At 46.1% G+C, this 66,729-nt stretch overlaps 10 protein-coding genes and 1 long non-coding RNA gene across 18 annotated transcripts in view; 9 read left to right on the forward strand and 2 right to left on the reverse strand.

Annotated features, from left to right (window-relative positions):
* Nucleotides 1-10,944: 10,944 nt before the first annotated feature.
* Nucleotides 10,945-12,234, forward strand: LOC136187381 (uncharacterized). Its single transcript, XM_065974959.1, has one exon. It carries the CDS (start codon nt 10,945-10,947, stop codon nt 12,232-12,234), a length of 1,290 nt encoding a protein of 429 aa, XP_065831031.1.
* A 3,138-nt stretch (nt 12,235-15,372) lies between these two features.
* On the forward strand, nt 15,373-20,024 carry LOC136187382 (uncharacterized). Its single transcript, XM_065974960.1, has 16 exons — nt 15,373-15,516; nt 15,576-15,755; nt 15,806-15,898; nt 15,969-16,088; nt 16,251-16,358; nt 16,464-16,550; nt 16,625-16,750; nt 16,808-16,912; nt 16,962-17,071; nt 17,122-17,289; nt 17,386-17,481; nt 17,529-17,645; nt 17,711-17,773; nt 17,830-18,458; nt 18,512-18,706; nt 18,765-20,024. Exons 1-9 carry the CDS (start codon nt 15,373-15,375, stop codon nt 17,031-17,033), a joined length of 1,035 nt encoding a protein of 344 aa, XP_065831032.1. The 3' UTR covers nt 17,034-17,071; nt 17,122-17,289; nt 17,386-17,481; nt 17,529-17,645; nt 17,711-17,773; nt 17,830-18,458; nt 18,512-18,706; nt 18,765-20,024.
* Nucleotides 20,025-20,518: 494 nt separating this feature from the next.
* Nucleotides 20,519-25,505, reverse strand: LOC136186946 (ATP-binding cassette sub-family C member 10-like). Its single transcript, XM_065974437.1, has 28 exons — nt 25,422-25,505; nt 25,269-25,373; nt 25,098-25,214; nt 24,919-25,044; nt 24,782-24,867; nt 24,584-24,728; nt 24,215-24,523; nt 24,065-24,157; nt 23,968-24,012; nt 23,814-23,918; nt 23,657-23,764; nt 23,497-23,603; nt 23,199-23,446; nt 23,023-23,148; nt 22,757-22,974; nt 22,579-22,701; nt 22,489-22,524; nt 22,259-22,431; nt 22,048-22,208; nt 21,875-21,988; nt 21,656-21,813; nt 21,536-21,597; nt 21,428-21,485; nt 21,242-21,375; nt 21,112-21,190; nt 20,991-21,057; nt 20,838-20,935; nt 20,519-20,785 (listed from the first exon to the last, which is right to left on the reverse strand). Exons 3-28 carry the CDS (start codon nt 25,200-25,202, stop codon nt 20,537-20,539), a joined length of 3,333 nt encoding a protein of 1,110 aa, XP_065830509.1. The 5' UTR covers nt 25,203-25,214; nt 25,269-25,373; nt 25,422-25,505; the 3' UTR covers nt 20,519-20,536.
* A 1,325-nt stretch (nt 25,506-26,830) lies between these two features.
* Nucleotides 26,831-32,330, forward strand: LOC136186945 (pre-rRNA-processing protein TSR1 homolog). The gene is made up of 21 exons (XM_065974436.1): nt 26,831-26,922; nt 26,967-27,040; nt 27,095-27,184; nt 27,234-27,346; nt 27,404-27,482; nt 27,541-27,657; nt 27,713-27,783; nt 27,836-27,995; nt 28,052-28,197; nt 28,269-28,334; nt 28,381-28,441; nt 28,498-29,192; nt 29,441-30,107; nt 30,170-30,329; nt 30,381-30,828; nt 30,885-31,007; nt 31,065-31,291; nt 31,369-31,547; nt 31,600-31,652; nt 31,722-32,052; nt 32,111-32,330. The coding sequence occupies exons 3-12, from the start codon at nt 27,095-27,097 to the stop codon at nt 28,699-28,701; spliced, it is 1,107 nt and encodes a 368-aa protein (XP_065830508.1). The 5' UTR covers nt 26,831-26,922; nt 26,967-27,040; the 3' UTR covers nt 28,702-29,192; nt 29,441-30,107; nt 30,170-30,329; nt 30,381-30,828; nt 30,885-31,007; nt 31,065-31,291; nt 31,369-31,547; nt 31,600-31,652; nt 31,722-32,052; nt 32,111-32,330.
* LOC136187383 (dynein axonemal heavy chain 10-like) lies at nt 28,702-30,410 on the forward strand. The gene is made up of 6 exons (XM_065974961.1): nt 28,702-28,853; nt 28,896-29,192; nt 29,252-29,255; nt 29,441-30,064; nt 30,170-30,322; nt 30,381-30,410. The coding sequence occupies exons 1-6, from the start codon at nt 28,702-28,704 to the stop codon at nt 30,408-30,410; spliced, it is 1,260 nt and encodes a 419-aa protein (XP_065831033.1).
* Nucleotides 32,331-45,547: 13,217 nt separating the features above from the next.
* LOC136187384 (uncharacterized) lies at nt 45,548-46,846 on the forward strand. The gene has a single exon (XM_065974963.1). It carries the CDS (start codon nt 45,548-45,550, stop codon nt 46,844-46,846), a length of 1,299 nt encoding a protein of 432 aa, XP_065831035.1.
* A 1,596-nt stretch (nt 46,847-48,442) lies between these two features.
* LOC136187001 (uncharacterized) lies at nt 48,443-55,759 on the forward strand. Its single transcript, XM_065974502.1, has 19 exons — nt 48,443-48,537; nt 48,588-49,483; nt 49,535-50,793; nt 50,900-51,210; nt 51,265-51,444; nt 51,495-51,587; nt 51,659-51,778; nt 51,940-52,047; nt 52,153-52,239; nt 52,314-52,439; nt 52,497-52,601; nt 52,651-52,761; nt 52,812-52,979; nt 53,076-53,171; nt 53,220-53,336; nt 53,399-53,461; nt 53,514-54,140; nt 54,194-54,388; nt 54,447-55,759. The coding sequence occupies exons 3-19, from the start codon at nt 50,637-50,639 to the stop codon at nt 55,611-55,613; spliced, it is 3,831 nt and encodes a 1,276-aa protein (XP_065830574.1). The 5' UTR covers nt 48,443-48,537; nt 48,588-49,483; nt 49,535-50,636; the 3' UTR covers nt 55,614-55,759.
* Nucleotides 55,760-56,146: 387 nt separating this feature from the next.
* On the forward strand, nt 56,147-61,893 carry LOC136187016 (dynein axonemal heavy chain 10-like). 6 transcript variants are annotated; one of them, XM_065974517.1, is made up of 11 exons: nt 56,147-56,203; nt 56,270-56,523; nt 56,574-57,888; nt 57,954-58,195; nt 58,253-59,107; nt 59,410-60,084; nt 60,139-60,291; nt 60,351-60,400; nt 60,444-60,514; nt 60,571-60,961; nt 61,015-61,893. In XM_065974517.1, the coding sequence occupies exons 5-6, from the start codon at nt 58,670-58,672 to the stop codon at nt 59,698-59,700; spliced, it is 729 nt and encodes a 242-aa protein (XP_065830589.1). In that variant the 5' UTR covers nt 56,147-56,203; nt 56,270-56,523; nt 56,574-57,888; nt 57,954-58,195; nt 58,253-58,669; the 3' UTR covers nt 59,701-60,084; nt 60,139-60,291; nt 60,351-60,400; nt 60,444-60,514; nt 60,571-60,961; nt 61,015-61,893. The 6 variants fall into 4 exon arrangements, with proteins under 6 accessions (XP_065830589.1, XP_065830591.1, XP_065830588.1 ...); XM_065974516.1 differs by having other exon boundaries at nt 60,448-60,514; XM_065974514.1 differs by having other exon boundaries at nt 56,574-57,730; nt 57,775-57,888; nt 60,351-60,514.
* Nucleotides 61,894-61,900: 7 nt separating this feature from the next.
* On the forward strand, nt 61,901-63,517 carry LOC136187017 (uncharacterized). Of its 3 annotated transcripts, none has more exons than XR_010669821.1 (5): nt 61,901-61,984; nt 62,209-62,589; nt 62,640-62,804; nt 62,854-62,928; nt 62,985-63,517. It is a non-coding gene; the product is annotated as an uncharacterized lncRNA (long non-coding RNA). The 3 variants fall into 3 exon arrangements; XR_010669820.1 differs by having other exon boundaries at nt 62,209-62,320; nt 62,381-62,589; nt 62,640-62,928; XR_010669819.1 differs by having other exon boundaries at nt 62,640-62,928.
* A 1,571-nt stretch (nt 63,518-65,088) lies between these two features.
* Nucleotides 65,089-66,411, reverse strand: LOC136186947 (uncharacterized). Its single transcript, XM_065974438.1, has 3 exons — nt 66,347-66,411; nt 65,888-66,124; nt 65,089-65,835 (listed from the first exon to the last, which is right to left on the reverse strand). The coding sequence occupies exons 1-3, from the start codon at nt 66,350-66,352 to the stop codon at nt 65,185-65,187; spliced, it is 894 nt and encodes a 297-aa protein (XP_065830510.1). The 5' UTR covers nt 66,353-66,411; the 3' UTR covers nt 65,089-65,184.
* Nucleotides 66,412-66,448: 37 nt separating this feature from the next.
* The window catches only part of LOC136187848 (uncharacterized), a 3,861-nt gene continuing 3,580 nt past the window's right edge, over nt 66,449-66,729 (forward strand). The window contains exon 1 of the mRNA XM_065975565.1: nt 66,449-66,729. This exon is cut by the window's right edge and continues 2,643 nt beyond it. Within this exon, the coding sequence (XP_065831637.1) occupies nt 66,461-66,729 (269 nt within the window). The 5' untranslated portion in view covers nt 66,449-66,460.

Consider the following 66,729-nt stretch of genomic DNA (forward strand, 5'->3'; position numbering starts at 1 on the left):
TGCTTTAATTAAATGCAAAGACGAAGTTGGCCTGGTTTTTGCAAGCACGGTGCTTCTTCAGCCGGGTCAAAGTACTAGATCTAACATGCAGGTCATGCAAGTTATGCCGGTCATGCCCAGTCCCTTTGCGTAAAGATTTACCCATTACAGTAATAGCGTGTCTTGCATTTAGAGATCGGGTGCTCATAGTACACTTAGCGTGCAAGAGCCGGTTCTTGTGTGGTCGAAAATCGTTCCGGAAATGAGGCCCTATGCACGTGTCAGACTTATGGCAACTTAGAAACTCAGAATCTCAAAACGAAACCCGGGCGAAGCCGGGTAGTCAGCTAGTAACTAATATAGAGGCTTTGTTTAGACAAGATACGAACGCGCGCGGTGCTGGAACCCGGAATGCGTCCGCTTGCCCTTTTTGGCAGTTGCAAAGTGAGCGTTAATTAATGCCAATTAATTCATTATCACGAGCATCTAAATTTTTACTACTTTTTGTCACGCAGTTGCAAATGGAAGGGCGACGTTGATTTTTCAATGGGAAATCGTTGTGGGCGTTGTTGGCGCGTTGCTTACCGTCTTTTTTAGTACACGTGCCGCTGTCTACTTGGACAGCCGGCTTTTTTGGATTCTGTTTGTAAACGGTACATCAAAGATGCGTGAAAGTCGACAAATTATCGTCAGGGTATTAGGAATTGTTCTCGTCGTTGTCGCTATTGCCAGGGTCGAGGGTCCTCCTCTCAGGATCAAAGGCTCATTCTTTGAACAAACCTGCATGGAGAGATCACTATGCAATCTGTTTGCCAAAATTATTTGCACGTATTGATTTTTAGATTGTTCGTATCCTTTTCAGTGCACTTCCCGCGGTTTGTGTCTCAAACTGGCAGGCATTGATAATATTCCTTCTGCGAAATTGGTGTGCTCCGAGTCTGGAGCCACTCCTCTCTCGCTCCACAGCGTACATGAATTATATGATCTTAAAAATGTGCTACGCTGTCTGGCCTACAGAAAGAATGATTATGACTTGACGCTATATATTGATTGAATACGCGTGCCTCCTGAAGCGGAAACAAAATTTCTGGTAGTAACAATTTTCCTCCCGTTCAACGATATCGTAATGGAGAAGGAATATGAAATACGATCTGGCTATATGAACTTATATGTCATCTGCCAGAAGAGTCAACGTAAAAGTCACGCATTTCTAAAAGCGATTCCTTTATTAATTAAAAATTTTGTACTTAGTGATTATGGATTCTCGAATTCGTCTCAATGGAGTAACTCCTAATCGAGGGCGCCTCGAGATGGTTTACATGGGGGTGTGGACACCCGTTTGCTTTCCAACGAGCAGTCGCGAGGCCAGTTTCATGGCTGCTGGAGCCTGTCGAAAAATGAGCTACATCGATGTATTAGACGTCGCGTTGGAGTCTGAACGCTCGACTTGTGTCTACATGAATTGTACGTCAAACCTCTCTGGCGAATGCACGGCGTTTAGTAAGAGCGGATTTGTTTCTTGTCGTTCCACTGCTATTGGCTCAATTGATCTGCGTATCATAAATTTGCGGATCCCTACTAACGAGTTATATCTTCCATATCTTTCGGAGCAGTTAAAAGATCATTTTATTTCTAAGGGCGTCGAAATTCGATTTGGGGGCGCCTGGATAACGCTGTGTGACCGCCAATATTCTGTTAGAGATGTCCGTGCCTTGTGCAAAAGTTTTGGATTTGATGAAGAAAAGAATTTTTATCTTCGTCAACGTACGAATAACGCTGGTGTTGTCATGAACTGTGGCGCGTCGGAGTCGGCTGAGGTTTGCGCGAGAGCGAGGGAAGAGTCGAAATCCATTTTAGTGAAACGTGGGGCATTGTGTGCAATGAAGAACTTAAATGGAATATAGAGGACGCGAATGTCGTCTGTCGCCAGTTGGGGTACGAGAAAGCCATATCCCTCTCGGCGAGACGACGAGGCCTTCTTTCGCTGAGGGTCGACGCGATTTATTATGCGCGTTGAAGAAGAAGCAAAAATGGGTTTGAATATTGTGAGAAAAAGACCAATGGAAATTGCAACTCGATGGAAGCGGAAGTCACTTGCGAAGAAAACGAGTGTAAGTGAAACGGCACCGTAATTCTAAGCATAATTGAATAGTCGATTTAGATTGTCCTAAAGGCTGGCACCTTTTTGCTGACTATTGCTATACCGTTTCTACGTACTACTTCTTACACCTTTGATGCCAGAGAGTGGGATAAGGGATGCAGTTACAAGAGTCTTTTCAGCATTAGCAGTTCTCGCGAACAGGATTTTGTACTGTCTCTCCTTGCGGATTTAGATACCGACGTGTGGATTGGCTTGACACGAACGGATGTCGGGGATTTTCGCTGGGTCAATGGAGATAAGATGACGTCCGTATACCGGTCGGTAGTAGCAATGGAGCTGGTTATCTAACATGCGTGAGCAGGTATGAACGGTGGAACAGTGGTACACCGCGTTTTGACAATCGTCGTAAGTGCGTTGCTATCGTCTCTCGCACTGGCCATTGGAAGATGGTCTGGTCGTAAAAAAGGAATATGCAAAAAACCTCTTGGTAAATTACAGCACAGCCACTTCACGTTTTTACAGTCCTTCTTGCTGCCTTATAGTCGATTTTAGCAACAAACTACGCCAACCTAAATCGGCTTTCTATCATCAGTGTCAAGAGGATCGTAAGAAGCTTTACTTCGACGACACCTGTTACTTTTTGTCTAAAGGCGACGGTAAGAATTGCATTCCACATCTCCTCTAAACTGTCATTGTACAAACGTTTATTACGTATTTTTTCGTTTTTGTCAGATTTAGATGAATGTGCCGACTCGAAAAGACATAGTTGTCACGAGAAGGGTCAGCGTTGCGCAAATACGGCGGAGGAATCATACGAATGCGAGTGTGGCGAAGGATGGTTGGAAAACGAAACTGGCAACTGTTTCGACGTGGATGAATGTCTACGCAACGATACTTGCGATCCTCGTGCCACGTGCAACAACACAGCCGGGTCGTATATCTGCATTTTTAATAGCGGCTGGACTGGAAACGGCAGTGTCTGCGTCGAATGTGAGACAAGTGACGCATGCCATTCTCTAGAAATGTGTGAAAATGAGGACGGCTCATTCCGGTGTACGTGTCGTCCCGGCTGGACTAGAGACGTTGCTGGATTGGTCGGATCGGCTGCAGATGATGATGCTCCTTGCACTGATATTGATGAATGTAAAACAACAGCCCAATGTCATGCGAGAGCAAATTGTACCAATACAGCCGGGTCGTATATCTGCATTTGTAATAGCGGCTGGACTGGAAACGGCAGTGTCTGCGTTGACATCGACGAATGCGAGACAATTGACCCATGCCATTCTCTAGAAACGTGTGGAAATGAGGACGGCTCATTCCGGTGTACGTGTCGTCCCGGCTGGACTAGAGACGTAGCTGGATCGGCTGGATCGGCTACAGATGAGGTCCCTTGCACTGATATTGATGAATGCATAACACCAGGTCAATGTCATGCGAGAGAAAATTTTACCAATACAGACGGGTCGTATAATTGCAATTGTAGTAGTGGGTGGACTGGAAACGGCAGTCTCTGCGTTGACATCGACGAGTTCGAGAGTGACCCATGTCATTCCTTGGAAGCATGTAAAAATTTGCCTGGCTCATATCGGTGTAAGTGCCGTCCTGGCTGGACTAGAGCTGAATCAGATGAGTCAAATTGCACTGATATTGATGAATGTGAAAGACCAGGTCAGTGTCACGAGAGGGCAAATTGTGCCAATACGGATGGCTCGTTCGAGTGCACGTGCCTGAGCTGCTTCACTGGTGGTGGAAAGAATTGTACGGACGTGAATGAATGTAGCAGGAAGGAGGATAACACTTGCCATGATTACGCAACGTTCAGAAATACTATTGGATCGCACCAGTGCGAATGCAACGATAGCTTTACTGGCAACGGGACGCACTGCCTAGGTAGGAACCTTAAGTTTGTCTTACACACTTCCGGAGTTTGATTTCCAGCAACAAAGTTTGGCATCCGTCTTATCGCTTGTCTTGTCTTGCAGATTCGCAGATTTCACAACTCAATCAGTCGTCGGCTCGTTCGTCTTTGTCTTTGTTATCGTCGTTGCTTTCGCTGTCTACGCCCGCTTCAACAGTGGCGAATATCGCTCAGCGGAGTCTCTGAATTCGCTTGCGCCCAAATCCCCGCCCGATCCCTGCAAGAGACCTGATGATTGGGAAATCAATCACGGCGACGTGATGCTGCTGGAGAAGATAGGCGAAGGTCTTTTCGGTGTCGTGCACAAAGCACAGCTCTTGCACAGGCCTTCATCGCAGTAGAAGAGAATGCGATATCGAACTAGTAACAAGTCGTTCGTCGCATGTAAAATGCATAAGGGTAAGAATGCAGGTACCCCAAGCCTTCTCATTCCTTCCTTTTACTCTAAAGGAAAACATCAGCTTGAGGATGAGTTTTTGGAAGAAATCAATCTAATGAAGCGAGTCGGGCAGCATCGACATATCGTCAGCATGGTAGCGTGCATAACAAAAAGCCAGCCGTTGTGCTTGATTGTGGAATACTGCTGTCACGGCGATCTACTTAACTATACCTTGCGAGAGGATACTACAGTGTGTATCGAAGTAAACAGGCATTATCTTACTGGTTTTCTCAGTGGGATAGACGTCGCTCTGTATTGAACAGTGTTGTCGACTCGAAGGCATGTGCTCAAGCTATTCATGGGAAAATGTTGATTTGCTGTGTATAGCCGTCTCCCGATTCTGAATTAAGAAAGAAGGAAGCAGACTGAAGATGAGGAGAAGGAGAAGGAAAGTATTTCAGATAAGGCTGAAGATGTCGACAAGGATAAGAGTGACGATGAAGTTCAAAGTGATGATAATGATGATGAGAGTATCGCGTTGAATTTTGCGACTTCCGATCTCCTGTTGTTTGCCTAGCAAATTGCTTCGGGAATGGTACAAGCAAGCAAGCCTACCATCCCTTTCTTTAGTTGCAGTAACTTTTTACCCGGCAGGGTTATTTGAGTGGAAAGGGTTTGGTTCATCGCGATTTGGCCTGCAGGAACGTGCTCGTCTGCGAGAACACACTACTTAAACTTTCCGACTTCGGGCTGACCAGAGCCGTCTACGAGGACGGCCAGTACATGCAGTCAAAAGACTCCAAGGCGTCTCCCACTGCGATGGATGTCCATCGAAGCTATTACTCACCGTATCTTCACGGAAAACAGCGACAAATAAAGCCAAGATCAGTTTGATGCATATCAACTCGATTTTCTTCTTGTGTTTCAATTTTTAGGTGGTGGTTTGCAGTTGTTCATCTAGATTGCCCTTAAAACTTTTCGAAAGAACTGTGAGTTCTCTGCGTTTTTGGTTCATTAGCGATTCATCAGGGTTATTTTTTCAGATACAAACTGATGTCCGAATGCTGGCGCGCCAATCCTAAAACGCGTCCAGCTTTTACTGTTCTCTCGCAGGCTCTGGAAAAACTTGTTGAAGCAGAAGCTCCCAACTATTACATCAATCTTGATGATGCACCTCCTTTGTACCCTATTGAAGACACGGATATTGAGGACATGGAAACGGAAACGAGGGAGTCGGAATCGGAAGGATCTCGAGGGACTTCGGAGGGTGCCAATACCGGTACGACATCTGATAGGTAATATGTGACAAACTACCATTTACACCGGTATATTAATTGTTACGATGAGTGTCTGCTGCTTGATGTGATGCTTTAGGCTAACTTAGGTAGTTGTTATATGCAGTGTGTCTAGCTGCAATAGCTCTTAGGTTCTTTCACATAGACAAATAATCATTAGCGAGACTCTTAGGTCTTTCATTCAGTTCTAGTTATTTAGGCCGCTGATGCTATTTTAGAAAATCTACTCTAACAGAATTTTTTAGTACAGTCGCTTTGAGTTTCAGTGATCTAGTCATTGTCACACCGTCACGTACAAATCATAGTACCGAACGTTGGTTGTTTGCCCCGTTCTGTATCACTTCATTGCGATTTCAGAATTTAGATTTTGACCGCATCCGGGCCGCTTGGCCTATTTCCGGGACACGATGACAAATTTGCTCAACAACTAATGCTGTTTCACGAGCGCCTTTTTTGTCGGCATTGATCGGATCGGTTGCTGGTCTTTATTGTTTTCTTTGTTTTTTATGTTGCTGGGTATTTGAATTTCCTATTTTTTGTTTTTCTTTTTCTACACGTCATTCTTTCATATACGGGACTCACAATTTCGATCTCCTGAAAAAACGCCGTTTCTCGCGCCAAGCCTTACTTGTTCCTGGACAAATCGAATTGTCGTCGAACCTCTCAAGGTACTCGACCTACCAACAGGCGTCGGTAGTGGCCACGTCGAGGGCTCTCCTACGCGATCCCTTCCCCCCAGTGGGCACTCACCAGCTAAAATTTCTGAACCGTTGATTAAGAATGCAGTCTTGTTTATAATGAACGCTTCCCTGAGCCCTCAGAACGAAAGCTGGTCATTAGCGAGAATCTTGATGTCACTAATCAAGTTATTCTTCTGAGAAGAAGCGTGCTATAATCAGTTTTGTGGCGGTAGCCACCCAGCTACAACTACGATCATGTGCTCTGGTATCTCCTTTAGCACCCTCGCTTCCCAGAACCCTTAGAGAGAATCGGTGGATAAATTAAAATATCAATGACAATGGCTACTTGAGCTGACGTAGGCGAATTGCTAACAACTCCACTCTGGAGAAAAAATGTGGTAATGAAACAGAGAGATTTTTCATTCTTTATGAAACTGTATGTGGCTGCACCCAATCTAATCGCCGTTTATATTTCGGGGAGAAATAACGCTGTGGAGCCCGGTCTCTAGCACTCATGGTAACATCATGAATTGTTGGATCAATAAGGGGAAGGTTGGAGCAAAACGGTTCCTCCCCCTTATCTTCCAATATGCGTCATCCCAAGAAGCGTACAACATTGTTGCATGTCAATTTCCCTAACTGACGCGTCTATGTTTGAACAAGCCTTATTTCAAGACTCCCGAGTACTAAATTGGATCTGGTCTCTCATAGGTGCCAAACGCGAAGCGCATTTGGAAATTGAGTGCCGAGTTGGAAATCATTGCGGTAATATGATCGCAAGAGCTGCGTATGATGCATGCGGTACGTACGGCAGTCAAAGGCCGCGGCGCGGGAGGAGTTCCGGGACTTTACACGTCCCGCGACAGTTTATAATAAATCAGTTTTTTTCATGTATTTATCCTACACTTTACTTCATCTCTCTTAGGTACGAAACGGGGAGGAGCCGTAGAAAGACTGAAAACCGGGTCTCCATCGGTTTTTGCCTGACCTTCTCCGGGACTGCAATTACCTGGTAGGTGAATCATTGTGTGAATCAAACGCATTCCAACCAGGCTTCCATCCGTCGCTCCGACCACTGCGCGGAACTTCCAGCCAACGAACCCGGTGCACTCACGTTTCTCGGGTCCTAGAAAATAAGTATGTGTATATACGTCGTCTTCGAACGAATGAGAACTAAACGGGCCAATCTTAGGTGGGGCTCTTGGCCCACTTCCGCTTCTTCTCACGAATGTCACCGCTTTCGCTTCTCGGCGTCTTTGTCGCTCTTATCGCCGTCGTTTCGCCGTCTCGCGAACACGATTCGCGCTCCAAAATCGAACGCTTCCTCTTGCGACGTCTGTGGAAGTGAGGCAAACGCAATTATATTTTAGGGCTTTTGTAGCAGTGTACTGTAATTGTTCAAAGTCTTCGCTATTTGTCAAGACGAGTAACGAATTGAACGTCGCTAATGGGCCGAACGCGTCCGGTCGAGAATTGTGCGCGTTTCCTACGAGCAGTCCTCTGCAAGGTGAGGGATTGTGCAGAAACGATGAATCATTTTGTGAAGATACTAGTCTTTTAATTATAATGATAAAGCTGAAATTTAAGTAGTTCGAAATAACGCGAGTCACTCCTTTCTTAGGTTCTCGTCTCTCTTAGGTGCCAGAGGCGAGGTCTATTTTGCCGAGTTCTCATCATTGTCACGAGGACTACCTTCGGTTGTATCTGTGACTGGATCTCGTGCAGAAGGTACGGCTGATTTTTTTCCTGCATGTACGCATCAAAGTAGCTGCTCCATCCCCTTGAGATATGAAAAACGTATCTGGAAGCGGCTCTCCCTTTTAGCGCTTTCCTTCATTTCAATTAATTAAACCGTTATGGCAAAAAAGATCTAGCTGAAACTGCAGCTAAAAGGGTCGATCGGGAGAAAGTTCGTCTTGCATGGGTTCTCCTCCTTTAATTGCTTGTGCACAAGTAGAACACAAAGTTTATCCTATATCCCTGATATTTTAGGCAAAAGATTTCTTCCAAATCGAACGCATCGTCTGCATGGTAACGCATGAATTTGGCGACAATTTAACCAATCTAGAGGCTTTCCTTAGACAAGTAGAGCCGTTAGCCGTTAGCCGTTAGCCGTTAGCTTCCAGCTAGACTTCAAGTTGGAGGCAGCCCAAAGGAGGAAGCTGCGTTCACCGTATTTGAGTCGATCAGGGGATTGGCTACTCGCGGATTCCATCTTTGCTGCATATAAAAAACCAATAAATTTTACTAATACTTCTCTAAGCTTCGCAGCAAGTTTGATCATAGATGTAAATGTAATATTAATAATATTTACATCTTTTGTTTGATTAAGGCGGAGAGAGGGGGGCGGCTCCGGATTACTACTACCGGTAGTAGTACAGAAAAAGGCCCTAAAGAAATTGCGTTTAAAAACTATTTTCGAGAACTTTTATAACACCCAATCATTTTGAAACATTCGCATCAGGCGAGATATCACACAGAACGCTTGAAACGGTAAAGTTTCGGTGTGGGGGCGTATTGCCTAGCTCTATATGCAGTTGCGCGCATGCTACAATGCACTCTTTTGTTCCTCCATTCTTTCTCTGCCTTATTGCGATCTTTGGCGTTGGAGAAATACAAGGAAAACCTCTTAACGACAATTGGCTGACGATTTTCAGCGAAGCCTCGCAGTGGAACACAAACTGGCCGCGAGCGAGAGTACTTTACGACACGAGAGAAGGCGTATTCGGCTTTGCTCATCGCGCTTCAACATATCGACGAAACCCGCAGTCATCACAAACCCGCATTCTCTTCGTCGACTTTGACGGCTTCACGTGGATTTACTCGCCAAAAACCGCTTCAAGGACGAGGCTTTCTGCGAGTGATATAAGAGACGACGAACATTCTTCTTTTATGAAGAATTTCAGTCAATTGCTGGAAAATTCGATCCCCAGTCTTTGCGGTACTCGAATCATTGCATTTGCTGGGACTCGCAACGCTTTCCGGGAGAGGAAAGCGTCAAACGAAACGTGGCTGTTTAACGGTGCTAGCGAAAGGTGGACGGCTCTGACATTCACGAGCGAAGTTCCTCCGGCTCGCTTTGGCCACGTAGCGTTCTCGTATTACCGAAACGAAAGCCCGTGCCAGTGCAAAGAGTCTGTCATTGTATTTGGCGGGAAAGACGCCAACAATGAGGTTTTATACGATTTCTGGGAGCTTCAATGCGTGGACGACAGAAACGAAACAAATATGAATTATGAATAGGTCAAATTTACAGTAAATCTGGGACCACTGAAAGAGCACAAATTGAATCGTTTAAATCCTTTCTCAGTCAACAACACACACATCTATTGGCTGATTGATGGCAATCAAAGTGCGTGGACTCTCGACTTGAAAACCGAGCGCTGGTCTTCAGAACTGATTAACATTGATTGCTCTAACTATAAAACGATACCCATGCTTGGAAGTACAAGAATTGCAGACAAATATATGAAAAATGAAGAAACAATAGGAAGAGTATACTTAAGACAACATAAAGCTTTCATTTTCCTGGTAAACAGCACATTGATGGGAGTTTACAGCGTTGAGAAAAATCTACTTCATTACGTAACCGTCAAAATTAACGAAATCACCCTAACAGCTGCTTTTGGAGAAATTATGGTACTGAAAGAGAAACTTGTCTTTTTATCGTTTAAATCGGGGAATGACCCTGGAATAACACTATGGCAATTGCAGTTGAAGCACTTGCTAAAAAATTGCTCAGATTCAACACTGACATTTAATATAATAGCCTATGTTGATAGGTATCCTCGACTGCAGTGGGACGCCAAAAGGATTGGCACTGCAGACAACGTTTGGTATCTAATGCAGGAGAGTCAGAAAAAGGTGCAAATGTGGCGATTGGAACTAGATTCTCTTATGTGGACATTGTACGATCCCGATCAGATGCCAGGAATAAATTCTGGACTAAGTAAAATACCAGGAACGAGCAACGTCACTATTGAGTCTGATGAAGGGTTTCTCACCTTACAAAAATTCTATCACGGAGCTCGGTTTGAAGCCGCATGCTCAGCAACGAGAAGCAATGACGTGGCTTTCTTTGGAAGTCGTCTTGGGTATGATGAACATGGAAAAGACGATCTTTGGATTTACACAGTGAATCTAAGACAATGGTCTAAGATTGAAGCTGATGAAACAGCACCAAAAAAATTGACCTCATATGCGTCACGCCGAACCGAACAAAGCTGCAAGGCACACGTGTAAGTGACACTTGGAACTTTTATCGTGTCCCTTACAAAAGTTTTTCTTGTGATTGGAATACGTATTACACTACACTCGGCAGCGGCAATTTGACATGGCATAGAGCAGCATTGTCGCCAAGACAATCCTGTGATTCAGGACAATCCGACAAGGCAGACGGCCGCTTTGCTTTCACACAAGACGAATCGCACATTTATGTAGCAGACCTGAGCAAAACCAAATGGAAGACTAAATCTAAAAAGCCGCCTTCATTTTCGCATAAATATCTTCTATTTGGGCGCGGAAGTACAATGTATTCTATGAAAACACTGTTTGATAGGAATCCTCCTGCAAGGCTTAGAATCGTAAGTATGGAGAGTCTAAAGTTAACGCAGTGCCAGCCTGGGAAGTACAGTCCTAATTACAGTCTCTATCCGTGTCGCCCATGTCCAAAAAACCAATACAGTGACAAATACGGAGCTACGAACTGTACCGATTGTCCGAGCAATTTTGAAACCAAAGCAATGGAGTCAAATTCCATAAAGAACTGCACCTGTGCGCCTAAAACGTGCATTCACGGAACGTGCGTCATTCAAACTGGCTATACAACCGTCTGCATTTGCAACGCCGGGTTTACTGGAAAAGCGTGCGAAACACCGACAGCGTACCTCATTGGTACTGGAATCTTAGTCGGACTTCTACTCGTCGGTGCATTTTATTATTGCGTGAAGCGCGTGAAAAAGCATCAAAAAGTGGCCGAGTACACAAGAGTCGAACTGGAGATGGCTGAGGAAACGGTAGCCCAGTTGTCTAACATTTGGTCAGTCAACGACGACGAAGTTGAATTCGAGCGTATGATTGGACAAGGATCGTGTGGCGACGTATGGACGGCTCAGTACCGTGATCAACTTGTGGCCATCAAAATTCTTAAGATAAAAGCGGACGATTGCACTGACCAACAACTACAAGAATACAAAGACGAAAGCGACTTGCTCAGATCAATTTTCCACGCCAATATCGTTCGCTTCATCGGTACTGGAAAGACCGTCGACAACAAACCGTTCATTGTCTTAGAGTACATGGAAAGAGGATCAGTGCGAACTGAGTTAGACAGCAATTACTCGAATAAGGCAATGGAATATGCACTCCAAGTCAAATACGCTCTGCATGCGGCAAAGGGAATGCGCCATCTTCATCGAATCAATCGCATGCACCGCGATCTCAAGTGCGATAACCTTCTCATCAACGACAAAGGAACCGTCAAAGTCGCGGATTTGGGTTGTACAAAAATAGCACCGAAGATTACCAGTAGCGATGCAAGTGTTCGAGGATCACGTGCCGCGGGTACATCATTATTCAGAGCTCCTGAGATACTTCGAGGCAAAACGTACAACGCTTCTGTTGACGTTTATAGCTACGGAATTGCATTGTGGGAAATTATGACAGCAAAGTACCCGTATTTCGAAAAATTCGCGCAAGGACTCGCAACGGCCGAAATTCTGGATGAAATAATTCAAAGCGACGTGCGACCAGAATTTCCTGCTACATGCATGGAGTATTTAAAAAAACTGGCCATGTCATGCTGGAATGGGAATCCGGTTTATCGACCCACTTTTGAAGAGATCGTTCCAAAGCTGGAAAAAATCAGGCTGTCAATATAATAAGAAATTGCCAAAATAATTGTGGAGATAGTCAGCTAAAAAATTCTCGTAGAACTGACTTCCTGATGGGTTGAGAGTTTGGTAAGGAGAGTGCGGCAATCTCGTAACGTGGCCTTAGCTTTAATTTTCTCTGTCTATGCGTTGCATGAAATGCTTATACTAAATTGTTGTTTGGCTGTTTTTACTATTACGGTTTAGGTTCTCGAGAGCACATCTCTGCACGCGCAGTCACACGTAGTAGTAGGGGCAGTAGCTACTTAGTCTAATCAGGTAGTGGAGACATGGCATTGGACAGTCGTGAGTTGTACGTGAGCCGTTGAGCGGAACGTTTGTATGTCTGTGTGAAAGGCCTCGAATAAATAGGAGAATTCCGAAGCCGTCCCCCGAGCCGTATTACATTGGTGACAGGAAGGTGATGTGACCTCGCACGCCTGTACGAAGAGATGGAGATTGACGAGAACGCCGACAACGCCGAAGGGAATGCTGCCGCAGCCGCTGCGCGACCGGTCGTCCGCGTCGTCAATCGTGACGCGATGAAGATCGATAAATTCGGAGACGGAAACTTTGACCGCTGGCTAAGGCGGTTTGCGACGGCGTACAGATTGGACGCCGAAGCACGCCGGATGTATTTGGCGACCTTCCTGAAGGACCGTCTTGGGTAGTGTTCGAGCACTGCGGAGAAAGAAGAAATCGAAGGCTACGACGTCGCCGCATTGACGAACACGCGAGAAAAAAGAATGCACGCGCACTTCTGGAGGCGCGAAAGTTCGATCAGGCAAGGGTGAGAAGATGAATACGCGCACGGCCTAGAGTAGTTACTGGAGCCAAAAGGAGCGCGCGATGCCGACGCTCGACCGAGCAACGAGAGAAAATCAGCTTATGCAACGTTTTGTCGCCGGGCTGCCAAGCTCACTGCGACATGAATTAGAAGTGAATCCGACCGCAACGTTCGAAGCGACAATCGAGTTTTGAGGACTTGCGCCTTATGGAAGATCGCTGCAGAGAAGAGGAAGACGCTGCCGCCGGGCGACCGGTATGGGAACGACGACCGCCGCTGCGTGGAAGTCAGCAAGGCGGATTTCGCACCGCAGCCGCCCTGTCAAGAAGCGCTGTGCTAGTGTGGAAAGTGACGGCGCCGATCTGCATGTGAGCGAATTAATGGTACGTCTAGAGTTGTTAGTCAAACAGATCGCGGTGGGCAAAGCCCTGCCGACGCCGACTGCAGCAGAATCGTCAAATACGCGTACGGGCAAGCAGGTTTGCTACCGTTTCGGACAGGCTGGGCAATGCGTCGGAAATTGTTCTGTGAGAGACGGGCGCCGTTGTTATTGCAACGAAGAAGGCCACATTGCGAGGCAATGCCCGAGAGAGAAGCGAGGAATCACTGAGCACAAGGTTTCGGTTGTGAATGTGGAGACGCGACGAGGCCAAGTGAACGGGCCGATTATCGCGTGCACCGTCGTCGATCCGCTTACCGCGCTAGGAAAAATTGGAAAGTTCCATGCCGCCTATCTGATTGATATACCGGCGCGACCGTTTCACTGTGCTCTCGTTCATTTTCCGACAAAAATGCGATTAAACCGGTCACCCCACGAAATACAGTCAGTGCCAGCGGCTGCAAAAGGACAGTTTCCGATTTTCGGCTACTGCGAAATGGTAATGAAATTGGCGAACTGGAAGCGAGACACGAGTTTTGTTTAACGTACCAGCGCTCTTTTGGCTAACCCGATAATTGGACTCGATTTTATGAGGCAGCGCGGTTTATAGATCGACACGGGAAAAGGAGAGCTATGGCGGGATGCCGAGAGAAGAGATATGATAGCAAAAGTGGATGCGCGATCGTAGGATCGAAAGCTTTGCCCGACAACTCGAAACGCTGCAAGAGACTGTGAATGAAGAGTTGCGCGCTAAAAAGGTGCCAATCAAGCAGAGGAGTCGCGCTGATAAAGAATTGAAGGAGATACGTTACCGGCTGGAAGGATCCGGAAAGGAGTCTGATGATCTAGCTAAGGCGGTGAAAGAGGTTTCGCTCCAGTGCAGAAATTGGCAAACTATGTATGATGAAGTCAAAGCCCGAAAGTGTCTCGCGAGTCGAGAGCAAGAGCAAAGAGTAAGTGCAGCGAGCTCCAGGGAGAAATTGAAGACCTGAGGGTGTCGCTTGAGCGGGCCGAACGAGATAGATCAAAACGGGAATCGGCAGCAGCTGGCTATATCACACAAAAGCATGCATCGCTGAAGCGACACGTTCAGGAAGCAGCTGAAAGCCGGGCGAATCGACACGATGAGAATTGCTGTTATGCAGGCCAAGCGAGAACGTGCTACGATGAACGACGAACGATAGAGTGACATTTCGAGCATTCGAAGAGGGCCACGTCGTTTACCTTTACGCCCCCGGGCGTGAGGCGAGGCGAAGCAGAGAGCTATCGCGTCTGTGAAAGGGACCGTTCGTCGTGCAGCGTGTCTACGACGCCGTTCAAGTTGATGCAAAGATACGGCCGATTGGAAGCGGTTTGGCGCAGCGCGTTCAGATGGACCGTTTGATCGAAGCCATGCGATCGCAGTTCGACGACGCTGCAGAGAGCAGAATCACGACGACAACAAGGGGATCCCGTCTCTGAATCCAAAGGCGACGAAGACGAAGGCGACGTCGAGGTGATTTTGGAGCTATAGGAACGAGAAGACGAGCTGACAGATATCAACGAAGGAGGCGAAGATGGCGTTCGGGCATAGATGGTTCGGGCGGTTCGGGCAGAGACTGGTTGCATGGAAACCTCCCTATACGGGACAGCAAAAAGGCGATCATGTATCTAGGGCGGCCCGGTACACTGTCCGATGCCGAATCCACGCTACCGAAATACACAACAGGTATAGAGTCGTATTTAAGCGCGGCCGGCATGGCTTGCGTAGAGTGAGGTCTACTAAAGTTGCTCCTCTCTACGATATGTGGCCACTGAGACTAAACTTGTTCTAGCGGCTTCGCAAGTGCCATTAGAATACCGTGTTTGCGAAGGTGTCGAAGAAGGCTTTGAGTTTGACAATTTGTGGACAAGGAGCGAATCTGTCGAGAACGCGGACGATACAGAAAGTGTTGAATCATTTGTTTTCTCCGATGAATCATATTATGGCGGCGAGCTGACAATGGAGGAAGAAGAGCTGTTTGACGGCGTGAGGGAAGGCAACATAGACGAAGTGAAGAGAATTCTTTCGAGTTCACCAAGCATACGCTTGCAGAAAAGAAAGAATAGATTGAAAATCGACAGTTTTGATGAAAAATTTGTTCTGGTTTTGGATACTGTATATTATTATTGTGTTGATAACTTTAGACGGAGTTTGTCTTTTAGGGGGATTGGTCACCTATCTGTCTTGCTGCATTTAAAAGAAATCTTGAAATAGTGAAATTGCTGATGACTTGCCGTTTCTATAAAATTTGGTGGAAATTAACGCTAAGAATAATTTACTCTGCATCTCAAGTCTTTTCTTCCTTTTACGTTGGCCCTGAACTTTTCTACTACAACCAAACTGTAAGTTATGAGATAAGAAGTTTGATCTGTGAGTCGTTGACTTAATTAAGGTGCTCTCGTTGATGGATGTTGCTTGTGCTCTTGGAGATGAAGAACTTGTTGACGATATTTTGCACTTGAATTTTATGGCAAGAGGATACGAGGTTTTCTAATAAAATTATAATTTATTATTAATGTGTTCTCTTTTCCGTGTTTTTGCATATTTTGTTTTAGCTATTCAGTCCTCTCTGTTGGTGTCTGGCAAACAGACACGAGCGAATTGCCAGGAAACTAGTCAGGAAAAGAGCTGCAAGAATTCGCCCTACTCCCAAAAACATACGTGACGACGACTTGGTAATTTAGTAATTGTTATGTTCATCATCAAGCAATCGCTTGTGAAACAGCTACATCAACGCAACAAATTGCATGCCCAAAAGTGTGTCTTGTCAAGCACTTGACATTTGATAGACTGTGATTGCTTAATATCGACGAGCTGGCTTTGGATGTTTGTTTTAGAGACTGTGCTTTCGAGCTGCTTGCTTGGGAGGAATGAAAATGATCGAGCTCTACTTTGACATCTTTGGCGAACTCATTATTGGTAGATTTTGGCTATGTCCTGAAGGCGTGCGTTTCATGATGACATCTTGTTTCAGGATTCTTTGTGGAGGATGTTTCTGCAAAGAATCCTGAAAAACTGACCAACAGCTAAGTATTTGGCGTTCTGTCTAGATTTCCTTTGCTGCATTTGGTGTGCATCGTGACGTAATACAGTTTCTGATTAAATTTGAATTTGAACAAAATTTTTCAATGCTAGAGGTATAGAATTTGCGTTTTTACACGCAAATTACAGCTACTGATTTGGATTTTGATAATTTACTTATTTTTGCTAGTATGGTAGAACTGTCCTACCGTATTTGTGTTCCTCTAATCGGAAAACCGAGGCGGAGAGAATTTGTTTGCTGAAGTATATTCTTCAAACTGCCGAAGGACACATCTTTCTTGATGGCAAGAACGAAGTAAGATGTTCTGTATCTGTACTTTCAGCATTTGTTAATAAATTATTTGAATTCTAGCATCATGTTATACCTCCTCCTTTGTATCTTGCTTTTCTTCATACGAACATGGAATTGGCAAAAGTTCTCGTTGACATGAAAGCACAAACTAAGTTTGATGGAGAAGTAACTTTGTTCATTAGTATATTTCACGTTAATAGAAAATGTGTTTTAGTCTGCGAAATTTGTTGTTGCGAAGGCATGGATATGCAATATGTTTGTGTTGCACGTGAAATGGCGAAGCTAGGACTCGTTTTTCAGCAATTACCTTCTAACATAGCTGACGTACAAAGATCATCGCTAAATAGTCAAATTTGATATCTCATGTCTTTCAGGAAGCGGGTAATGCGCATGTAGATCAATCCGTCTTTGACTCTTTTGTTACGGAAAAAGTTATTCGGCCTGAGACGTCTTACAGTTTACAATGGGCGTGTTACTGGGGCTCTGAAAAACCAATAAAAGTCTTGTTTGAGGGAGGAGCAAGCGTTGAAGAACGTAATGAGGTATATAAGACAAGCCTGTTGCTACTAGTACATTGTAGTACACTAAACAAAGTTTGCTGGCATGACGGCGTTTCCTTCTCTCTTTAAACATTTTAGGAAGGAAAGACACCCGCCTTTTTCTGCTTGAATTACTTGTCGAATCTCCGGTTTCTATTTGATCATTGCCGGGCAAGTATTGAAGCCGTTGATGAGGTAAAACAGTACATTAGTTAATGTTTCATTACTGTTGATTTTCCTAGAATGGAGATTCTTTGCTACACAATTATGTGCTCGTACATTACCTGTATGGTTTTCAATGTCTAAATCAAATAAAGTATTTGGTTGAGCGCGGTCTCTCAGTTACGCAAACCAACGCGGTGAAGTCAAACTCGTTGTTTCTTCAATTAATCATTGACTCGTTAATGACGTCTTCTTTTCGCAGCGAGGTGAAATGCCTTACGATGTGGGAGTAGGTGAATCAAGTGTTTTTCTCTATTCTGAATACGTATAGCCCTTAATTTATAACATTAACTAAAATCATTTTAGTCTTTATTTATGTAGATTAAGACCCGTTATACGCTCTCCTTGACAAGGAACATATCAAGCCAGCCTGGGTTCAATTCAGCTTTGTTGGCACACCTAAAGCGGGCAAAACAACGCTTGCTAATGCTCTCCGCCTCAAATTGAAAATCGTAAATTCGGACGAGAGAACGGCGGCCGTCGAAGTTCACAATACGAATGTTCCCGGAGTCGGATTGTCGTCTCTTTGGGATTTCGGGGGACATATTTCTTTCCGAGTTGCCCATGAAATATTTTTCAACTATTCGCTTTCTGCCTTTATTCTTGTCATCGACGTGTGCCATGAAAACGGCGGGAATAAAACGAGGGAAGAAGTTTTCGAAGAGGCCGTCGCATCTTTGGCATTCGTAAAATCTGCTCGTAAAATCATTGCAATGAAATCGGGTAAGGTGACTCTGATCACCGTCGGCAACAAACGAACGGGCGACGACGAAGACAGCGATTTAACACCTCGTTCAGAATTCAAATGGGCCATCGAGGACGCGGTTGATGCATTTCGCGGCGTCTTTCTTAGCGCTGCCGTTGTAGAACTTGACTGCAATAAGCCGAGTTCCAATGCTATGACCGACTTTCGCCGTCAAATAAGAGAAATTCGAGACAACTGCGTCAAGGTTTGGCTAAGCCACACGACCTTTAGTCAATTATGAATTTTACCTTCTTCTAGACTGCTGATCTAGTTCCCAAAGTGTGCGAGCATCTGAAATACCTTATTTTTACCAAGTTGAATAAGACGCCTGTCTCAACTCGGCTTCTGAGCGAAGAAGACTTTGGAAAATTGCTCACAGACATTCTCAAACGCTCGCTTCCAGCTGAAGTGTCTGTTGCAAGACTTGCCTCGTATTTGCACGACACCGGTTCTGTAAGTTTCAAAAGACTCTACCTGTTGTATCGCAATTAGAAAAACTGTTTTTTATCAGATTGTCTATTTTCCCCATCTCGAACGGGTCTGTCTTCGTCCGTCGATACTAGTCACCAATATGATTGGTCCTCTTCTTTCTTCTCCCAAAGTCTTTCCTATAAGCGCTGTCACTACTGCATCAGGCAAAGCCACGAAAGCCCAAATGGAGAAAGCGCTGAATCGTTTCAAAGAAAAGCAAGAATCAGAAGGAAACGTCACGGGCACGTTCAGCATAAGCGAAGCTATCGAAGCCATGCTTGATCTTGGCCTTTGCTGCCAAATTCAAGGAGAAGAGAACGTCTACTACATTCCATCTCTAATTGAGGAGGTGAAACCGAGAGGAGTCTGGAAAAAAATTCCCGATTTGACATTCTATCCAGGCCGTCGATATGTGGTTAGCAACGAGACAACAGACATCGTTCCTCCACCGGTCTTTGCGTTGCTGCAAAGTCGGTGTTCTGTTTTATCAGGCTATCGCATTTTGCTGTGGAAAAATGGCTTGAAATTGCAGTCAGATGGTGGCCCTGATGCTGCAGAGTGTCTCATTGAGATGACCAGCGCAAGGAGATGGATTGACGTAGTTGTTCGTTGCCGCGAAGAAGATGAAAGAGCGGCCGAAAGAACACTTGAGACACTCAAAGTAGTCATTGAAGCTGTCCGCGACGAAAGATCTCCTGGTACTCCGATGGAGTGGTGCTATCTCTCCACTAAAGATCTGCAAGACCATAATCAAGACGTTGCTGTCTACAAATTCAATACAGCAATTGAAAAGCAACGCCGCGACGAGCGTATCAGAGCTGAGCGTATATATATCAGAGCTGAGCATAGCAGAGGCGGTAGCTTTCCCATGTGTCAAGTAAAAGATCTGCTGTTTCCTGTTTGGCGAGGAGACGATGAGAATGCTCGCTTTCCAGATGCTAAAGAGAAAGTGACCAAATTGCTTATGAGAGCCGTCGCATCGGCTGGTCGAGCTGAGTGGGAGAGCATCTGCTGTGAGTTGTTAGACACGTGCGACTTGAAGGATATCAAACGAGCGAGTGATCAGAGTAGGGTGTGCTTGCAAATGGCTCTTGAATTGTGGGTGAGCCGGCGCGGCGAACGTGCAACCGTCGGCCGCCTCATGAAGGCATGCGAAAGATCGAAGATTGCTAGGAGATGCATTGAAAAGGAGTATGAAGACTTATTAGATTGAATTACTGGAATTTTTTATGAGACTGCGGTTAGTCGTTTTAGTTTTTTAATGGAGTGAAAGACAGACTTAGACTCGTCATTTTTCTATTGTTCTTCACTTTTGCATTGACAATTCTGTTTCGTTTTCAAGGAAAAATTCTGGCGTCAACCGAAGCATTGAGAAAGCTGAGATCTTCTTTTTATATAGTTCAAAATTTTTTTGATGAGAGCGCAGGTGCTTTGCCAAGTCACGTGATTGATGCGAGTCAGTCAGAACTCAGAAGCTTCTTCTCGCAGGCGGGATGCTACAGTATTAGGAAGCGTTTCGATCGGACATAACATATGTGATTCGAAAGATAGCTGGAAGCGCGCCACGCCTATCGCGGAGGGCCTGGCACCGCGAGGCGATGTAAAGAAACCCCGAAAGCGAGAAGAACCCCTAGGTGCGCATAGAAAATAGTCTTCAGGAGTTGCACTGTGCACCCGTATAACGAGCATTACTTGAGTAGACATCTCCCTAAGTTCACGGTTGACGTTGACGGATAGGATATAGCGCACGCGAGCGCGCTAATTTGTTACATCAGATACAATTGATTCTAATTAATATATCAGTTGTTTGCCTTAGATCTCTGAGCTGTTTACCAATTGAGAAAATAAAGAGTTGGGATCACTAAGTAGCAGATCGGGTTTAGCAAATTCGGCCACCTGACCACGATCCATAACCAAAACACGATCGCTATCCAATATTGTCTCAATTCTGTGTGCAATAGTAAGGACCGTGCTGTAGGCAAATTCCTGACGAATTGCCTGCTGTAGCCAGCTATCAGTCTGCTTATCTACGCTTGCCGTGGCTTCATCGATGCACAGAACCTAGTGAGAAGAATACAAAATTTAAATTAAAATAATTGAATAGAGAGCAGACTTTGGTTTGCGTCAGCATGGCTCGTGCAAGACAGAGAAGTTGACGTTCACCGACAGAAAATTGCCTCCCCCTTTCACCAATGTTAACATCCAATCCACCTACGCATAGATGAACTTTACGTCTCAAAACCAAACCTGAAGAGCCCAAATAAACCTAATGCATCAACAGCATCTAAAAGATGACATTTTGCAAGAACGAAACGCAGTTCAGCATCGCTGGCCTTAATAAAATAAACGATAAATATAGAAAATTTCAATTTTTCTATTATACAAACTGTGCTAGAAGGATCCAAATTTTGCTTAATAGTGCCACTGAATAGAAATGGATCTTGAGGAATAACTGCCAATCTTGACCTAGACATAGGCGAATAAACAAAAGGTCTTTGTAGAAAGAGCGTCAGATGCCTTAGGCTTTGTTGCAATATGCTCGACACGTCGATTCCGTCGATCAGGATTTCTCCGCTTGAAATCTCGGTCATTTGAAAAAGGCAAGAAAATAAGCTCGACTTGCCGGCTCCCGTTCTGCCAACAATTCCCACCTACAATCAAAGAATCACTGAAAAACATGTACAAGTCATCATGCTTCAGCACTTTTTCGTAGGGCCTCGTCTGAAACGTCAGCTCATTAAGAGCAGGCGGCAAACCTTCCCTAAAGGAACATCAAAGAAGACCGCGATAGTTAATCAATGTAAAACCAACCTGTAAATCAACGTGACTTTCTTAAACGTAACTATGCCGTGACTGGGCCAGCCAGGCAGAGCCTAAATAAAACACGTAGGTCCTTACAGTAACAGCTAGTACTATTCAACTTCCGCGTACATTCGTCATTCTTTCAGGTTCTTTAGGAAGACCGCTGATATATTGCTCGGCTCTTTCGACGCTCAACATCAGCTTTTCGGTCTCCGTAAACGATGTCACCACTCCAGATAACAAGGCCGTCACGGAGAGCGCGTAGGACAAAGCCAAACCGACTAAACCTTAAAAAATAGATTGACATGCAGCAACTCGCTCAACATTTTTGGATGGAAATCTTTTTACCTGGATTCACGGTTCCATACTGATGCTCAAGCACGGCAATAAATGCCACAGCGCCAACCATTGTCACTCCAAGCATTTGAAGTCGAATGCTCAGCCATTGACTGGCTGCATACTCTGAACGCATAGACTATAACGGAACTGCTTCTATTTTAAAATAATTTTTTTGTGTGCACCTCCAAAATTCGCTCTTTGATTGATGTCTAATTTTTCTTCGTTTTCTTTTGCAAATCGTTCCGTTTGCCGATATGCTCGTATCGACTCCAAACCTGTGAGACTCTCAGAGAAGTGAGCGTAGATTGGAGAGCGAGTGACCGACGACAATCGCTTCAATTCTCTATATTGGAAAAAAATTGTAAAATAATTGTTTGTAGCGACAAGGCTAACCGAGATGTTCTACGATAATAACGCTGAATGAAATAGTAGATAATTCCGAGGGGAAGGAGAGAAAGAGAAAGCCAGGGAAGACCGTAGCAAGTGATTGCTATGGCGCCAAGTACGCCAAATAATTGAGCAAGGAGAATGTTAAGGATAAAAGGAAGCGAGTCGTCAATAGCGTACTGAAACGGAAAGAAATAGCATAATAAATGGTTTCTTGGACTGATAAACAAACGTACGACGTCAGAAGAAAATCTATTGATAATCCTTCCGATCTAAGCACGTGCATTTGCTATTGACATACGATTCTGATTCTCAAAACGACTTACTGGAGTTATGTCGAAGAAGGCGACCGGAGCGTAAAGAATCTTCAGAAGAAGTTGTCGATGAATGGAAGTGGCAGCACATATTCCCCCATAGGCGTACAAAAAGGCTCTGAACAGCGTGAAAATCTAACAGGGAGAAAAAAGCATAAGCATAAAGACCAATTGCCACCGTGTCACTAACAGAATTGGCACCGGACAATGCTCCGTAAATGCCTAAATAAAACGTGAGTGTTCTTTCCGTTTCGTTGGCGTTTCCAGTGCCAATTGACGGCCTATTTGAATACCACCAGGAGGAATTCGAGACCACGAGCAAGTCCACGCTGTAAAGAGACGAATTGCTAGCGCAACTCGTTGCCGTCACCCAATAAGATAACCACCAATCATTGACATTTCGGGACGCTTGGAGAAAACGGTCTCACATTCGACATAGAAAATCTTATTCATTACCTTGCATGAGAAACATAGAAATCAGAATAGCTATCGCTAAACAATTTCCAATGGCCAGCCAGTATGATTTGTATACGTGAAAGGCGACGGCTCCGACTTCCTTCTCTTCCTCTTTTACTAAAATCCCTGGCCCAAAATTATTAAAAAAAAGATAATTTTCTTATAATATGGTGTACCTTTCTCGTGTCGAATCTCTTCGTCTTCGCCGTCTTTTTGAGAGTGAACCTTCGTCACATTGTCTTTGGCCTTATCTTCATACAGTCTCGAGCCGCTCTCGTCAACTTGGGCCGTCTTTGCTGGGCGAAATCCCACCTGCTCTGACAGCACTTCTTCCGGACGACCAGCCATAGCGATTCGCCCTTTTTCGATTGCTATGACCACATCGGCTGCAGACAAAAATTGCGTATGATGGGTGCATAATAACCTGAGAAAAAACTGTCACTACGCTATTTAAACCTAAGGCTAGTCATCTACCGCGTTTTGCCTCTCAACAACCCAAGTATGCACTGGTTAAACAAATGGGCTCCAACGTTTGCATCGACAGCTGCAAGAGGATCATCCAGTAAATAAATGCTCTTGTCCTATTCGGTAATACATTAGCTCTACTGGTACCGCAACAACAAAAATTCTCAACCTGATAAACAGCTCTTGCTAAAGCAACCCTGGCTTTTTGACCTCCACTTAGAGTAACTCCATTCTCTCCGACTTCTGTTAGATCTCCAGCGGGCAAAATGGCCAAGTCCTGAGACCGTAACTACTAAATCCTAATGGTACAATTCACTGCTTCCTACCTCTTGAAGTGCACAGCCTTCTATAACCCTCGAATACTTTTCTTCGTCAAAAGCCATTCCAAATAATATGTTATCTCGGACAGTAGCATGTTGAATCCAGGCTTCCTAAAAAAATTTCCTCAAGCACAGATTCAATTTTCATTGTGTTTCTTGCCTGTGCAGCATAAGCAAATCCCTCTGGCAAGTTGTTAACAAATATCTAAAATCTTCCAATAATATTCACGGTCTCAATTGAAATGGCGCAAACTCGCCTTTCCATTCGTTTTTCTCATTTCGCCAATAATAGCAGCTAAAAGAGAACTTTTTCCCGCTCCTACACGCCCACAGATTCCAATCAATTGACCCTGTCAAAAAAAGAAATGAAGTCAAAAAGCAAAAACCGACATCAAACTCTCTCTAACAGGTTGTATAGTCAAACTGATGTCTTTTAGTGCAGCTTGCGTTTTCTTCCCTCTTTCGAGTTGCTGCCAAGAAAACCGTCCCAAGGAAATGTCGATGGCCGGGTCGTCGCTTTCGGGGGTCAGGCTATCAAGTGGAAATAAGCGAAGGGGTTCGTCGCAGTAGTACGCTGCCAAGTTCAAGTCATGCAACCACATAAACTCTTGGACGCGCTTCAATGAAACCCAAGCCTCCACAAGACCGTTGATGACCCAGGGAAAGGCATTCAGCGGACTGATGAGCATATTGAACAAAGCTACGCTAGTGAAAACCTAAAAATCGAGATTTTAGATTGTCTTAGAGCCCCGAACTGATTAATTAATTTTTCTTGCCCTAGCTGCAGTAAGTTGCCCTTTGTAAACGAGCGAAAACGTCAGGAATGTGAGTATGGACATGAGAACGGGTGTTGTTGCCCAGAAATAGACGCACAGTGCGTCCAAATATTTCTGTCCTTTGAGACTTTTCAATTCCAGATCTCTGCGAAAAAAAATTACGCTCAACGACTAAAAATGATTCATATACGTAAATACCTAAGCGACAATATTTTCGCCTTGAAACATTTTTCCCACGCATAGTACTTGATAACGCGAATTCCAGCAAGAAGTTCGCTCATAACCTTATCAAGAAAAAATAGAATAATAAATCTGTGTGAAACGTGATGACTTGCCTTCACTCTAGCGTCTTTTTGACTCATCATTTCCTTACTTAAGTGACCAATTTTAACTGCTACCCATCGGTTGACGGGAATTAGAAGAAGAGCCAGACCAAGGCCAGTCAAAAACGCCAAATGAACCTACAAGCGCTCGTAGTCGTCGTTTTTTCGAGAGCATAGCTGTCTCACGCTACCTGCTGATGCAGGAGATAAAGCGCAATTGCAACTTGAAAAGGTAGACTCCAGAATTGATGAAAACTTTGACAAATATTAACAATTCGGTCCGTATCGGTGCTCATGAAATTAACGATCTTCATTAGTAAGTTAAAAAGCAGTCAAACGAATTCTTCAATAAAAAAACTGACCTCGCCAGTGCTAAACTTCTGCAATCGCACAATATTGACTGAGAGCGCTTTTTGGTATATAGAAGTAATTACAGCTCCCTTCACCTGCACACTTACCCTGTTCACCTGCACAAAGAAACGATCAAATCTTAGACAAGAAATTTCGTGAACTACCAAATAGGTAAACTGAGCTTGCAAAATCGACGATAGAAACGTCGCTAATACTAAACCCAAAGCGTAGTAATATCCTTCGGAAGAGCGCTTCAATAGAATAAATTAAAATAGAGCATTCGGTGACTTTCTACAGACCTTCTTCTCTTTGATCAGTTTCACGAGTTCATTCAAAAGAAACGGACCGGCAAACGCAAGCAGATCGGCAAACAGTTTCAGCAGTCCAAGTGAATAATAAGACCAGCCGAACGTCCGATTCAAAGCAGTCAACAAAGTTCGTCTCCTCGTTTTCGACTGTCTCCCATTTCTCACTTCTTCGCCTTTCTTTGCATCGGAGAACAGATTAGGCGAAGAAGCAAAGTCAATAGCACTGCTCGAACGCGATTGGCTGACAGACTTCGACTTCAATTCATACAAATCGTCTATTTCCTTCTCCTCCTCTGCTTCGTCTCCATCCTCGACCAAGGAGTTCTCTTTGGTCACTCGACGCAACTGCTCCCCAAATCGAGTCCGTATCGAAGACGTTTTCACGTCGCTTGGCAGCGACATGAGTTTCTCGGGTCGATCCAAATTTCCATTTGAACCGTCCGCCATAAGACTTCCCACCCAGCAAAAGAATAATCGAGAAAAAAGACTGGCATTCTCCTCGGGATTTCTCTCCTCTTCGTGCATTGGATCAAGCTGTCTTAGCAAAGGTCTTCTCATCTCTTCACCACTTTCCTGAATGTGTAGAATACAGCGTTTTCGTTTAAAAGGTAGTAATAGGGGTAATAGGGGTACCCCCGGGCAATGTTGCTAAGGAAAGGCGTTTCTTGTTTAATTTCGAGAGTTGTTACACCTTCCTGTTACGTAGCTATTACGCCCTCACATCACGCTAACGTTCCGCGATGAACCGCGTCTAACGGTGTGCGTTAGACTTCACTTGATATTCCTACGTACCCACCCCTAAAATCACCTTCCCAATGGCACGTCACGCTGGCAAGCCAGCGGAGAACTACGTACACGCGCCCCCAAATCGCAGGGAGGGGAGGGAGGGAAAACGCACCTATCTCGCACGCAGGTTTTAGTGACGCAATGCCCTCTCTACCCGGATCGCGCGCCCCTCATTTGATTCGAACAGAAAAATGGCGACTGAAAACAACGACTACTAATTTTCGCGCACGTTTACTCTCATGGGAAGCGATTTCGGCCCGAAACCCGCATAGGATCGAGGCGCGAAACTGGGGGAGGGGGGCTCCTGAATCCGAACAAGGTAACAAGGTAGAGGGGTCGAGCGAGCTGATGAAATATTGCTCATACCTAAAAGCAACTCCTGGCTTACTTTTTGCTTCAAGTTGAAGGGTAGTTAGTGCTTCAGACGACTGCACATCAGGGATCCTTGGACCATGTGGTGCCTCTTAGCGCGCTAGGAACCATCTTGGGCGAACAAGTTCCTCATCGTTGAAGCATAAAAACAAGCCGCATAAGTGCGGAAAGCACAAGACAAATCGATCTCAAGACAAAGGTCAGTAAAAATTAGCTCATAGAACCTTTCAAACGTTCGTTTAGGCCGAGTGGGTCTTAAAGCGGCAGCGAAGAGCAAAAAGAACGTTTCACAACGACGATCGGATCGCAGAAATCAGGCAAACCAATAAAACGCAAGCTAGAAAGCAAAAAAGGGTTCCATCTCCACACAGATGAAACAGCATCGTCGAAACAAGCGCATAGCCGCAATGCAAGAGAAAAGAACGCGAGGAGGCCAAGACGGCGCTCCACCACATATCATAGTAAGAAAACTGTCGAAATCATTTCGCCTAATGAGAAATCTCCACATAGGCTCTTATTCCTCTTCACGCTGCCGTAGCAGATCGAACTGATCTGATACGACGTTTAGTTGAAGTAGAGACGGATGCAATTGAGCATCAGCACGCATCTGGTCTAACAGTGGGGTTCGTGAAGAGACTCGAATATGATTTATTCCTTAGAACGCTTCCTTTAATTAAAAGATATCCTAAAATGAAGCAGCGTTTTACTATCGTCACTCCAGCCTACTTTGATTTGTGTTCTCTATTGGATGCATGCAAGGTTGGAAGATAGACTAATGAAGGAGGAGGAGGAGAAGGAGGGGGAATCTTTTTTTCAGGTGGCTGGCACGTTTGTCTTTCTCTATGCACCTATTGGTCACGTGGATTCGTTTGGGGAGATTTTGTTCAGTTCCTTGTTGGCCCAAGGTGTTCCGGCAACTGCTCACGTTGTCCAAGTCAGTGGATAGCGTCATTGCCTGGCTCAATAGGGGAAAATAATCTGATTTTTAGGGTTTTGATCGTTTTCCTTCAAAACGACAAACCAATATGAAGAAATCCCAGCCGAAAGTCGTGGAGAAACGGTGAAGAAGAAAGAAAGATTAATTGAAATAATTTTAATTTTAACTTTACTAGATTTCCCAGTGATCGCATACAGATTCTTGACAGTGATAGCGATGTAGCCAGCTTCTTGCGTCGCGTTGCCACACAGAAAACGAAGCACGTTCAATGGAGAGACAAATGGCCTCATCTTCTCATAGAACAGACCCAATTTCAATGTGACTCAGAAAGCGAGGTACTAGCAGCTGAGCGTATGTTTTGATATATCGGATTTTGGAGGCGTTTTTTTAGGAGTTTGGGACCTTGTCTGTATCCGGCTATGTTCGCGGACGAGGCCTGTCTGTCGACGGGCTGATTCATCTGCCCGAATTGGGCGATTTTCAAATGCGACAGATTGACGCGCCGCCTGATCCGTGCTCATTAAAAGGGAGACGCTTGTATGCTGCAGAAACCATGGAAACGATTAGTGGACTATAGTTTTTATCTATGCACATATGTGCCTTTGTAGGATGATGTTGTTCATATGGCAACGGAGGATGTTCGAATGTTACAGGAAGCAGATCCATCCAATCATGTTCGCTTTATTTTGACATAAAATTAGGAGGCGATTTTTTATTTAGGAGAGTTTGGATTGTGAAGCTGTGCCGGATCCGATGGACTCCGAACAAACGTGGCCAACCGGTCAGTGTACCACGTCTATTTGTAACATGGATTCTATTTTTGGTAATTATTTTTAGATGTCTACATGTGTCCGAGTGATTGGACGCAGATTGGCAACCGGTGCTTTAGACGAATTCACTCTTCGACGACGTGGCGGGAATCCTTGGCTGAATGCCAGCAATTTAGCCTCGGCAATAGCTCTCTCGCTAGAATTCATTCTGTTCAAGAACAGAGCGGCTTTACTGATCTGCTCGGCGCAATTGAGGCTTGGATTGGTCTAAATGACATTGACAATGAAGGCGTCTACGTTTGCGCTGATCGCTCTCCGCTTGTGGAACTACATACAACAGGTGATCACTGAGGCGAAATACTTGGAGCAACTCGGCTTTCAGATACCCGAACTCGGGCGCAACGTTGCTCTACAGGAGGATAAGTACGTGACGATAAGTACGTGACGTACGTCGACGGGTTGAAGCGGACTCTTGAGCGAGACGCTCGCTTCCCTCAATGCGCCTGAAACCGAGTTGCTTGGCGATCACGTACGCGAATTGCAGCGCGTTTTGAAGCCCGGTGCCAAGCGACTCAATTGGAGTTCGTCGGGTATTGGCGACTATATAGCGCAATGCGATTTGGCTATAACGAAGATGGAGTCGCTTGTCGACCAGATACACAAGAACGCGCACGACATGGAGTTGCGATTGAAACTCGTCGAACAGACGGACCTATTTCGAGCGCCGCCACCGGGACCCGGGGGATGCTACCCGAAGCAAAGGTAAGAAAGAGTAGGAAAGCGTGTCTAGTTAAGTTCCTATACGTATATGTGTATATAAGTTATGTTTGATAGTGTACCTATAGTCTTAGGACTGTGTACGACCTCCCTAGCTATTAGGTAGCGTCTTTGGGTATTGAGCCCCACAACGTTTTCTCCTTATATACCACGAGGTCTTATATAAGGGGAACACCTACAGTAATCTTGATACCATTTCCACTGTATTATGACTTCATTGTTTATCTTCTTAGGAATATTTTGATTGTATTGGCACCAATCGGAATTCCGTCATCGGCATTCTCGCTCGAAAGTACCACGCGATTGGCCCCCTCCTAACCAAAGTCGAAGGGCTCGTCGTGAATACGAACACGGGCCGTTCACCGCGTCTCAAGCCCTACTACCTCTACTTGGAAAAGCGCTTCTTCGCCGCACTCTCAACAATGGTCTACAAAAATCTCGAACTCTATCTCGCGCGCCTTCGCGGCGACGCGCCCGTCTTCGTCGTCAACGCCGTTCTCTCGGCAGCCGAAGTTGTCACGTCGCCACCGGTGAAGGAGATCTACAAGCTTCTAACGCAGAGCGTTCGCAAGACGGTAGAGAGTGTGCGCCGCTTCGTGCGTTGGATGTACGGGACGTGCATCGAGTGCGCGCCGCAGCACGTCGAGGGACGCGACGAGCCGTACGTGTTCAGTTTTCAGAAGGACATTCAGGTTCATCCGCGCTTTCTCGACGTCGTCAGTCAACTGAATATGACGATTACACAATTTCTCGGCGGTCTGAATAAGTATTTGACTCGCTGGAGGAATAAGTGCTCTGGCGACTGCAGAGGGAATTATTTTGGAGAAGATCGCCGCGAAGAAGTTGAGCTGCGTGAAGTTTGATAATCAGTTGCAGTTCCATACGAATATGGCTATCGAGGTAATACTATGTTCTATTATTAAGATTTTTTTAATTTCGAATTTTTTTATGTTGGGAATCAGGCTCAGGCTCAGGATTTGGATTTTGTTCGGATACAGCTTAAACCGTTGACGACGAAGATTCAAGAAACCGCTCAGGCGTGGGTGACGTCATTAGGCAAATTGCTCAACGATTCGGCTCGCGACGCGCTCTTCGGACTGAGGAATCAACTGCAGGCGAATTGTAACACTCTTTTGAGAATCTTTGTTACTTGAATATTTCGTTTTACTACAGGGTCTCATGAGACGTCAAGCCTTATTGTGAAGACTTCCGAGTACCAAATTGTGTCTGGTCTCTCATAGGTGCCAAACGCGAGACGCGTTTGGAATTGAGTGCCGTTGTGTCGTGAAGTTGGAAGTCACCGCGGTCATCGTCGTCACAAGAGCTACTGTACGTATGGTCATGGCAGCTGGCTGACGCGCTTTTTCTGCGGTATGCATCAAAGTAGCCGCCCAATCACCTATCGATTCCCCTCAATATGAAAGACGCATTTAGCGGCATCTCCTCCTTTTAGCACGCTCTCTCATTTTAAACTGTTGTGGCTAAAAGAGCAACCAAATGGTCGGGGAACGGGGGACGGGGCTCGTAATTACATCCTTTACGCGTGCACTCAATCTTCCAATTTTGCCTAAGAGCCTCGGAAGACGTCTACGATATGTCGAAACATATTGTCGAAAGAACAGTAGGCAGAAACATAAGGGACCACAACGTTTAGCTTATATCCTCCTGTTTTCTCAGCGGGTTCGCAGTTCCGGGATTCGCACGCATCGTCGCTCCAACTGAGCCGACGAAGAAAGTTGGCAACTTCGTTTGAATCTCTATCGTTTACATAAACGTCGCATTGAGTCAAGTAACTGTTGTGTATGCCGAACCGTATGCCGAACCGTATCGACGTTTCTCGAATTCTCGCGGCTTTAGGAGGAGTCATTTTGCGGATGGCCCCGTTGTTTCTTCTCCGCGTTTCTGTCCTTCTTATCGCCGCTGTTTCGCCGTCTTGCCCACGGGATTCGCTCGTACATCGAACGCTTAGTCAGGTGACGTTTGAGTTTAGCAAACTAATATAGAGGCTTTGTTTAGACAGGATACGAACGCGCGCGGTGCTGGAACCCGGAATGCGTCCGCTTGCCCTTTTTGGCAGTTGCAAAGTGAACGTTAATTAATGCCGTTTTCAATTAATTCATTATCACGAGCATCTAAATTTGTACTACTCTTTGTCACGCAGGTGCAAATGGAGGGGCGACGTTGATTTTTCAATGGGCAATCGTTGTGGGCGTTGTTGGCGCGTTGCTTACCGTCTTTTTCAGTACACGTGCCGCTGTCTACTTGGACAGCCGGCGTTTTTGGATTCTGTTTGTAAACAGTACATCAAAGATGCGCGAAAGTCGACAAATCATCGTCATGGTATTAGGAATTGTTCTCGTCGTTGTCGCCATTGCCAGGTTCCTCCTCTCAGGATCAAAGGCTCATTCTTTGAACAAACCTGCGTGGAGAGATCACTTTGTGCAGGTACCATGCAATCTGTTTTCCAAAATTATTTGCACGTATTGATTTTTATATTGTTCGTATCCTTTTCAGTGCACTTCCCGCGGTTTGTGTCTCAAACTGGCAGGCATTGATAATATTCCTTCTGCGAAATTGGTGTGCTCCGAGTCTGGAGCCACTCCCTTCTCGCTCCACAGCGTACATGAATTATATGATCTTAAAAATGTGCTACGCTGTCTGGCCTACAGAAAGAATGATTATGACTTGACGCTATATATTGATTGAATACGCGTGCCTCCTGAAGCGGAAACAAAATTTCTGGTTGTAACAATTGTCCTCCCGTTCAACGATATCGTAATGGAGAAGGAATATGAAACACGATCTGGTTATATGAACTTATATTTCATCTGCCAGAAGAGCCAACGTAAAAGTCACGCATCTCTAAAAGCGATTCTTTTATTAATTAAAAATTTTGTACTTAGTGATTATGGATTCTCGAATTCGTCTCAATGGAGTAACTCCTAATCGAGGGCGCCTCGAGATGGTTTACATGGGGGTGTGGACACCCGTTTGCATGCCAACGAGCAGTCGCGAGGCCAGTTTCATGGCTGCTGGAGCCTGTCGAAAAATGAGCTACATCGATGTATTAGACGTCGCGTTGGAGTCTGAACGCTCGACTTGTGTCTACATGAATTGTACGTCAAACCTCTCTGGCGAATGCACGGCGTTTAGTAAGAGCGGATTTGTTTCTTGTCGTTCAACCATAGATAGAAGAGAAGAGGGATTGGAAACTCCCGGTGTCACGTGATAGTTTACACTAGCTTTTTGGTCCCTTACTGCTCGCCATGCGTGTCTCACTGAGTGCCCGTATATAGTTCGCGAAAATTCATTTATCGTCGAGGAGGACTCTATTTTTCCAATCGCTTCAGGTGCGTTTCTCTTCCGTTGAGTGTCTGCATAAGTCTGTAGCGTAAGGACTACTGTCCGGCAGTAGACGAGCGTGTATTGGGCATCCGATCGTTTCGTACCTCGTACTCCTTCCGTGATCATGCTGAGCACTCGATTCCCTTTTTTCACGACACGCAGTTGTCTAAACTACTGCTCACGGGTGGATTTCTGGCGTTGTATAGCGTCCATTCGCAGCGGCCGGGGATTTCGCAGCGTCTTAGTGTGTGAGTTATCGTACCTCTCACCGTTTAACGCTTCGTCAAAATTTCTTTGGAAGCGTTGCATACAGTAGCCGCATTTTTCCTCAGTAGCAGGCAAAATCGCTTGTTGTCTTGAGCGCTGCTAAGTCTGCTCTACCGTCCTGGGAAAGGAGGGTTACATCGCAGCGTGGGCGTGGCAATGATTCCGACGCCACAGTTATTCAGCAGCTTGAGCTTTCCCAATCCATGGCTTCTGTGTAGATAAAAATGCCTAGACGTCTTGGGCTCAGTAGACGTAAGGGGGAGTACGAAAAAAAGAAGATAGGACGCGAGAGAGAAACCAGCGTTGAGGACAATCCCAGGTAGCAGTCTCTCGGCATTTTGTCAAACTTATGATTTCCGCTGTAGCGATAAAAGTGAAAAAGTTCGGCATGGCATGTGATTGGGAAAAGAGGAGACGACGTCCGTCTGTCGAAGCTTGACGTTTCCCCGGACACCGTGTCTGCTTCTCCCACCGTCCTTTCCTGCAGCATTTTGCTTTCAGTCATGGGCATCACGAGCATGTTTGTCCGAGGCAGACAAGTCAACTTAGACAGATGCAAAGCTATGGCTGCTATCCCGGTGCGAGTGACGTCGGATAATTACGAACCGCTACTCACTTTCGTGGATGGACTTTTTCTCTGCCCTGGCAATTTTGACGGCCATTTTGTACGAATGTGCGCTGACAAAAAGGGAACTTTGAGATCGACAACAGGTGGAAATATTGGATTTGTCGATACCTTCTCTCCTTTCAATGTAAAAGACGTCTTGCGCACGGTCACAATCAGGTCTGTAGCTTGCCAGATGCTCGTTCTGAAATTAGACACACGCTGCTCCGAGTGTGCCGTTTTCCGTTGCACCTTGCGGAGGAAGTACAGCAGATGGCTCTCGGCGAAAGATAACCCGAGCAAATTTGCAAACAATTTTACACTGACCACTCCACAAAGGCATCGGAAGTTGCAGCAGTTGTCCAAAGCCAAAAAACGGAGTGATACCAAGATCTCAAAATTGGCAGCTGCTGTTCATTTGCTCGTCAAAAAGAATAGCGTCCCTGTGAAGTCGTCAATGCATGGTGACGTTCTCAAAGTAGTAGAAGAGACTGACAGATTTGTTTCGGAGGCTTTTCCCGAAGGATCTTTAGGAGATTGTTTTGGGAAGAACAGAAAAAGGCTGCTTCTTGCAAGAGTGCCAATGGCATGCGCTGGCATCCACTTATAATACGGTGGGCACTGAGTATGAAAATGGCTTCAAGTTCAGCCTATCACATAATGAGAACATGTGGGATGATACGACTGCCGTCCGAGAGAACGCTTAAGTGATTATACCCATTTCTTCAAACAAACAGCGGGTTTTAATAGCGGCTCAAACCACCAACTCGTCTCCGAGGCGCGACTAGCTGAATGCTCTGATGTCCAGAAACACGTCACTTTGGTTTTTGACGAAATGAAAATAAGGGACGACTTAGTGTACCACAAACACGATCAAGAGATAGTGGGATTTGTTGATCTCGGCAGCGTCGACAATGAGCTGCAATCACTTGAAAATTCGGCCGGTAGAAAGCAACCGGTTGCACGCTTGTGCCCAGCTGTTGCGACGCATATTCTTGTTCTAATGGTCAGGGGAATTGCCACAAGTCTGAGATTTCCTTGGGCTCATTTTCCGACTACAGGCGTCACGGCATCGTCGCTAATGTCAATTATGTGGGAAGCTATAGAGATTTTGGAGTTCCTTGGATTCAAAGTCTTGGCGATAACGTCTGACGGTGCAGGGCCAAACAGGAAATTTTATCGCCTGCACGACGCTATCAGCAGAAATCGTGAAGAGCCTCTCTATAAAGTGCCAAATCCGTACAGTTGCGAAGGACGGATGATATACTTTATGTCCGACGCTCCACACTTGATCAAAACAACGAGAAACTGTTTGTCACATTCCTTTCCTTTTGGAAAAATCAGGGCAATGAAGGTTCGTAATTGAGTCGCAAAATATTGTCAGGAAACGTCTTTTTTACAGCTCAACGATCAGTGGGTGACTTGGAGCCATATACTTGAATTATACAAAAAGACACAAGAGACTGCATCTGCGGGCCTTTACCTGCTGAAGAAATTTAAATTGGAACACGTCAACCTCACCTCATATTCTCGAATGAGAGTAGATTTAGCTGCTCAAGTTAGTATTGCACGGCGTAAGTACCTTTCGTGTTGTCTTAATTTTCTTTGATATAGGTCCTGAGCAATTCAGTTGCCAACGCCTTGGAGCACTACCAAATTCCTGGGAGTTCCGAAACAGCTCGCTTCTGCAGAATATTCAACAAGGCGTTCGACTGTTTGAACGTCCGGTCAATGCATAATAAAGAAGTAAACCGACGAGCTTACCTGTCTGGAGACGATGAGCGCCTCAACGTATGTAACGTGCCTAACAAATTGTATCACACGACAAACAGCTTTTCATTTAGTGGCTTGAGTTTGACTTTCTGGGGTACCTCTTGGATTGGAAGAAGGAGGTTGACGCGCAGAAATCCGATATTCCTGGTGAAGCTAGGAGAAAAATGACACTCAGTAAGGAGACAGTCGAGGGATGGCATATGACAGGTTAGTGTGACGTCTGCAACGGAATTCCACAGTAACTGTTCATTTTGCAGTGAAATCTTTTGTGGAGATGACGAGATATTTGTTCTCTCTTCCCGGGACTACTGATGGTCTATACCTATTGAGCGAACACGTCAGCCAAGATCCCTTGGAGAACTACTTTGGTCAGCAACGTGGACGGGGAGGAAGAAGTGATAATCCGTCGGTTAAAGAGTGTCTGAAAAATTCTGCGTCCATCAAGCAGCAAGGATCACTATCCCAGGTTCCTGTACGGGGAAACTCTAGTCGACGTCGACGCCTATTCCCTGACGAACAAATTGACGACGCTCCGCTGCCTAAGCGTCGTAGGAAAAGTCGTGAATCTCCGTAGTACTGTATTACATTCAGCTAATATACAGCTACTATACCCTACCATTCAGCCTCTATATCGCCCCTATACTAATCTTCACTAAACTGGAATTAAATTCTTTCGCAGGGACTTTTTCTTTTTCAGCAGTAGGCGTTTTTCGTTCTTGTATTGTTCGAGCCAGGCCGACGTCAGGGAATACCCACGCATGGTCACCCATAGCTCCGTGATATCCCGAAGTAGAAAGAGCCGGACTTTGGCGTTGCTGAGACATGACAACGAGACCCATTTATCCAGGATAACCTCATTTTCAAGGACAGATGCTACGACGTCAATGTCAACCTCTTTTCTTGACAGTCGACGACGTAGAGATTTTCTGACGAGGGCCTCAACATTTTCAAAGAAGCGAAACACGGCGTCGTTCACTTTAAACAGGCCCCCTTTGTCTATTTTACTAATCCACCTCGTCCCATCATCTCCGCAGGCGTCGTCGTCGACCTTGGAGAAAGACTTCAGGCACCGGACAATTTCGTCACTCTTATCATCTTCCTTCTTTGTGTACTTCGCCAATAATTTAAACATTACATAGCCAGCCGCCATTCTCAACGCATTCTGTTCATCGACTGAGAGGGTCGACGTATCGTCAGCCTGGGCATGGGCATTTCGCTCACTCCCGCCTCTTTCTTGTTGCTGTTTGAAAAACTGTATCATGATGTCGTCAAAAACTCGCCTGTTAACCGCTTGCGACAAAAGTGGGTCGTCGAACATCAGGCCCAGAGAGAAGTAAAAGCAATCCCAAATCTCTTGAAGCCGGTCCAATCTCAGCGAAAAGAACGCTGTCTATGCTTCCTCTCGTACACGTGAAAGGGGAAAAGTTCTTTTACCGTTGGTAAAGCACTGAGATACGGCGGAAACCAACTGCTGACTGAACTCGACGAAGACTTCAGTTCCCGCCGTATCCAGCATTTTTTTCACAGTCCGAAGTGCTTCGGTGTGACGAGCAGATGGGCTGGGCGTGAGATCCGCCTCTAGAACAGACGCCAGAGCCTTTCGAACGACGTCCATTTGCATGTACCGCGCCTGGTCTACCAAAGAGATCACGTGACACCGGGAGTTTCCAATCCCTCTTCTCTTCTATCTATGGTTCCACTGCTATTGGCTCAATTGATCTGCGTATCATAAATTTGCGGATCCTTACTAACAAGTTATATCTTCCATATCTTTCGGAGCAGTTAAAAGATCATTTTATTTCTAAGGGCGTCGAAATTCGATTTGGCGGCGCCTGGATAACGAACGCAGTGAGACCGCCAATATTCTGTTAGAGATGTCCTTGCCTTGTAAGAAAGTTTTGGATTTGATGAAGAAAAGAATTTTTATCTTCGTCAGCGTACGAATAACGCTGGTGTTGTCATGAACTGTGGCGCGTCGGAGTCGGCCGAGGTTTGCGCGAGAGCGAGGGAAGAGTCGAAATCCATTTTAGTGAAACGTGGGACATTGTGTGCAATGAAGAACTTAAATGGAATACAGTGGAACCTCGGTTAACGGCCACCTTGATAACACGGCCACCTTGTCATTCCGGCCAGTATTTTGTGTCCCGGACGATCTTAGTACAATCTGCTTACATTTTTACCCAATAATACGGCCACCTCAATAATGCGTATTGCGGTCACTTTTTCGCGTTCTTCACACATTTTTTCACTCTTTATTGCGGCCACAGATTCATGCTTTTTCATTAAGTTCTCCAAGTCTCTTTATATGCGATTTTCTTCCTGTAAACTTGTATATGCAAGGCACTTCAACTCCCAGACCAACACCTCTGTTTGTACGACGGCCTGTCACTGTGCATATGACGCGGTTTCCCGCATAGGAAAGAAAATAAAACGTCTGTCTGCTTATTGGACGCGGCACGTGTCCAACAAGTTGTTCGCCCTTCATGACAGCCACTGCCCTGTTGTCGTACCTATTCTGTGCTTCCCTTTTCAGCGAAAGAATTTCTCCAACAAAGGGCGTCCAAACGACATGATACACATGATGTCCGCGAACGTACGACCTCAATTCGTACACGTCTTGTGCCTGTTGGCTCTTGATCCTAAAACCATTCCGATGCTAGTGCGCACGCGCTGTTTGCTGCTAAAGATGGCCTCCCGGAAGACCACGCGCAAGGAGCTTACGCTCAAAGAGAGAGTTGCCGTAATAGAGTACGCGAGAAAGAATCCAAAGGAAGGAACTCGGAAGCTTAGCGAAGTGTTCCAATGCGGCCGAACGCAAATTCAATCGATTCTGAAAAGCCGAGAGAAGATTATGGAGAGTTTTCGAGCAAACGATCCTTTGTTGAGAAAACGGAAGCGGGAATCCGAACTGAGCGACACAGTTTATCGCTGGTATTCATTGGCAAGGGAAAGAGATATTCCAGTGACAGGGCCTATGCTTCAAGAGGAGGCCCTTAAAATAGGAGAGATCTTGGGTGAAAAAGATTTCAAAGCTTCAAATGGTTGGCTCAGCAACTTTAAAAAACGCCACAACATAGCAATTTGTCGTAAGTGGCGAATCTGCAGAAGTCCGGGAAGAAGTAGTGGCGGCGTGGTACGACAGACTGCAATCACTTTTCGGCAGCTACAAAGCGACCCAAATTTGGAATGCTGATGAAACGGCCTGCTTCTACAGAGCGCTTCCCGATAAAACTCTGGCAACAAAGGGGCGTGCATGCAAAGGTGGAAGAAAAGCTAAAGATCGCCTCACAATACTTCTTTGTGCCAATGCGGCAGGGGATAAGCGATCGCCCTTAGTCATTGGCCGTGCTGAAAAGCCAAGGTGCTTTAAAAGTCTGAAAGACAAAAAACATCCCGCTGGAGTACCTTACAAGGCCAACACTAAAGCGTGGATGACAAGAGAAATGTGGACGAAATGGTTGTCGAAGTGGGACTCAGAACTTGCCGCAAAAGGAGAAAAGATTCTCTTGCTTGTAGACAATGCGACGGCACACGATCCCACGCTCAATAGCAAGCTGTCCAATATTACTCAAGTTTTCCTGCCCAAAAATTCGACATCGAGATTGCAGCCCTTGGACGCTGGAGTAATAAAAAATTTTAAAGTTAAATACCGTCAGCTGCTATTGAGGCACGTGTTGGCACTTATTGATTCATCAACCTTAGCAGCTTCCGCGATCGCTAGAGCAGTTGATGTTTTGACTGCCATTCGCTGGATCAGGCAAGCTTGGAACGACGTCAAGCCAAGCACCATTGTCAACTGTTTTGCGCATTGCGGCGCAGTGCCAATAGAAGACGACACAGTAGATCCTTTCGCCGAATTGTTAGAAGAGGAAAGTGAAGAGTCTTCCGCTCTGCAAACACTGGTTAGCCAGATTGATCCTACTGTATTCGGTATGGAGTACGTTAGGAGCGACGACAAGGTTGCCACCTGCGCAACAATTGATGAGAGCGATTGGAGAAAAAGTCTTCTATCTCTTGCGGTAGAAAAAATAACTACAAAAAGAATACATTCTGACGACGAACAAATAAACGATGAAGATTCTGATGACGAAGTGGAGGAGATAGAAAAATGCGCCATCATTTCTTATAGCCAAGCCATCTCCGTTGCCCAGCAACTTGTGCAGTTTGCCGATGAAAGGGGAGATGAAGTCGTTGGAAGCGCAGCATTTAATCTAGCTACAAAACAAAAGGAATCGAAGCTGAAGTGTTCCCGTGTTCAGACAACTGTCACAGAATACTTTACAAAATTGCATTGACTGCTCTATCTTTAGGTTGCCTTATTTTGTTTTGGTCTGTAGACGTTGTCCTTTGCCCTTGGTGTTCGAACATAGATTTGGTTTGAGCAGTGGTTTGAGCATAGATAAAAGAGAGAAGGATCGGCAACTCCGACTTTCACGTGACCTTTTCTATGTATTGTGCTTCGTCCATGTGTGTCCCGCTTGAGTCCCGTATACTAGCACGGTAAGGTTTACACTAGGCGATATTCAAAAATTTATTTCTTTTGAACGTCAATGCGATCGTTCCATAGAACGAAGCATTTGAGACGATTTTTGTAACAAGCGCGCCGAAAGGACCTCACTGCGAAGGCGTCAACCTCGCCCCCGTTTGCCCCGTTTGGGGGCGAGGTTGACGCATTCGCAGTGAGGTCCTTTCGGCTCGCTTGTTACAAAAATCGTCTCAAATGCTTCGTTCTATGGAACGATCGCATTGACTTTCAAAAGAAATAAATTTTTGAATATCGCCTAGTGTACCTTACCTGGCTAGTATACGGGACTTGCGGGACACACATAGACGACCCTAATTGTCACGTGAGAGTCGGAGTTTCCAATCCCTCTCTCTTTTATCTATGGTTTGAGCCCGCTTTGGACTAACGCACGTTAACGGCACTTTTTGATAAAACGGCCACCTTCGTAAAGCGGCCAAATGATTTTCGCCGAAGGGTGACCGGATTAACGAGGTTCCACTGTATAGAGGACGCGAATGTCGTCTGTCGCCAGTTGGGGTACGAGAAAGCCATATCCCTCTCGGCGAGACGACGAGGCCTTCTTTCGCTGAGGGTCGACGCGATTTATTATGCGCGTTGCAGCAGAAGCAAAAATGGGTTTGAATATTGCGAGAAAAAGACCAATGGAAATTGCAACTCGATGGAAGCGGAAGTTACTTGCGAAGGAAACGAGTGTAAGTGAAACGGCACCGTAATTCTAAGCATAATTGAATAGTCGATTTAGATTGTCCTAAAGGCTGGCACCTTTTTGCTGACTATTGCTATAACGTTTCTACGTACTACTTCTTACACCTTTGATGCCAGAGAGTGGGATAAGGGATGCAGTTACAAGAGTCTTTTCAGCATTAGCAGTTCTCGCGAACAGAATTTTGTACTTTCTCTCCTTGCGGATTTAGATACCGACGTGTGGATTGGCTTGACACGAACGGATGTCGGGGATTTTCGCTGGGTCAATGGAGATAAGATGACGTCCGTATACCGGTAGTAATGGAGCTGGTTATCTAACATGCGTGAGCAGGTATGAACGGTGGAACAGTGATACACCGCGTTTTGACAATCGTCGTAAGTGCGTTGCTATCGTCTCTCGCACTGGCCATTGGAAGATGGTCTTGTCGTAAAAAAGGAATATGCAAAAAACCTCTTGGTAAATTACCGCACAGCCACTTCACGTTTTTACAGTCCTTCTTGCTGTCTTATAGTCGATTTTAGCAACAGACTACGCCAACCTAAATCGACTTTCTATCATCAGTGTCAAGAGGATCGTAAGAAGCTTTACTTCGACGACACCTGTTACTTTTTGTCTAAAGGCGACGGTAAGAATTGCATTCCACATCTCCTCTAAACTGTCATTGTACCAACGTATATTACGTATTTTTTCGTTTTTTTCATAATTAGATGAATGTGCCGACTCGAAAAGACAGTTGTCACGAGAAGGGTCAGCGTTGCGCAAATACGGCGGAGGAATCATACGAATGCGAGTGTGGCGAAGGATGGTTGGAAAACGAAACTGGTAACTGTTTCGACGTGAACGAATGTCTACGCAACGATACTTGCGATCCTCGTGCCACGTGCAACAACACAGCCGGGTCGTATATCTGCATTTGTAATAGCGGCTGGACTGGAAACGGCAGTGTCTGCGTTGACATCGACGAATGTGAGACAAGTGACCCATGCCATTCTCTAGAAATGTGTGAAAATGAGGACGGCTCATTCCGGTGTACGTGTCGTCCCGGCTGGACTAGAGACGTAGCTGGATCGGTTGGATCGGCTGCAGATGATGATGCTCCTTGCACTGATATTGATGAATGTAAAACAACAGCCCAATGTCATGCGAGAGCAAATTGTACCAATACAGCCAGGTCGTATATCTGCATTTGTAATAGCGGCTGGACTGGAAACGGCAGTGTCTGCGTTGACATCGACGAATGCGAGACAATTGACCCATGCCATTCTCTAGAAACGTGTGGAAATGAGGACGGCTCATTCCGGTGTACGTGTCGTCCCGGCTGGACTAGAGACGTAGCTGGATCGGCTGGATCGGCTACAGATGAGGTCCCTTGCACTGATATTGATGAATGCATAACACCAGGTCAATGTCATGCGAGAGAAAATTTTACCAATACAGACGGGTCGTATAATTGCAATTGTAGTAGTGGGTGGACTGGAAACGGCAGTCTCTGCGTTGACATCGACGAGTTCGAGAGTGACCCATGTCATTCCTTGGAAGCATGTAAAAATTTGCCTGGCTCATATCGGTGTAAGTGCCGTCCTGGCTGGACTAGAGCTGAATCAGATGAGTCAAATTGCACTGATATTGATGAATGTGAAAGACCAGGTCAGTGTCACGAGAGGGCAAATTGTGCCAATACGGATGGCTCGTTCGAGTGCACGTCCCTGAGCGGCTTCACTGGTGATGGAAAGAATTGTACGGACGTGAATGAATGTAGCAGGAAGGAGAATAACACTTACCATGATTACGCAACGTTCAGAAATACTATTGGATCGCACCAGTGCGAATGCAACGATAGCTTACTGGCAACGGGACGCACTGCCAAGGTAGGAACCTTAAGTCTGTCTTACACGCTTCCGGAGTTTGATTTCCAGCAATAAAGTTTGGCATCCGTCTTATCGCTTGTCTTGTCTTGCAGATTCGCAGATTTCACAACTCAAACAGTCGTCGGCTCGTTCGTTTTTGTCTTTGTTATCGTCATTGCTTTCGCTGTCTATCAACAGTGGCGAATATCGCTCAGCGGAGTCTCTGAATTCGCTTGCGCCCAAATCCCCGCCCGATCCCTGCAAGAGACCTGATGAATGGGAAATCAATCACGGCGACGTGATGCTGCTGGAGAAGATAGGCGAAGGTCTTTTCGGTGTCGTGCACAAAGCACAGCTCTTGCACAGGCCTTCATCGCAGTAGAAGAGAATGCGATATCGAACTAGTAACAAGTCGTTCGTCGCATGTAAAATGCATAAGGGTAAGAATGCAGGTACCCCAAGCCTTCTCATTCCTTCTTTTTACTCTAAAGGAAAACATCAGCTTGAGGATGAGTTTTTGGAAGAAATCAATCTAATGAAACGAGTCGGGCAGCATCGACATATCGTCAGCATGGTTGCGTGCATAACGAAAAGCCAGCCGTTGTGCTTGATTGTGGAATACTGCTGTCACGGCGATCTACTTAACTATACCTTGCGAGAGGATACTACAGTGTGTATCGAAGAAAACAGGCATTATCTTACTGGTTTTCTCAGTGGGATAGACGTCGCTCTGTATTGCACAGTGTTGTCGACTCGGAGGCATGTGCTCAAGCTATTCATGGGAAAATGTTGATTTGCTGTGTATAGCCGTCTCCCGATTCTGAATTAAGAAAGAAGGAAGCAGACTGAAGATGAGGAGAAGGAGAAGGAAAGTATTTCAGATAAGGCTGAAGATGTCGACAAGGATAAGAGTGACGATGAAGTTCAAAGTGATGATAATGATGATGAGAGTATCGCGTTGAATTTTGCGACTTCCGATCTCCTGTTGTTTGCCTGGCATATTGCATCGGGAATGCTACAATGCACTCTTTTGTTCCTCCGTTCTTTCTCTGCCTTATTGCGATCTTTGGCGTTGGAGAAATACAAGGAGAACCTCTTAACGACAATTGGCTGACGATTTTCAGCGAAGCCTCGCAGTGAAACACAAACTGGCCGCGAGCGAGAGTACTTTACGACACGAGAGAAGGCGTATTCGGCTTTGCTCATCGCGCTTCAACATATCGACGAAACCCGCAGTCATCACAAACCCGCATTCTCTTCGTCGACTTTGACGGCTTCACGTGGATTTACTCGCCAAAAACCGCTTCACGGACGAGGCTTTCTGCGAGTGATATAAGAGACGATGAACATTCTTCTTTTATGAAGAATTTCAGTCAATTGCTGGAAAATTCGATCACCAGTCTTTGCGGTACTCGAATCATTGCATTTGCTGGGACTCGCAACGCTTTCCGGGAGAGGAAAGCGTCAAACGAAACGTGGCTGTTTAACGGTGCTAGCGAAAGGTGGACGGCTCTGACATTCACGAGCGAAGTTCCTCCGGCTCGCTTTGGCCACGTAGCGTTCTCGTATTACCGAAACGAAAGCCCATGCCAGTGCAAAGAGTCTGTCATTGTATTTGGCGGGAAAGACGCCAACAATGAGGTTTTATACGATTTCTGGGAGCTTCAATGCGTGAACGACAGAAACGAAACAAATATGAATTATAAATGGGTCAAATTTACAGTAAATCTGGGACCACTGAAAGAGCACAAATTGAATCGTTTAAATCCTTTCTCAGTCAACAACACACACATCTATTGGCTGATTGATGCCAATCAAAGTGCGTGGACTCTCGACTTGAAAACCGAGCGCTGGTCTTCAGAACTGATTAACATTGATTGCTCTAACTATAAAACGATACCCATGCTTGGAAGTACAAGAATTGCAGACAAATATATGAAAAATGAAGAAACAATAGGAAGAGTATACTTAAGACAACATAAAGCTTTCATTTTCCTGGTAAACAGCACATTGATGGGAGTTTAGAGAGTGGAGAAAAATCGACTTCATTACGTAACCGTCAAAATTAACGACATCACCCTAACAGCTGCTTTTGGAGAAATTATGGTACTGAATGAGAAACTTGTCTTTTTATCGTTTAAATCGGGGAATGACCCTGGAATAACACTATGGCAATTGCAGTTGAAGCACTTGCTAAAAAATTGCTCAGATTCAACACTGACATTTAATATAATAGCCTATGTTGATAGGTATCCTCGACTGCAGTGGGACGCCAAAATGATTGGCACCTCAGACAACGTTTGGTATCTAATGCAGGAGAGTCAGAAAAAGGTGCAAATGTGGCGATTGGAACTAGATTCTCTTATGTGGACATTGTACGATCCCGATCAGATGCCAGGAATAAATTCTGGACTAAATAAAATACCAGGAACCTGCAACGTCACTATTGAGTCTGATGAAGGGTCTATCACCTTACAAAAATGCTATCACGGAGCTCGGTTTGAATCCGCATGTTCAGCAACGAGAAACAATGACGTGGCTTTCTTTGGAAGTCGTCTTGGGTATGATGAACATGGAAAAGACGATCTTTGGATTTACACAGTGAATCTAAGACAATGGTCTAAGATTGAAGCTGATGAAGCAGCACCAAAAAAATTGACGTCATATGCAACATTGAACTCGATGATCAATGGATCGCTACTTCTATTCGGTGACGTAGATAACCAAACAAGTTCGCTGTGGATAATAAGAATCGACCTGCAGATCATGAAAGCGAAGTGGGAAAGGCTTTGTTGTAATGGACACCAGCAAATGCAGCAGCCAACAAATAAACTACAGACATGGTCAAGCGCAATTTGGAATAGCACTTTCTACGTGTTCTTCGGCGTCACGCCGAAACGAACAAAGCTGCAAGGCACACGTGTAAGTGACACTTGGAACTTTTATCCTGTCCCTTACAAAAGTTTTTCTTGTGATTGGAATACGTATTACACTACACTCGGCAGCGGCAATTTGACATGGCATACAGCAGCATTGTCGCCAAGACAATCCTGTGATTCAGGACAATCCGACAAGGCAGATGGCCGCTTTGCTTTCACACAAGACGAGTCGCACTTTTATGTAGCAGACCTGAGCAAAACCAAATGGAAGACTAAATCTAAAAAGCCGCCTTCATTTTCGCATAAATATCTGCTATTTGGGCGCGGAAGTACAATGTATTTTATGAAAACACTGTTTGATAGGAATCCTCCTGCAAGGCTTAGAATCGTAAGTATGGAGAGTCTCAAGTTAACGCAGTGCCAGCCTGGGAAGTACAGTCCTAATTACAGTCTCTATCCGTGTCGCCCATGTCCAAAAAACCAATACAGTGACAAATACGGAGCTACGAACTGTACCGATTGTCCGAGCAATTTTGTAACCAAGGCAACGGAGTCAAATTCCATAAAGAACTGCACCTGTGCGCCTGAAACATGCATTCACGGAACGTGCGTCATTCAAACTGGCTATACAACCGTCTGCATTTGCAACGCCGGATTTACTGGAAAAGCGTGCGAAACACCGACAACGTACCTCATTGGTATTGGAATCTTAGTCGGACTTCTACTCGTCGGTGCATCTTATTATTGCGTGAAGCGCGTGAAAAAGCATCAAAAAGCGGCCGAGTACACAAGAGTCGAACTGGAGATGGCTGAGGAAACGGTAGCCCAGTTGTCTAACATTTGGTCAGTCAACGATGACGAAGTTGAATTCGAGCGTATGATTGGACAAGGATCGTGTGGCGACGTATGGACGGCTCAGTACCGTGATCAACTTGTGGCCATCAAAATTCTTAAGATAAAAGCGGACGATTGCACTGACCAACAACTACAAGAATACAAAGACGAAAGCGACTTGCTCAGATCAATTTTCCACGCCAATATCGTTCGCTTCATCGGTACTGGAAAGACCGTCGACAACAAACCGTTCATTGCCTTGGAGTACATGGAAAGAGGATCAGTGCGAACTGAGTTAGACAGCAATTACTCAAATAAGGCAATGGAATATGCGCTCCAAGTCAAATATGCTCTGCATGCGGCAAAGGGAATGCGCCATCTTCATCGAATCAATCGTATGCACCGCAATGTCAAGTGCGATAACCTTCTCATCAACGACAAAGGAACCGTCGAAGTCGCGGATTTGGGTTGTACAAAAATGGCACCGAAGATTACCAGTAGCGATGACAGTGCTGCAAGTGTTCGAGGATCACGTGCAGTGGGTACATCATTATTCAGAGCTCCTGAGATACTTCGAGGCAAAACGTACAACGCTTCTGTTGACGTTTATAGCTACGGAATTGCATTGTGGGAAATTATGACAACAAAGTACCCGTATTTCGAAAAATTCGCGCAAGGACTCACAACGGCCGAAATTCTGGATCAAATAATTCAAAGCGACTTGCGACCAGAATTTACTGCTGCGTGCATGGAGGATTTAAAAAAACTGGCCATGTTATGCTGGAATGGGAATCCGGTTTATCGACCCACTTTTGAAGAGATCGTTCCAAAGCTGGAAAAAATCAAGCTGTCAATATAGTAAGAAATTGCCAAAATGATTATGGAGATAGTCAGATAAAAATTCTCGTAGAACTGACTTCATTATGGGTTGAGAGTTTGGTAAGGAGAGTGCAATCTCGTAACGTGGCCTTAGCTTTAATTTTCTCTGTCTATGCGTTGCATGAAATGCTTATACGAAATTGTTGTTTGGCTGTTTTTACTAGTACGGTTTAGGTTCTAGAGAGCACATCTCTGCAGGTGCGGTCACGCGTAGGAGTAAGGGGTAGGGTCAGTAGCTACTTAGTCTAATCAGGTAGTGGAGACATGGGATTGGTAGTTAGTATTATTGGGATAGTCGTGAGTTGTACGTGAGCCGTTGAGCGGAACGTGTGTATGTCTGTGTGAAAGGCCTCGAATAAATAGCAGAATTTCGAAGCCGTCCCTCGAGCCGTATTACACCGGAAGGTGACGTGACTTCGCACGCCTGTACGAAGAGATGGAGATTGACGAGAACGCCGACAACGCCGACGCGAATGCTGCCGCAACCTCTGCGCGATCGGTCTTCCGCGTCGTCAATCGTGACGCGATCAAGATCGATAAATTCGGCGACGGAAACTTCGACCGCTGGCTAAGGCGGTTCGAGGTCTGCGCGACGGCGTACGGATTGGACGCCGAAGCACGCCGGATGCATTTGCCGACCTTCCTGAAGGACCGTCCTTGGGTAGTGTTCAAGCACTGCGAGGAAGAAGAAATCGAAGGCTACGACGTCGCTGCATTGACGAACACGCGAGAAAAAAGAATGCACGCGCGCACTGGCTTCTGGAGGCGCGAAAGTTCGATCAGGCAAGATTAATACGCGCACGGCCTAGAGTAGTTACTGGAGCCAAAAGGAGCGCGCGATGCCGACGCTCGACCGAGCAACGAGAGAAGATCAGCTTATGCAAGGCTTTGTCGCCGGGCTGCCGAGCTCACTGCGACTTGAATTAGAAGTGAATCCGCCCGCAACGTTCGAAGCGACAATCGAGAAAACGGAGGACTTGCGCCATATGGAAGATCGCCGCAGAGAAGAGGAAGACGCTGCCGCCGCGCGACCGGGATGGGAACGACGACCGCCGCTGCGTGGAAGTTAGCAAGGCGGATTTCGCACCGCAGCCGCCCTGTCAAGAAGCGCTGTGGCTTCGGCTGGTGTGGAAAGTGACGGCGCCGATCTGCCTGTGAGCGAATGGTACGTCTAGAGCTGTTGGTAGAGCTGTTTGTCAAACAGATCGCAGTGGGGAAAGCCCTGCCGACGTCGACCGCAGCAGAATCGTCAAATACGTACGGTACGGGCAAGGTTTGCTACCGTTCGAAGAGGCTGGGCATTGCGTCGGAAATTGTTCTGTGAGAGACGGGCGCCGTTGTTTCATTTGCAACGAAGAAGTCCACATTGCGAGGCAATGCCCGAGAGAGAAGCGGCAAGGAATCACTGAGCACAAGGTTTCGGTTGTGAATGTGGAGACGCGACGAGGCCAAGTGACTGGGCCGATTATCGCGGGCACCGTCGTCGATCCGCTTATCGCGCTAGGAAAAATTGGCAAGTTCCATGCCGCCTATCTGATTGATACCGGTGCGACCGTTTCACTGTGCTCGCGTTCATTTTCCGACTAAAATGCGATTAAACCGGTCACCCCACGAAATACAGTGCCAGCGGCTGCAGGAGGAGAGATTCCGATTTTCGGCTGCAGCGAAATGGTAATGAAAATTGGCGAATTAACTGGAAGCGAGACACGAGTTTTGTTTAGTACCAGCGCTCTTTTGGCTAACCAGATTATTGGACTCGATTCTATGAGGCAGCCGGAGTATAGATCGACACGGGAAAAGGAAAGCTACGGCGGGATGCCGAGAGAAGAGATATGATAGAAAAAGTGGATGTGCGATCGTTGGATCGAAAGCTTTGCCCGACAACTCGAAACGCTGCAAGAGACTGCGAATGAAGAGTTGCGCGCTAAAAAGGAGCCAATCAAGCAGAGGAGTCGTGCTGATAAAGAATTGAAGGAGATGCGTTACCGATTGGAAGGATCCGGAAAGGAGTCTAGCTAAGGCGGTGAAAGATGTCCAGCTCCAGTGCAGAAATTGGCAAACTATGTATGATGAAGTCAAAGCCCGAAACTTGAAGTGTCTGGCGAGTCGAGAGCAAGAGCAAAGAGTAAGTGCAGCGAGCTCCAGGGAGAAATTGAAGACCTGAGGGTGTCGCCTGAGCGGGCCGAACGAGCTCGATCAAAACGGGAATCGGCAGCAGCTGGGTATATCACACAAAAGCATGCATCGCTGAAGCGACACGAAGCAGCTGAAAGCCGGGCGAATCGACACGATGAGAATTGCTGTTATGCAGGCCAAGCGAGAACGTGCTACGATGAACGACGAACGATAGAGTGACATTTCGAGCATTCGAAGAGGGCGACGTCGTTTACCTTTACGCCCCCGGGCGTGAAGCGAGGCGAAGCAGAGAGCTATCGCGTCTGGGGAAGGAACCGTTCGTCGTACAGCGTGTCTACGACGCCGTTGATGCAAAGATACGGCCGATTGGAGGCGGGTTGGCGCAGCGCGTTCAGATGGACCGTTTGATCGATCGAAGCCATGCGATCGCAGTTCGACGACGCTGCAGAGAGCAGAATCACGACGACAACAAGGGGACGAGGTGATTTTTGTGACGGTAGTTCGCTAACCCTAGCTAATTGGGGCCTAATAGATCATTCATCCTCTCACGATACATGGTGACAGGATGGGTCACTTGCGCTCTCCTATGCTCGCCTCGCCGTCGCTCTACGACGCAAGAGCATCTCCTATACTCGCCTCGCCGTCGTGCTACGACGCAAGAGTACCTCCTCTACTCACCTCGCCGTCGTGCTACGACGCAAGAGTACCTACTGCGCTTTCCTCGCCGTCGCTCTACGACGCAAGCCTACTTTCTGCTCTCTCCTCGCCGTCGCTCTACGACGCAATCCCACCTACTGCAACGCCATCGTCCGTCTCTCGCGCTTCTCCTCGTTTTTCGTCGTCTCGCTTGAGCGACGACGCACGCTTGCCTTCTTTTCTGCCTTCTTCTACGTCTTCTTCTCTGCCTTCTTCTACGTTCTCTTCTTTTCTGCCTTCTTCTCTGCCTTCTTCGCCGTCCGCATCGCCAATCTTACCTTCTTCTACGCCTTCTTCTATGTCTTCTTCGCCGTCCGCATCGCCGTCTGCTCGTCCGCTCGTTTTCACCTTACCACCGTCTGCCTGTCTGCTCTCTTTCACTTCGCGACCTCCCACGTCGTCTCTCTCTCACTCATCTATGCTCTCTACGCCGTCGCGCTCACGTAAAGACTCTCACCTATCTTCGTCGACCGTTTCGCTGCTCCGACTTCGCCGCGCGTCCTCGATCGTGCGGCCGACCAGCGTCCCTCTGCCGGCGAGTTCAAAGGCCGTAGCGCTGATACCATCGCAGACGCCTGGCAACCGTTGCGCCAAGCGTGGGACGCGTACGCGTTCACTACTCTCGTTACGCACCTGTCCGACAATTATCTCACGGATCTGCCGCCCATCGCCCGAAGAAAGATGCACTACTCCGCTGTACTCCGACGCTTTTTCTCCTGACCATCCACGTGCGCAGTGTTGAACTCTTAACTCTTCTTTGTGTTGTCTGTGTAGTCTACTTTTTTTTGTTTTGTTTTGTTTGAAGAAGGGGGGATGTGACGGTAGTGCGCTAACCCTAGCTAATTGGGGCCTAATAGATCATTCATCCTCTCACGATACAATTTTGGAGCTATCGGAACGAGAAGACGAGCTGACTGATATCAACGAAGGAGGCGAAGATGAGGAACTTGGCGTTCGGGCAGAGACTGGTTGCATATGGAAACCTCCCTATCCGGGACAGCAAAAAGGCGATCATGTCCGACTCTACTACTGCGTATCTAGGGCGGCCCGGTACACTGTCCGATGCCGAATCCACGCCACCGGAATACCCAACAGGTATAGAGTCGTATTTAAGCGCTGCCGGCATGGCTTGCGTAGAGTGAGGTCTGCTAAAGTTGCTCCTCTCTACGATATGTGGCCACTGAGACTAGACTTGTTCTAGCGGCTTCGCAAGTGCCATTAGAATACCGTGTTTGCGAAGGTGTCGAAGAAGGCTTTGAGTTTGACAATTTGTGGACAAGGAGCGAATCTGTCGAGAACGCGGACGATACAGAAAGTGTTGAGTCATTTGTTTTCTCCGATGAATCATATTATGGCGGCGAGCTGACAATGGCGGAAGAAGAGCTGTTTGACGGCGTGAGGGAAGGCAACATAGACGAAGTGAAGAGAATTCTTTCGAGTTCACCAAGCATACGCTTGCAGAAAAGAAAGAATAGATTGAAAATCGACAGTTCTGATGGAAAATTTGTTCTGGTTTGGGATATATTATTATTGTGTTGATAACTTTAGACGGAGTTTGTCTTTTAGGGGGATTGGTCACCTATCTGTCTTGCTGCATTTAAAAGAAATCTTGAAATAGTGAAATTGCTGATGACTTGCCGTTTCTATAAAATTTGGTGGAAATTAACGCTAAGAATAATTTACTCTGAATCTCAAGTCTTTTCTTCCTTTTACGTTGGCCCTGAACTTTTCTACTACAACCAAACTGTAAGTTATGAGATAAGAAGTTTCATCTGTGTGTCGTTGACTTAATTAAGGTGCTCTCGTTGATGGATATTGCTTGTGCTCTTGGAGATGAAGAACTTGTTGACGATCTTTTGCACTCGAATTTTATGGCAAGAGGATACGAGGTTTTCTAATAAAATTATAATTTATTATTAATGTGTTCTCTTTTCCATGTTTTTTGCATATTTTGTTTTAGCTATTCAGTCCTCTCTGTTGGTGTCTGGCAAACAGACGCGAGCGAATTGCCAGGAAATTAGTCAGGAAAAGAGCTTCAAGAATTTGCTCTACTCCCAAAAACATACGTGACGACGACTTGGTAATTAGTAATTTTTATGTTCATCATTAAGCAATCACTTGTGAAACAGCTACATCAACGCAACAAATTGCATGTCCAAAAGTGTGTCTTGTCAAACACTTGACATTTGTTAGACTGTGATTGCTTAAGATCGACGAGCTGGTTTTCAATGTTTGTTTTAGAGACTGTGCTTTCGAGCTGCTTGCTTGGGAGGAATGAAAATGATCGAGCTCTACTTTAACATTTTTGGCGAACTCATTATTGGTAGATTTTGGCTATGTCCTGAAGGCGTGCGTTTCATGATGGCATCTTGTTTCAGGATTCTTTGTGGAGGATGCTTCTGCAAAGAATCCTGAAAAACTGACCAACAGCTAAGTATTTGGCGTTCTGTCTAGATTTCCTTTGCTGCATTTGGTGTGCATCGTGACGTAATACAGTTTCTGATTAAATTTGAATTTGAACAAAATTTTTCAATACAACAGGTATGGAATTTGCGTTTTTTCACGCAAATTAGAGCTGCTGATTTGGATTTTGATACTTTACTTATTTTTGCTAGTATGGTAGAACTGTTCTACCGTATTTGTGTTCCTCTAATCGGAAAACCGAGGCGGAGAGAATTTGTTTGCTCAAGTATATTCTTCAAACTGCCGAAGGACACATCTTTCTTGATGACAAGAACGAAGTAAGATGTTCTGTATCTGTACTTTCAGCATTTGTTAATATATTATTTGAATTCTAGCATCATGTCATACCTCCTCCTTTGTATCTTGCTTTTCTGCATACGAACATGGAATTGGCAAAAGTTCTCGTTGACATGAAAGCACAAACTCAGTTCGAGGGAGAAGTAACTTTGTTAATTGGCATATTTCACGATAATAGAAAATGTGTTTTAGTGTGCAAAATTTGTTATTGCGAAGGCAATGGATATGCAATATGTTTGTGTTGCACGTGAAATGGCGAAGCTGGGACTCGTTTTTCAGCAATTACCTTCTAACATAGCAGACGTACCAAGATCATCGCTAAATAGTCAATTTCGATATCTCATGCCTTTCAGGAAGCGGGTAATGCGCATGTAGATCAATCCGTCTTTGACTCTTTTGTTACGGAAAAAGTTATTCGGCCTGAGACGTCTTACAGTTTACAATGGGCGTGTTACTGGGGCTCTGAAAAGTCAATAAAAGTCTTGTTTGAGGGAGGAGCAAGCGTTGAAGAACGTAATGAGGTATATAAGACAAGCCCGTTGCTACTAGTACATTGTAGTACACTAAACAAAGTTTGCTGGCATGACGGCGTTTCCTTCTCTCTTTAAAAATTTTAGGAAGGAAAGACTCCCGCCTTCTCCTGCTTGAATTACTTGTCGAATCTCCGGTTTCTATTTGATCATTGCCGGGCAAGTATTGAAGCCGTTGATGAGGTAAAACAGTACATTAGTTAATGTTTCATTACTGTTGATTTTTCCTAGAATGGAGATTCTTTGCTACACAATTATGCGCTCGTACATTACCGGTATGGTTTTCAATGTCTAAATCAAATAAAGTATTTGGTTGAGCGCGGTCTCTCAGTTACGCAAACCAACGCGGTGAAGTCAAACTCGTTGGTTCTTTAATTAGTTGACTCGTTAATGACGTCTTCTTTTCGCAGCGAGGAGAAATGCCTTACGATGTGGGAGTAGGTGAATCAAGTGTTTTTCTCTTTTCTGAATACGTATAGCCCTTAATTTATACCATTAACTAAAATCATTTTAGTCTTTATCTAGATGAAGACCCGTTACGCTCTCCTTGACAAGGAACATGTGAAGCCAGCCTGGGTTCAATTCAGCTTTGTTGGCACACCTAAAGCGGGCAAAACAACGCTTTCTAATGCTCTCCGCCTCAAATTGAAAATCATAAATTCGGACGAGAGAACGGCGGCCGTCGAAGTTCACAATACGAATGTTCCCGGAGTCGGATTATCTTCTCTTTGGGATTTCGGGGGACAAATTTCTTTCCGAGTTGCCCATGCAATATTTTTCAACTATTCGCTTTCTGCCTTTATTCTTGTCATCGACGTGTGCCATGAAAACGGCGGGAATAAAACGAGGGAAGAAGTTTTCGAAGAGGCCGTCGAATCTTTGGCATTCGTCAAATCAGCTCGTAAAATCATTGCAATGAAATCGGGTAAGGTGACTCTGATCACCGTCGGCAACAAACGAACGGGCGACGACGAAGACAGCGATTTAACACCTCGTTCAGAATTCAAATGGGCCATCGAGGACGCAGTTGATGCATTTCGCGGCGTCTTTCTTAGCGCTGCCGTTGTAGAACTTGACTGCAATAAGCCGAGTTCCAATGCTATGACCGACTTTCGCCGTCAAATAAGAGAAATTCGAGACAACTGCGTCAAGGTTTGGCTAAGTCAAACGACCTACAGTCAATTATGAATTTTTCCTTCTTCTAGACTGCTGATCTAGTTCCCAAAGTGTGCGAGCATCTGAAATACCTCATTTTTACCAAGTTGAATAAGACGCCTGTCTCAACTCGGCTTCTGAGCGAAGAAGACTTTGGAAAATTGCTCACAGACATTCTGAAACGCTCGCTTCCAGCTGAAGTGTCTGTTGCAAGACTTGCCTCGTATTTGCACGACACCGGTTCTGTAAGTTTCAAAAGACTCTACCTATTGTATCGCAATTAGAAAAACTTTTTTTCATCAGATTGTCCATTTTCCCCATCTCGAACGGATCTTTCTTCGTCCGTCGATACTTGTCACCAATATGATTGGTCCTCTTCTTTCTTCTCCCAAAGTCTTTCCTATCAGCGCTGTCACTGCTGCATCAGGCAAAGCCACGAAAGCCCAAATGGAGAAAGCGCTGAATCGTTTCAAAGAAAAGCAAGAATCAGAAGGAAACGTCACGGGCACGTTCAGCATAAGCGAAGCAATCGAAGTCATGCTTGATCTCGGTCTTTGCTGCCAAATTCAAGGAGAAGAGAACGTCTACTACATTCCATCTCTAATTGAGGAGGTGAAACCGAGAGGAGTCTGGAAAAAATTTCCCGATTTGACATTCTATCGAGGCCGTCGATATGTGGTTAGCAACGAGACAACAGACATCGTTCCTCCACCGGTCTTTGCGTTGCTGCAAAGTCGGTGTTCTGTTTTATCAGGCTATCGCATTTTGCTGTGGAAAAATGGCTTGAAATTGCAGTCAGATGGTGGCCCTGATGCTGCAGAGTGTCTCATTGAGATGACCAGCGCAAGGAGATGGATTGACGTAGTTGTTCGTTGCCGCGAAGGAGATGAAAGAGCGGCCGAAAGAACACTTGAGACACTCAAAGTGGTCATTGAAGCTGTCCGCGACGAAAGATCTCCTGGTACTCCGATGGAGTGGTGCTATCTCTCCACTAAAGATCTGCAAGACCATAATCAAGACGTTGCCGTCTACAAACTCAATACAGCAATTGAAAAGCAACGCCGCCACGAGCGTATCAGAGCTGAGCGTATCAGAGCTGAGCATAGCAGAGGCGGTAGCTTTCCCATGTGTCAAGTAAAAGATTTGATGTTTCCTGTTTGGCGAGGGGACGATGAGAATGCTCGCTTTCCAGATGCTGAAGAGAAAGTGACCAAATTGCTTATGAGAGCCGTCGCATCGGCTGGTCGAGCTGAGTGGGAGAGCATCTGCTGTGAGTTGTTAGACACGTGCGACTTGAAGGATATCAAACGAGCGAGTGATCAGAGTAGGGTGTGCTTGCAAATTGCTCTTGAATTGTGGGTGAGCCGGCGCGGCGAACGTGCAACGGTCGGCCGCCTCATGAAGGCATGTGAAAGATCGAAGATTGCTAGGACATGCATTGAAAAGGAGTATGAAGACTTATTAGATTGAATTGCTGGAATTTTTATGAGACTGTGGTTAGTCATTTTAGTTTTTTAATGCAGTGAAAGACAGACTTATTAGACTCGTCATTTTTGTGTTGTCTTTTTCTTCACTTTTGCATTGACAATTCTGTTTCGTTTTCAAGGAAAAATTCTGGCGTCAACCGAAGCATTGAGAAAGATGAAGGAACAGAGATCAACTTTTTATATAGATCTAGTTCAAAATATTTTTGATGAGAGCGCAGGTGCTTTGCCAAGTCACGTGATTGATGCGAGTCAGTCAAAACTCAGAAGCTGCTCCTCGCAGGCGGGATGCTACATGCAGTATTAGGAAGCGTTTCGAGACCTCGGACATAACGTGATTCGAAAGAGATAGCTATAGTGGCGCGCCACGCCTATCGCGGAGGGCCTGGCACCGCGAGGCTACAAAACGCTCTCTCGCGCGTCGAAACACGATCGCTACTCTCTGTCCAGCCTGAGTTGGCCGCCGGATGATGATAATGAGGGGGCGTGTAACATATTGCAGCACCCCTAAAACTTGTAGATATCAACGCGAAAATATTCTACAACAATTCCCATCGTTCTGCGCTTTCGAACAAGGTAAGAACGGCGCGTGTACGCCTAAGGATAGAGATTTTATTGGCACTTTCTGATCGGCCAACTCAGGCTGGACAGAGAGTAGACTCTAGTAGATCCGGGATCCGATTCGATCTGGAGCAGACGGCGAACAGAACGCGCCGACAAACGATGCACGTACGAGCAACGGAGCCGCGCGCAAGCGAGAAACGCAACCAACACAAGCCCCCGATTCCTCCCAAACCGAAGAGCCAGAAGCCAGAGCCCCGAACGGGGAAACCGAAGCGCCCCAACAAGAAAACGACCAGGAGCGAGACGAACAAAGACGCATAGTAATGCAAGAGGTATACAAAACATAAATACGATAAAAAACGTAGCCAGTTGCCTATCGTAGACTCGCAAAGTAACGAAACTATTTATCACGTGGCAATATTTACCCGACGAAGCGTCCGACGTCAACGCGTTCTACGTCCTGAACCGGACGCCATATACCCGTCCCCTCGTCGCCCGACGAAGCGAACGACGTCATGGTGACGTCAGTCGAACACGGTCTCCTAAACGACTCGAAATCATTCTCGATCTCGTCTATCTTCCCTTACTCAAAGCCGCAGCTCAACGTGGTGGAGTTCGATCTCTCCTCCTCGAGAGCGACGACGCCCGGTGCCGGTCGATCGGCAAGCGTTCTGAGTCACGTGACCGAACGCACGGACACGCGACTCGTCATTCGCGACGACTTTATCTTTATAATGAACGTGGATAAGTTTCATCGGCAGGTGAAGTGAACGATCCATCAGGTGAAAGGCGACGAGAGGTTCGAGATACCGCCATCGGACCCGACGTCAAAACTGTATGTCGATGTCGTAAGCTCGTTGGAAGACGCGATGGAGAAATGGGAGAAGCAGATGTCGTTAGCGATCGAGGAACAATTGAAACGCGTTCCCCCCGGCAACGGACCGCTAGCCGAAATCGACTTTTGGCGCGAGCGCAGCGCGGCGCTCAGCGCTTTATCTGAACCAGAGCTATGATCTGAACTACCCAAAGTGCGGAAAATTCTCGCCGTGCTCTAAGCCGCCGACGCGGCGACTCTATCGCGCTTCAAATTCAATCTCGGCGAACTGAATAAATTTCACACGGAAGCGAAGGACAAACGTTCTATCTACGCTCGAACGCCACTTCAAGAACGTGACGCACGTTGCGAATTTTGGCGTCGTGTGCGAGACGCTTCCCTCGCTCATGAATGCTCTACGCATGATTCGGATTCTCTCGCGTCACTATAATCGCGACGAGCGTATGGTTCCGCTTATGGAACGTATTGCTTGAGAATTGGCGCAGCGCGTCGAACTCGTTATCGATGTTTGGACTATTCTACTTGAGAAGCCGCTTAATTGTCATTAAGACAAAATGCGCCGATGCGAAGCGAATGTTGGAAGTGTGGAAGCAGTCCTATTTGGATGTGAGGGCGAAGCGTCGGGACGCGATATGCGCCGTGGGAGTTCGATCGAAAGAGATTATATGACGGCTATATGTCAGGATCTCTGCAATGTGTCTCAGGTGAGGAGGAAAAAGGATCCAGAAGTCTTACTATTTTCTTTTAGGTGATTGAGGAGTTTCGTAATATCTTTGGGCCTGAATTGAAGGCGACGGGCGATCCGAAGAGTACTGAAGAGGTTTTGGAGAACATTGAAGGATTGAAACTACCCTTACAATTGGTAAGTATATAAACTCTATGGGGGGATCTTCTACACTACACTACGGTAAAATTCTGTGTCCTTAGGTTGAATTCGATCCGTTTCAAATGGCGCGAGTGGCGGATGAAGATGAACGCCTTTGATCGCGAAGTGAAGCCGATCGAGAACCAAGCAAAAGCTCTTCATCGACGACTCGTTCAGGATACTGCGTTCAGCCGAAGGCGCATTCGACATGCTACAGAACTTCAAAAACGTTCGATCGCGCGAAGCGATCAACAGTCAGATGATGATGAAATTCAAAGAGATCCTCGCAACATTTTGCCGAGAGGTAAGGAGAAAAGAAACTAGACAACATTGCCTACACACACTATATAAGTTCCTTTAGCTTGATGCAATCAATACGCTGTTTCAAAGTGAGAAAGACCATCCGCCCATCGCAAGAAACCAGCCGCCCATCGCCGCGGCGCAATCGGCTGGTCGCACTCCCTCTTCCATCGCATCAAACGCACCATAATCAAATTCCAAAGCATGAAAGACATGCTCGGCGGCAGCGACGAAGGCGCCGCCGCCGCGAGCGCAATATCTCGACGTGGCGTACGAAGACGCGCTCTTCGACGGCTGGCTCGCGAGCATCGACCGCACGCTAGCCGGCTATCTCAAACGAACGATCCTCGTCAAAGTGCCGTCGGACTCGACGGCGTCGTCGTCGCCGTCGAAGGGATCGGGAACGGGAGCCGATGAAGAGGAGGCTAGCGTTCGCGCCGTGCCCTCGGGGAGCCAATTGGCCTGCTCGCGGTACGCCATGAATTTCGCTGTGGAATTACAACATGTGACCACTGAGGCGAAATACTTGGAGCAACTCGGCTTTCAGATACCCGAACTCGCGCGCAACGTTGCTCTACAGGAGGATAAGTACGTGACGTATGTCGACGGGTTGAAGCGGACTCTCGAGCGATACGACGAGACGCTCGCGTTCTTCAATGCGCCTGAGGCGGAGTTGCTTGGCGATCACGTACGCGAATTGCAGCGCGTTTTGAAGCCCGGTGCCAAGCGGCTCAATTGGAGTTCGTTGGGCGACTATATAACGCGATGCCATTTGACTATTACGAAGATGGAGTCGCTTGTCAATCAGATACACAAGAACGCGCACGACATCGAGTTGCTATTGAAACTCCTCGAACAGGCGGACTTATTTCGAGCGCAGCCACTGGGACCCGGGGGAAGGCCACTGGAAGCAAAGGTAAGAGAGACTAGGAAAGCGTGTCTTGTCAAGTTCCCTTAAATTCCATCAAATACTATGTGTGTATATAGTTAGTGTTCCTACCTATAGTCTTTCCTGTGGAGGAATGACTGTGTAAGGCCTCCCTAGCTATTAAGTAGCCTCTCTGGGTATTAGCATCCATGGTATTAGGCCACAACGTTTTCTCTTTATTATAACACGAGGTCTTATGTAAGGGGAATACACTAACAGCCTTTCGTTTCTTCTAACTAAGTCGTGATACCATTTCCACTGTATTAGGACTTCAGTGTTTATCTTCTTAGGAATATTTTGATTGTATTGACACCAATCGGAATTCCGTCATCGGCATTCTCGCTCGAAAGTACCACGCGATTGGCCCCCTCCTAACCGAAGTCAAAGGGCTCGTCGTCAATACGAATACGAGCCGCTCGTCGCGTCTCAAGCCCTACTACCTCTACTCTTCGCCGCACTCGCGACGATGGTTGATCTACAAAAATCTCGAACTTTTTTCGCGCGCTTACGCGGCGATGCGCCCGTCTTCGCCGTCGACGCCGTTCTCTCGGCAACCGAAGTCGTCACGTCGCCACCTGTGAAGGAGATCTACAAGCTTCTGACGCAGAGCTAGCGTTCGAGATACGGTGGAGAGCGTGCGCTTCTTCGTGCGTTGGATGCACGGGACGTGCATCAAGTGCGCGCCGCAGCACGTCGAGGGACGCGACGAGCCGTACGTGTTCAGTTTTCAGATCCTTAGGACATTTAGGTTCGTCCTCGCGTTCTCGCCGTCGTCAGTCAGCTGAATATGACGATTACCCAATTGCTCGGCGGTCTCAATAAATATTTGACTCGCTGGAGGAATAAGTATGAGGTGCTCTGGCGGATTACACAAGGGAATTATTCTGGAGAAGATCGCCGCGAAAAAATTGAGCTGCGTGAAATTTGATAGTCAGCTGCAGTTCTATGCGAATATAGCTGTCAAGGTGATACTATGTTCTATTATTAAGATTTTTTATTTTTTATTTTTTTCCGGTTAGGAATCAGGCTCAGGCGAAGATTTCGTTCGGATACAGCTCGAACCGTTGACGACGAGGATTCAAGAACACGCTCAGGCGTGGGTGACGTCGTTGTGCAAGTTGCTCAACGACTCGGCTCGTGACGCGCTCTTCGGTCTGAGAAATCAACTGGAGGTGAGTTGTAACACTCTTTGAGAATCTCTGTTATACTTGAATATCTCGTTTTACTACAGGGTCTCATGAATGATTCGAAGCGGCCTCCTGATACGCTTGAGAATCTCAAGTTTGTATTGAGCGTCGTAGCGAGCATACGTAACATGTCATAGCTAGGACGTGGAACTCAAATACGTCGACATTCAGGAACGCTGCAGAACTCTACGAATGTACAAAGTCTACTGTACGTAAGAGGAAAGAGAGATAATCTCAACAAATAATAGCGTTATTGATCTATAGATTTCTCAGTCTGAGTTGAACTTAGCCGCGAGGGGATAGCCACCACATGGGAGGAACTCTTTCAACAGGCTCGCAAAGTCGATCGCATTCTCGTCGCCGTCAAGAAAAGAATTCAACGAAATCACTTGCCAACAAGTGACCCAGTTCGCCAAGGACGTCGACGCTTTGGACGCAGTCTTTCACAGCGAAGGTCCGGGAACGGTGGGCGGCGAACTCGATCGCGGAATCGAAGTCCTCGCCAAAATGAAGAAGGGCGTCGAAAAGTTCGAAAAGGAACGCCAAGAACTGGCGAACGGTGAGAAACTATTCAACTTGCCAGTGACGATGTATCCAAAGCTGATGGACATGCAGAAAGAATTAGCGGGACTAGAAAAAGTCTTTAGCCCAAAGAGTAAGGGAGACACTATAGGTAGTGCATATATTATATTATGTATATTCTTTTAGGATGCTCGTGAAGATTGGTCTAATACGCTCTGGGCCAATCAGCTGACTGACGGGATCGACGGGTATCTACGCCAATTGCGTCGCTTTCCCAAGGAGCTCAAATCCCTGACCGTGTGCCACGTTCTTCAGGAGCGCATCCAGGCGTTCAAGGACCCCGCGTTCCCCTATTCGCCGATCTGAAAAACGACGCGCTGCGCGATCGCCACTGGCAGGGATTAATGAAAAGAACTTCGACATGAACCCGGAAGCGTTCACACTCGAAAATCTCTTCGCAATGGAACTGCACAATTTCGCCGACGTCATATCGGAAATCGTGACGAGCGCAACGAAAGAGCTGAGCATCGAGAAGGGGATCCGAAGTGACGGAGACGTGGTCGGCGATGAAATTCTCCGTGCATCACTACACGAAAGGCGCTGAAGTACGAAGAGATCGTTGGAATTGTTCATGAAAGTATTGGCGAAGTTCTTGCCAGTGTCAACGTGCATCCCAATTTGACGTTGAACGTGTCAATAGACCACAGCTTTAGCGACGATCACGTGACGGTTGCTATTGGAGACGTGCAACTGACGGACGCGTGGAAATGCGAGTTGATTACGTCAGAAAAGGCGACTAAGACGAGCGTGAAGATGCCTCAACCGACGGTTGTAGCCAAGTCAGCTATCGCGGGAACGTTGTTGTCGAGTGTTGTTTCTATAAAATCGGATTCTGCAGCACTACTTGTGGTGTTGTGTTTCGTTGCTCTCCTGAGCTCAGGCAGTGACTTGGGCCATGCATTTCTGAGTTTGCACACATTTATTATCTGTCTTTTGTGTTGCTATGTATTTCTTTTTTTTTTCTATTTCGTACACGTGCGAGATTGTTTACTCTCGCATACGGGACTCACAATTTCGATCTCCTGAAAAAACGCCGTTTCAAGCGCGAAGCCTTACTTTTTCCCCGACAAATCCAATTGTCGTCGAACCTCTCAAGGTACTCGACTCGGTATACCCGGTAGTGGCCACGTCGAACCTTTGAGGCTCTCCTACGCGATCCCTTCCCCCCAGTGGGCACTCACCAGCCCAAATTTCTGAACCGTTGATTAAGAATGCAGTCTCGTTTATAATGGACGCTTCCCTGAGTTCCCAGAACGAACGCGGGTCATTAGCGAGAATCTCGTCCCATTGGGATCACTACATAATCAATTTCTCGGCTAGCGTCCTTCTGAGAAGAAGCGTGCTCGAATCAGTTTCGTTGCGTCGCCGTGGATATTCTTCTATCATTAAATGGGATACAGAAAGCCGCCCAGAACTACGATCATGTGCTCCGGTATCTCCTTTGGCACCCTCGCTTCCCAGAACCCTTAGAGAGAATCGGTGGATTATCTAGTTAAGGAAAAAGAAAAGGAAGACAAGACTAAGGACGCGGCGACGAAACAGGGCGGAGAGCCTTCGCCGAGTGTGGGGCGTACAAAATAGATCGACGTCAAAAACGAGGGGCTAAACACAGGGTACTTTCGCACATGCGCAGACGCCATTTATTATTTATCTGCGGTTATAGTCATCTTCTGCTCTTGCTAAACTATGTCATTTCGCAAGGTTCTACCGTTCACTCGCCTGCACGCGTACCTGAATGACTCTCTGTTCAGGCCTGGGAAAAATTAGAGGCCGATTCCAAGTCCTTGCTGTCGTCGAAAAGGCCAAAATCGAAGCGCGACAGAAAACTACTAACACGTCGCTCCCCTAGCCTGTAGCCAGACCTTCTCCCTTGATCCCGTATAACGGGCTCGGGAGAAGGGAGGTCTCGCTCCCCCGTGAGAAAGAATAGTTCAAACTTTGGCCAACGCTACGAATGGCAGCTAGGTTAGCTCCGAATGGGACCCCATCGAACGATTCTCATCAGACGAAGAGGGAGTGCCGAGAAATCGCGCCGCTAAAGTAAGAAATTGGACCTGTGACTGACTACAGCTATTTGCTTGTTTGTTCCCTCTCAGTTGCCCAAAAGAAGACGGCTCTTCGATTCTGACAGCTTCCGGGATTTCGATGAAATCAAACGCGAAAAAATGTTCGAGAAGACGACATAGAATGGGAAGTCAGCGATGTCGATTTCGAATCGAGCCAAGTGGAAGAAAAATGCGTTGACATGGCAACCGAAGAAGAGAACGTAATAGAAGACTTTGAGAAATCATCGCCTGAAGAAGTATCAGAGTGCATGTCATGGGGAAAGAACACTAGAAATAGTGAAGGGAGATTTTTAGGAGGTGCAAACAGTCGATTTGAAGCGTGATCCAGAAAAGGAAGTCTTGTCCGAGGAAGACGTCGAAGTATAGCTTTGTTCCTTGCGTTCGTTGATGGTCACCCCCAGCGACTGATAAAACAGATTTCTCACGTGAAACAAAAGAGGATGAGAGTGGCAAAGACTCCAATCGATTCCGCGAGTGAACGGTAGAACGTTGCGAAATGACATAGTTTAGTGTGAGCAAACCGCAGATAAATAATAAATTGCGTCTGCGCATGTGCGAAAGTACCCTGTGTTTAGCCCCTCGTACGACAAAATAGATCAGTTGATATCTATTAGAGGAATGTAGGCGTAGTCACGTCACGTTCCATGTCTCACTTTCGCACCTATACCAAAGTGCGACATTTGCATGAGACAAAGGAGATCTATTTTGTCGTTGATCTATTTTGTAGCCATGTACAAGCCGACAAAATAGATCAACGACAAAATAGATCAAGGCGATCTCCTAGAAGCCAATGTCAGCCAATGTCATTCATAAATAATTAATTAATTAGGAGGGTTGTGCGCGCTTTACTTTCTCGCCTTTCGCACCAGGGGGGGTCGTCCGCTAGCGCACGCTACTTACCCAGAAGTTAGCTGAAACTCGGTCTTTTTCTTGACTATCGTGTCTTTTTTTCGTTTCGATCGCCTGTACGCATGCAACAAAGTGGGGTTGCATGATGTTAATTGAGTACTAGATTCAGGTTGAAAGGATTTGACTGCGCTCACGTTTACCCGTCGATTGGCCAAATCTTCTATTCGTTTATATATGAGTTTCACCTTTTCTCTAAAGTACAACCTTCATTCTATCACATGCATGTTTGTTCCCGCTTCTCAACGTCTTATTTGTGCAGTTTTAGCCGTGAGAAGAACCACGATGTCGAAAAGGCACAGAGATCAGTGCACACCCACTGGAAATACGCCCGTTCAAGCCTCAAAACAGTCTCGTACCGTTGAAGAAGAGGGCGTCTTGCATGAAGTCCACCCTCGCTCGCGCAAAAGCCTTTTCTCCGTTTGGACACACGATGACGATCTCCGCTTAGCGTCGGCTGTTTTCAACGTTTCTCCTCTAATTTGGCCCACGAATAGCTCTCGTTCACCCGTTTGGAAGACGATAGCTGCAGGATATAATTCTGACATAAGCGATGACAGTTCCAGAACAGGTACGACTTTATAGTGCACTATGTATTGCCCATTGCTCAGACAGAAAAATCAATTTTAGCATCTGCTCTGAGAATCAGAGTTCAGCGTATGATGTTAGGGAAATATGGTTCGCCTGCAGACGCACAGGCAGATTTCAGGGAGAAAATAATTTCGCGTTCATCAGTTGAAACTCAAGCAGGAGTTGACACAGTGTCTTCGTCAACTCAGACTGACAGCACTGGCGACAAGCTGAACACCCTCTTTTGCCTCATGAACACAAGGGATCAGGTTAGTTATACCCTATCGCCTACTTATCCGGTAGCTGCATGTCAATTTTGACTATAGATTGATTTTATCGGGAAGGCTTTCAGCGACGTTGCAAAATTGCTCGGCGTGAAGACTAACGTCAGTGATTACATTCAGACGAGTTTGAACGGCATGATAGAACTCCAGCGTGCTAACCGGTCGAACATGCTTCTTGGGCTGGCACGTTGTTGCGGAACTCAAAGAACGGAATCGGGCAAGTCGACGACTCTTCTTCCCCTAACTAGAATTGACAAGCGAACGAAACCAACTCGACGCGAAGTTGTTGGGAAGAAGCCCCTGGGGCGAGCCGTCAGCTGACACGTGGTAAACTCAGCGTGAGAAAAGAATTCCACGCAAAGCCTGTGCCCCTTCCCCCAATTATTATTTAGCTAAAAGTCTGTGGTAACAAAAATTTTGTGACAAATTCTAAGGTAATTTTTAGTGCATTGAGATATTGGAGATGTCACCTAAGACGACGACTTCAGGTAAACATCATGCTGCCACCTTCCCTTTCTAGTAATCTTTATAGCGGTATAGAAGCCAAAACCCGACTTAGGCCAGTAGCGATATTTAATCCATTTTATTTGCAGTGACTGTATGGCGTTGTTGCTCTCGGCCTCCTTGACGTGAACGGCAAGTTCCGACGCTACATACCCTATTCGTTCCCACTTGCCGTCTAACTGAACTTGAAAGGCAACGGCATTGGTATCGACCTCATTGTCAGGCTCTTCAGCAACCCTGACAGGTACATCACGCTTATTGTGAATTTTCTCTAGAGCGTTCCGTAGGGCGTCTTGATGACCCTTCTGTTTTGTCGTGCCAAGACATTTAAATAAAGCGAAAGACTCCTCGCTATTATCGTCGTCAAAGTCGTCGTTGACGCTGTCGTCATGGGAAGGATCGCTCTCACCCTCTTCGTCCTCATCATCGCAAGGGTTATTGACTCGCGGACTCAATTGCTCTTTCTCAACCGATGACGTCCGTGCTGTAACTGGCTTTCTAACACTTCCACGATTGCGACAAACTTCGTCGCATGTCATCCACTTCCAAATGACAGGAACGTCTTCGTCAAACAGAGGGTGTGGATGGTCCATAGAATATGGGGCGAGAGAGGATTTCTAAAAGCATTTCGTAAGAAACAACGGAAGGAAAATAAAGCAAGCAGCTCACTGAAATGTCACATGATTCTATCGGAACAATTAATTCCGGCCACTGAGCTTGAGTGATAGTGGACGAATTTATGAGAAAGTCCTGCAAGTCTGTGACGTCCTGATCACTTTCGACGATACGACAACGAATTCTCGTCAGCCGAACGTGCAGAACATTGAAGCAAGGCACGACGTAGTCGATCTCTTCGCACGATGCTACGACTATGATGCGCTTAATGTCGTCATAGTCGGTTGGGAACTAAAGACGAATGTCTCAGTCGGAAAGATCGCAGCAAGCGGGCACAAGTTGTGCCCAGGCATTTATGTTACTAGCTAATGCGTTGAGCCTAAAAGTCTGCGAAACTAAAAAGGTGTGGAAGAGCTACGGACGCCTAAAATGTCGCAACTCGGATCTCGGAAACGACGCAGCGACAATCCATCTCAATCGAGGACATGTAAGCAATCATCATCAGATACATACATTCATTGATAAGAATCCCAAAAGGAGTCGGTGTTCGAAGAAAACGCTGTTTTTCTATTTGGGTGTGGCCCTAACGCGCGGTAGCGGTTTACCCCATGGTTTCGCACTTTCCGTATGGCATCCACCAGGACACGCGCTGTTGCTGCCCTCTTCATTGTTCTAGCCTTTACCACCCCAGCCATAGAATCAATTTCCGACTCGGACGACCAGGACTCTCAACGTGTCGCTGCAAGCCGACGCAAAGCGACACAGAAACGTGGATTTGGAACGTTCGCAGATGATGTCTACGACGAAATATTAGCACACCTCATACGAGGAACAGCTCCAGTGCTGTCGCGAGACAATCCCTCATTCGTTCGCGACAAAAAAGTATACAATCATCT

Source organism: Oscarella lobularis, chromosome 5, assembly GCF_947507565.1.
Source record: "Oscarella lobularis chromosome 5, ooOscLobu1.1, whole genome shotgun sequence".
NCBI lineage: Eukaryota > Metazoa > Porifera > Homoscleromorpha > Homosclerophorida > Oscarellidae > Oscarella > Oscarella lobularis.

Excerpts from the sequence above, each read along its gene's own strand:
- LOC136187381 (XM_065974959.1), top strand. The coding sequence starts at position 10,945 with ATGGAGAGTCTAAAGTTAACGCAGTGCCAGCCTGGGAAGTACAGTCCT.
- LOC136187382 (XM_065974960.1), top strand. The coding sequence starts at position 15,373 with ATGGAGGAAGAAGAGCTGTTTGACGGCGTGAGGGAAGGCAACATAGAC. Across the intron at positions 16,551-16,624 it reads AAAATTTTTCAATGCTAGAG|TATGGTAGAACTGTCCTACC; the intron begins GTATAGAATTTG and ends TATTTTTGCTAG. Across the intron at positions 16,913-16,961 it reads AAACTAAGTTTGATGGAGAA|TCTGCGAAATTTGTTGTTGC; the intron begins GTAACTTTGTTC and ends AATGTGTTTTAG.
- LOC136186946 (XM_065974437.1), bottom strand. The coding sequence starts at position 25,202 with ATGAGCACCGATACGGACCGAATTGTTAATATTTGTCAAAGTTTTCAT. Across the intron at positions 22,702-22,756 it reads CATTGTCCGGTGCCAATTCT|ATTTTCACGCTGTTCAGAGC; the intron begins GTTAGTGACACG and ends TCTCCCTGTTAG. Across the intron at positions 20,936-20,990 it reads AGATGCTGTTGATGCATTAG|GTGGATTGGATGTTAACATT; the intron begins GTTTATTTGGGC and ends ATCTATGCGTAG.
- LOC136186945 (XM_065974436.1), top strand. The coding sequence starts at position 27,095 with ATGAAACAGCATCGTCGAAACAAGCGCATAGCCGCAATGCAAGAGAAA. Across the intron at positions 27,185-27,233 it reads GCGCTCCACCACATATCATA|GCTCTTATTCCTCTTCACGC; the intron begins GTAAGAAAACTG and ends ATCTCCACATAG. Across the intron at positions 27,784-27,835 it reads CCGAAAGTCGTGGAGAAACG|ATTTCCCAGTGATCGCATAC; the intron begins GTGAAGAAGAAA and ends TAACTTTACTAG.
- LOC136187383 (XM_065974961.1), top strand. The coding sequence starts at position 28,702 with ATGACATTGACAATGAAGGCGTCTACGTTTGCGCTGATCGCTCTCCGC. Across the intron at positions 30,065-30,169 it reads AAGAAGTTGAGCTGCGTGAA|GCTCAGGCTCAGGATTTGGA; the intron begins GTTTGATAATCA and ends GTTGGGAATCAG. Across the intron at positions 30,323-30,380 it reads GACTGAGGAATCAACTGCAG|GGTCTCATGAGACGTCAAGC; the intron begins GCGAATTGTAAC and ends GTTTTACTACAG.
- LOC136187384 (XM_065974963.1), top strand. The coding sequence starts at position 45,548 with ATGGAGAGTCTCAAGTTAACGCAGTGCCAGCCTGGGAAGTACAGTCCT.
- LOC136187001 (XM_065974502.1), top strand. The coding sequence starts at position 50,637 with ATGAGGAACTTGGCGTTCGGGCAGAGACTGGTTGCATATGGAAACCTC. Across the intron at positions 52,048-52,152 it reads TTTGGCTATGTCCTGAAGGC|ATTTCCTTTGCTGCATTTGG; the intron begins GTGCGTTTCATG and ends CGTTCTGTCTAG. Across the intron at positions 52,980-53,075 it reads GCGTTGAAGAACGTAATGAG|GAAGGAAAGACTCCCGCCTT; the intron begins GTATATAAGACA and ends TAAAAATTTTAG.
- LOC136187016 (XM_065974517.1), top strand. The coding sequence starts at position 58,670 with ATGAATTTCGCTGTGGAATTACAACATGTGACCACTGAGGCGAAATAC. Across the intron at positions 59,108-59,409 it reads GAAGGCCACTGGAAGCAAAG|GAATATTTTGATTGTATTGA; the intron begins GTAAGAGAGACT and ends TTATCTTCTTAG.
- LOC136186947 (XM_065974438.1), bottom strand. Across the intron at positions 65,836-65,887 it reads TAGAATCATGTGACATTTCA|AAATCCTCTCTCGCCCCATA; the intron begins GTGAGCTGCTTG and ends AAATGCTTTTAG.